Source organism: Pinus tabuliformis, chromosome 2_2, assembly GCF_031772625.1.
Source record: "Pinus tabuliformis cultivar Carrire ecotype Pingquan chromosome 2_2, CPIR1, whole genome shotgun sequence".
Taxonomy (NCBI): domain Eukaryota; kingdom Viridiplantae; phylum Streptophyta; class Pinopsida; order Pinales; family Pinaceae; genus Pinus; species Pinus tabuliformis.
Window position 1 is genome coordinate 898,044,899 of NC_142300.1, and position 72,089 is coordinate 898,116,987.

Genomic DNA, 72,089 nt, shown 5'->3' on the forward strand with positions numbered 1-72,089 from the left:
GTGTGAGGGGTTAGATGTTACTCTCAGGGATGAGGAGGTAGCAAAGGCATTTCGAAGTGCTGGCTGCTGGCGATTTTGCGAAAAATTGAAGGGAGGACATGCAGAAGTGACCAAGGCTTTCGCATTAAAATTCACTGGACTGAATTCGAAGGTTGCCATGTTGGAGTTTCCGGTGTCCCCTGAAGTTATTTCCACTGTCACAGAAATCCCGAGGGGTGGCCAAGAATGGTTCAAGAACTTCAAGTTTGACATGGGTCCATGCAAGGAGTTTTTGAAGGCACCTTATGTAGATGAAGATCTCACTAAAGCTGTCCCAAGGAGCTATCTAAAGGAGAATTATGCTATGCTATTGACATGTATCCAGAAGTACCTGACATGTGAGGGTAGGTACAATAAAGTTTACTCCTACCACTTCAAGCTTCTGTTACACTTCACTGGTAAGAGTTCAATAGACATACCTTTTTACTTGTTCAGGAGTATTAGCAAAATGTGTGATAAGATTCAGTTAAAGAAAGATGCTTATGAAACATCCCTTTTTCATCATGGTCTAGTAAAATTGCTGGTGTTGGATAGTTTACAAAAAATTGGTAAAGACTGGGATTCATTTGTGTTTATGGCCGGTTTCCCAAGCAAAACAGGCCTCACTCCATTACCTGTGAGAGAAAGAGAAGAAAGGAGTGAGGAAACTACTTTGGCTGAACTTAGGAGAGAAGTGACAGACCATAAGAAGCCTAAAGCTAAAACAAAGAAATCAGAGAGGTCTGTAGCAGTTAAAGAAACACCTGAAGCATCAATGAAGAAAACTCCTAAGCCAGCAGTTAAAGAAACACCTGAAGCATCAGTAGATAAAACTCCAAAATCATCTAGAGTATCTGAAAAGGAAACCCCTAAGTCATCTCCTAAGGAAACACCTCAGTCATCAAAACAGAAGACTCACAAAAGAAAAGATGAAACTAAATCCAGTGAAGTTGAAAGGGTTTCAAGGGTGAGAACTAGAGGCCAACTAAGCAAAGAAAAAGGAAAGTCAGTCCCTGTGGAAGAAAGTCCTATTTCAAAGGGTAGTTTAAATGACTTACTTGAAGCCATTGAACTAGAGCAAGATCATCCAATACAAATTGAACCACTTGAACTTGAGCAAGATCAATTGGTACCACCAATGCATATTGATCTAACTCAGTCCTCACCTGAAAGTTCTAAAAAGTCAAGGGCTTCTAAAAGGTTAAAGTTTGAAGAACCAAGTGAAGAATATGCCTTTAAACCACGCAGACCAGTGACTAGAAGGCAAATTAAAGAAGTAGAGAAAGCTCAGAAAGAGAAAGCACCTTTGGAAATGCCTAGGACAGAGGCACTTGAAATCTTCTTTGAAATAGTTCAAGCAGCCAAAAGCAAGAACAAGGATAATAAGGTTGTTATCAGTCAAAGTGGAAATGTGATTGCTATTAAGAAACAAGCTGGAGCAACAAAGGAAGAAATACCTCAGGTTCAAAATGTTTTTAAGGAAAAGGCAGTAAGATATACAAGTTATAAGAAGGCTGTAATGAAGGGTAAAACAAGTTTGATCAGTCAAGCTAGCTCGGTATCTGATGCATATGTGTGGACAGTGCCAGCTCTGAAGCAGGCAAAAATTATGAAACAAATGAATACAAGTTTAAGAGCAGAAAACAAGATGTTAAAGGAAGAAGTCAGCAGCTTGAAAGGGAAGCTAGGCAAACTAGCTAAATGATCCAAGGAAAATGTGCTTTCCAAATTTTGGTATATTTTGGCTGTCATCATTTTAAAGCTTTTTGAGACTTTTTGATGTCCTTACACCTGTGTAGAATGACTGAAGAAATCACAGAGCTGAGTTATTGTTGCTTTAAGGTTCATGTGTTTAGTTTTGATTACCTACAGCAGTTTCGTAGCGCGCTACGAAACTGCTGTAGATGACTGTTTATGTTGAAAACCTGAGTTTGAATGCTGAGGTCAGCAAATATTTAAAGGGATGACTTAATGCCAGCATGGAGACTATAGAAAGTCAGTCAGATGTTTAAAAAAGGATGCCAGGTGTAAGTATTCGAAGAAAAGGTGAAATTTTGTCTTTTGTTGAAAGTTTCACTTTATGTCCAAATTTTTAGGGTTATGATAGAGCTGCCGAGGTGTTAAGTGGTACACCTGTTCAGTTATGGGATGGCCAGATCATTGGTTTTCTTCAGTCATACGGGACTATCAGAGGATTAAATGACTTGAAACATGATCATTAATGCATGAACACTAATGGGAGGCAGAAACCGTGAATATAGGGTTCATATTCTTATTGGTTGATGAATCATCTATACATCAGGCATCCGAAGCTGCTCATCCATTGAATGTGTTTTCAGTTTGGTTTGGTTATTATTGTAGTGCTACAGGTGGCAAGCTTCAAGAACGCAGCAAAGTATACGAGGAGATAGACTTGAAGTGTCAATGTAATGGAGTCCTCTGTTTTCGTAGCACCATATCTCTTGTAATTAATTAGTTTGTTTATGATATAGTTAAGGTCATTAATGACAGAATTCCGAGCTCCCTTCATGCTTGTTGAGGAGTCTCAGGTAGTAGTGTTTTTGATTGGCTATATATAGAAATAACTCTTATGTAAAAAAGGTTGGACATTTTATAGAAAAACAGAGTTGTTTTGGGCCATTGTAAGACCTTTTTGACAGTAAAAGTAAAACAGTGTTGTTCTCTACTCAAGATTCTCGATGTATTGTTATGTTCAAATATAATGATGGTGTTTTATACTTTATGTTCTTTTATAGTCTTGTTGTAACACAATCACTCAGAATTCATAATCCTATGCTCTGACTTCCTGTGTGTTTGGCAAGCTATGTTTTGATGGAGTATGTTTGACATGTAATGCAAAGAGCCTTGACTTCCATGAGATCACTATGTTTTCCTTGTTTACTTAATATATGAGACTCCATAGCCCAATGAGAACTAGTTTGACATGTATCCAACCAGCTTTGCTTTCATAAGTGAATAAAGAGTTAGCCATCTATTGTTTGAAGGATTTTATCAAGAGTTTGTGAGAGAGCCCTCTCTGATCAAAGAGGCTAATCTTTGATCTAAAGTTAGGTTTGAAAGAGTTACATGAAATCTTGCTTGGTTGCAGCCCTCAGTAGTGATTTTGTGATGTAGTAATAAGTGACAAGCTGAACTAGAAGACTTTAGCCCGAGGAGAAGGCCCACAAAGTTTGAAAGGAATGCTTGTCAGCCACATGTGAGTGTAATAAATGGATAAGGCACTGGTACTACGTGTTCTTAGTGTACCACAGGGGCACACTATCCCTAGTGGAGCCACTGTTATCACTAGGAACTATAGTTCATGTATATAAGGTTGTCCATAAGTTTTTATAAAGTCTTGAAGTCTTGTAAATAGGTTTATTAGTATATGTCAATTTCAAATTTGAAATTCAAGAGTTATTGATGTGAATTCGTGTAAAGGAAAAATCATTAGACACCCTCCATCATTGTTAGTTAAAGCATGTCATGTCATTGGTACTTTGCGCAGTTTCGCAGCGCGGGTATGATGTCTTTGGTACTTGCGCAGTTTCGCAGTGCGGGTGTGATTGGTCAGTTTAGCTGCGAAATAATGTTTTCGTGTTTTCGCAGCGCTCTGTTTGTCAGCGATTTCGTAGCGCATCCTGTTAAATTTGAACTGCCCGCGCTACGAAATCGGGGTTTCAGGGTTTTTTGCAGCGTTTTTCTCTGAATGTCAAATCCAAGAGTAGTGAGTCACAAGTCCGTTTATGATTGTCATTTCACACCCTCTCCATGTCATGATAAGCCATTATTTCGCCATAAGGTCCGAAGTCATGTAGTTGTGTGTCAGTTTAGGGGATGTTATAAGAGGTGGTCATTTCATAATGGGTTCTTCATATCATATGAACGTGTTTGCTATATGAAAAGCTCAAGCCTTTATTTAAACGGACTACTGCAAGCGAGCCTGCTCTCCAAAGCTGAAGATTGTTTTCGTGCTACAAGCTACCATCAGTCCCTTGTGTAAAAATACTCAAAGAAGCATGGAAAGAAAGGAACACCGTTCTGGTAAATGTGTGAGAACAGAGCCGGAGGGGTTAGATGTTACTCTCAGGGATGAGGAGGTAGCAAAGGCATTTCGAAGTGCTGGCTGCTGGCGATTTTGCGAAAAATTGAAGGGAGGACATGCAGAAGTGACCAAGGCTTTCGCATTAAAATTCACTGGACTGAATTCGAAGGTTGCCATGTTGGAGTTTCCGGTGTCCCCTGAAGTTATTTCCACTGTCACAGAAATCCCGAGGGGTGGCCAAGAATGGTTCAAGAACTTCAAGTTTGACATGGGTCCATGCAAGGAGTTTTTGAAGGCACCTTATGTAGATGAAGATCTCACTAAAGCTGTCCCAAGGAGCTATCTAAAGGAGAATTATGCTATGCTATTGACATGTATCCAGAAGTACCTGACATGTGAGGGTAGGTACAATAAAGTTTACTCCTACCACTTCAAGCTTCTGTTACACTTCACTGGTAAGAGTTCAATAGACATACCTTTTTACTTGTTCAGGAGTATTAGCAAAATGTGTGATAAGATTCAGTTAAAGAAAGATGCTTATGAAACATCCCTTTTTCATCATGGTCTAGTAAAATTGCTGGTGTTGGATAGTTTACAAAAAATTGGTAAAGACTGGGATTCATTTGTGTTTATGGCCGGTTTCCCAAGCAAAACAGGCCTCACTCCATTACCTGTGAGAGAAAGAGAAGAAAGGAGTGAGGAAACTACTTTGGCTGAACTTAGGAGAGAAGTGACAGACCATAAGAAGCCTAAAGCTAAAACAAAGAAATCAGAGAGGTCTGTAGCAGTTAAAGAAACACCTGAAGCATCAATGAAGAAAACTCCTAAGCCAGCAGTTAAAGAAACACCTGAAGCATCAGTAGATAAAACTCCAAAATCATCTAGAGTATCTGAAAAGGAAACCCCTAAGTCATCTCCTAAGGAAACACCTCAGTCATCAAAACAGAAGACTCACAAAAGAAAAGATGAAACTAAATCCAGTGAAGTTGAAAGGGTTTCAAGGGTGAGAACTAGAGGCCAACTAAGCAAAGAAAAAGGAAAGTCTGTCCCTGTGGAAGAAAGTCCTATTTCAAAGGGTAGTTTAAATGACTTACTTGAAGCCATTGAACTAGAGCAAGATCATCCAATACAAATTGAACCACTTGAACTTGAGCAAGATCAATTGGTACCACCAATGCATATTGATCTAACTCAGTCCTCACCTGAAAGTTCTAAAAAGTCAAGGGCTTCTAAAAGGTTAAAGTTTGAAGAACCAAGTGAAGAATATGCCTTTAAACCACGCAGACCAGTGACTAGAAGGCAAATTAAAGAAGTAGAGAAAGCTCAGAAAGAGAAAGCACCTTTGGAAATGCCTAGGACAGAGGCACTTGAAATCTTCTTTGAAATAGTTCAAGTAGCCAAAAGCAAGAACAAGGATAATAAGGTTGTTATCAGTCAAAGTGGAAATGTGATTGCTATTAAGAAACAAGCTGGAGCAACAAAGGAAGAAATACCTCAGGTTCAAAATGTTTTTAAGGAAAAGGCAGTAAGATATACAAGTTATAAGAAGGCTGTAATGAAGGGTAAAACAAGTTTGATCAGTCAAGCTAGCTCGGTATCTGATGCATATGTGTGGACAGTGCCAGCTCTGAAGCAGGCAAAAATTATGAAACAAATGAATACAAGTTTAAGAGCAGAGAACAAGATGTTAAAGGAAGAAGTCAGCAGCTTGAAAGGGAAGCTAGGCAAACTAGCTAAATGATCCAAGGAGAAATGTGCTTTTCAAATTTTGGTATATTTTGGCTGTCATCATTTTAAAGCTTTTTGAGACTTTTTGATGTCCTTACACCTGTGTAGAATGACTGAAGAAATCACAGAGCTGAGTTATTGTTGCTTTAATGTTCATGTGTTTAGTTTTGATTACCTATAGCAGTTTCGTAGCGCGCTACGAAACTGCTGTAGATGACTGTTTATGTTGAAAACTTGAGTTTGAATGCTGAGGTCAGCAAATATTTAAAGGGATGACTTAATGCCAGCATGGAGACTATAGAAAGTCAGTCAGATGTTTAAAAAAGGATGCCAGGTGTAAGTATTCGAAGAAAAGGTGAAATTTTGTCTTTTGTTGAAAGTTTCACTTTATGTCCGAATTTTTAGGGTTATGATAGAGCTGCCGAGGTGTTAAGTGGTACACCTGTTCAGTTATGGGATGGCCAAATCATTGGTTTTCTTCAGTCATACGGGACTATCAGGGGATTAAATGACTTGAAACATGATCATTAATGCATGAACACTAATGGGAGGCAGAAACCGTGAATATAGGGTTCATATTCTTATTGGTTGATGAATCATCTAGACATCAGGCATCCGAAGCTGCTCATCCATTGAATGTGTTTTCAGTTTGGTTTGGTTATTATTGTAGTGCTACAAGTGGCAAGCTTCAAGAATGCAGCAAAGTATACGAGGAGATAGACTTGAAGTGTCAATGTAATGGAGTCCTCTGTTTTCGTAGCACCATATCTCTTGTAATTAATTAGTTTGTTTATGATATAGTTAAGGTCATTAATGACAGAATTCCGAGCTCCCTTCATGCTTGTTGAGGAGTCTCAGGTAGTAGTGTTTTTGATTGGCTATATATAGAAATAACTCTTATGTAAAAAAGGTTGGACATTTTATAGAAAAACAGAGTTGTTTTGGGCCATTATAAGACCTTTTTGACAGTAAAAGTAAAACAGTGTTGTTCTCTACTCAAGATTCTCGATGTATTGTTATGTTCAAATATAATGATGGTGTTTTATACTTTATGTTCTTTTATAGTCTTGTTGTAACACAATCACTCAGAATTCATAATCCTATGCTCTGACTTCCTGTGTGTTTGGCAAGCTATGTTTTGATGGAGTATGTTTGACATGTAATGCAAAGAGCCTTGACTTCCATGAGATTACTATGTTTTCCTTGTTTACTTAATATATGAGACTCCATAGCCCAATGAGAACCAGTTTGACATGTATCCAACCAGCTTTGCTTTCATAAGTGAATAAAGAGTTAGCCATCTATTGTTTGAAGGATTTTATCAAGAGTTTGTGAGAGAGCCCTCTCTGATCAAAGAGGCTAATCTTTGATCTAAAGTTAGGTTTGAAAGAGTTACATGAAATCTTGCTTGGTTGCAGCCCTTAGTAGTGATTTTGTGATAACATTTTGGTGCGTCTGCCGGGAGCTTAAGATTGAATTTCTGAAGGTAGCAGAAGTTCAAATGATTTTCGAGGCTGCATTCTACCTTGGTGACTCCATTTGTTCTTTAAAAGTTTAAAGGTGGCTTCGAAAGGAAGGTACACAAGGAGTAACCCTGATCCAAATCCACCTAGTCCTGTGGAAAATCCTAATATCATCTCAAGGAGTAAACAAAGATTCTCTGATATACCAGGTACTTCAAGTATTTCAAAGTCATTATTTCCTGAGTTTTCTAGAAGTCCTGAGAATAAACTTGTTGATGATAAAGTTCAAGAGGTTATATTAAGGTCTGAAAATGAAGAAGAATTAATTGGTATTATTTTGGATCTACAAAAGAGAGGTATTGATACTTCTTCTTTAATTTCACAAAAAGATAAAGAGGAGTTTTGGGAAATTGTTTCTTCTGAGCTATTATTAGAGAAAGAAGATTTAAAACAGCTCAAGGAGCTTGACCCTTTCGAAATTCTGCTCAACTCAAAGATTGGTTTACCTCTCCCAAATTGGAGTTCTTTTGTTAGTGGTTTACAAAGTCCTAATAGTCCTTTTCGTACTCATATTTTGTCCTCTGCCTCTGCAAGTCCAAATAGCCCTCAGGCCACATTTCATACTAGTTCTGGTCATAACATACCTATTGTCACTCTTCCTCCTTTCATTATGGCCGTACCTGCTAGGTATGCTCCTTTGGCTCTTCCTGTTGTTCTGCATGATTTACCAAATAAATATGCTGCTAGGATTCCAACATGGGGAGGAGATGAGGACATTACAGCTGAAGAGCATGTGGATAGATTCAATGACTTTATTGATAGGTATGAAGTGGATGATGAAGATGTCAAATTGAGATTGTTTGCTCAGTCTTTCATTGGAGAGGTCAGGAAATGGTTCAAGGCCTTGGGAGCTGGTAGCATTCACAGTTGGGCTGAGTTTGAAGATAGCTTTCTGAGGAAATGGGGAAATAGAACTAATCCAGTTCAGGCCCTCACTGAATACAATAATTTAAGAAGAGCTCCAGATGAGACTATTCAAAATTTTTCTAAGAGGTTTAACAAGATTTATAATTCTATTCCAGCTCACTTGAAACCTCCTGGAGCTTTGGCACAATTAAGATATGCTGAGTCCTTTGATTCTGACTTTTCTCTCTTACTCAGAGAAAGAGAGTCTGCTACATTGGCTGACATGCAAAATGATGCTATTAAAGTAGAGGTGAATATACTTGCTGCTAAAAAGTCCAAGATGGCTAAGACTAAGATAAAGGAAGAGGAAAGGCCTTCTACTTCTGCTCAAGAAGATAAATTTGAAACCATGATGAAGACTATGGAGAAATTGATGGACCAATTAGCACTTGGGAATACTGCTGCTCCTCAAGCACAACAAGAACCTCGGTTTAGAAATCCTCAGTTTAGAAGGCCTCAAAATCAGCAAAGGCCAAGGGAGAATAGAAATCAACAAGCTGATCCTCCTGTAAGACCTCCGTTTCAGCAAAATATGGTAGATGGAGAGGAAGAGCCTGAGGAACCTGAAGAATCTATTCATTGTCTTGGTGAAGAAGATTCAGAGATCTTTCTAACAAAGGAGGAACATGATGAGTCTAGCCAACAAAAAGCCGAGGAAGAACCTTCATATTTCTTAAAGGGTTATCAGCATGCCATATTTGAAATTCAAAAGCAATACAACCTCAGAAATAGAGATGTCCCCATTACAGCAAATAAGGGTCAGCCTAAGAAGAATGTTTCAAAAGCAGTGGAAGACAAAAAAGAAAAGCCAAAACAAGCTGATGAAAAAGGTGATGCTCCTATTGAGAACAAGGATAATAAGGTTGTTATCAGTCAAAGTGGAAATGTGATTGCTATTAAGAAACAAGCTAGAGCAACAAAGGAAGAAATACCTCAGGTTCAAAATGTTTTTAAGGAAAAGGCAGTAAGATATACAAGTTATAAGAAGGCTGTAATGAAGGGTAAAACAAGTTTGATCAGTCAAGCTAGCTCGGTATCTGATGCATATGTGTGGACAGTGCCAGCTCTGAAGCAGGCAAAAATTATGAAACAAATGAATACAAGTTTAAGAGCAGAAAACAAGATGTTAAAGGAAGAAGTCAGCAGCTTGAAAGGGAAGCTAGGCAAACTAGCTAAATGATCCAAGGAAAATGTGCTTTCCAAATTTTGGTATATTTTGGCTGTCATCATTTTAAAGCTTTTTGAGACTTTTTGATGTCCTTACACCTGTGTAGAATGACTGAAGAAATCACAGAGCTGAGTTATTGTTGCTTTAAGGTTCATGTGTTTAGTTTTGATTACCTACAGCAGTTTCGTAGCGCGCTACGAAACTGCTGTAGATGACTGTTTATGTTGAAAACTTGAGTTTGAATGCTGAGGTCAGCAAATATTTAAAGGGATGACTTAATGCCAGCATGGAGACTATAGAAAGTCAGTCAGATGTTTAAAAAAGGATGCCAGGTGTAAGTATTCGAAGAAAAGGTGAAATTTTGTCTTTTGTTGAAAGTTTCACTTTATGTCCGAATTTTTAGGGTTATGATAGAGCTGCCGAGGTGTTAAGTGGTACACCTGTTCAGTTATGGGATGGCTAGATCATTGGTTTTCTTCAGTCATACGGGACTATCAGGGGATTAAATGACTTGAAACATGATCATTAATGCATGAACACTAATGGGAGGCAGAAACCGTGAATATAGGGTTCATATTCTTATTGGTTGATGAATCATCTATACATCAGGCATCCGAAGCTACTCATCCATTGAATGTGTTTTCAGTTTGGTTTGGTTATTATTGTAGTGCTACAGGTGGCAAGCTTCAAGAACGCAGCAAAGTATACGAGGAGATAGACTTGAAGTGTCAATGTAATGGAGTCCTCTGTTTTCGTAGCACCATATCTCTTGTAATTAATTAGTTTGTTTATGATATAGTTAAGGTCATTAATGACAGAATTCCGAGCTCCCTTCATGCTTGTTGAGGAGTCTCAGGTAGTAGTGTTTTTGATTGGCTATATATAGAAATAACTCTTATGTAAAAAAGGTTGGACATTTTATAGAAAAACAGAGTTGTTTTGGGCCATTGTAAGACCTTTTTGACAGTAAAAGTAAAACAGTGTTGTTCTCTACTCAAGATTCTCGATGTATTGTTATGTTCAAATATAATGATGATGTTTTATACTTTATGTTCTTTTATAGTCTTGTTGTAACACAATCACTCAGAATTCATAATCCTATGCTCTGACTTCCTGTGTGTTTGGCAAGCTATGTTTTGATGGAGTATGTTTGACATGTAATGCAAAGAGCCTTGACTTCCATGAGATCACTATGTTTTCCTTGTTTACTTAATATATGAGACTCCATAGCCCAATGAGAACCAGTTTGACATGTATCCAACTAGCTTTGCTTTCATAAGTGAATAAAGAGTTAGCCATCTATTGTTTGAAGGATTTTATCAAGAGTTTGTGAGAGAGCCCTCTCTGATCAAAGAGGCTAATCTCTGATCTAAAGTTAGGTTTGAAAGAGTTACATGAAATCTTGCTTGGTTGCAGCCCTCAGTAGTGATTTTGTGATAACAGAGTCCTCTTGGCTGGTTCTACTCATGCCAAGGTCCTATATTGGGATTTTTGTACCATGATGTGCTAAGACATTCTTTGTCTTCTATAGTCTTCTATAGGGGCTTGGTGACAATTGGCATTTTGTTTACACTTTTGGGTGTTTTGGATTTGGAATTTGGTGTTTGGGTTGTATATAGTGGTGGGTAGTATGCCTATGCTAGATAAGTTAGTTAAGTTTGGTATTGTATCTGTTGTTTTGGATGTCCAAGGTTTTGTATTTTTCCTTCGAACTCTACAAAATATATAGTTTGGCTTGTTTGGTGGTTTGTTATGCAATAGTGTCACCATGGTTATTCATTTTCTTGGTGAGCATTATTATTGTGAATTATGTGAAGACTTATAATGTAGTTTCGTTGCATTTTAATCTTTTTTCTATTATTTGATGTGCACAATATGGCCACCCAACATCTCATTCTCTTCTAGTTTTGTTACATTTTAAATACTTAGCTATTATTATGTCCCTAGATAAGATGGTTATCCAATATTTGTTTTTGTTTGGATACCTTAATCATTTTTTTCCTCAAAATATACTACTACTACTAATAATAATAATAATAAAGAAGAAAAGATATAATAAATAAAGTAGAATGGTAATAGTTATAGTAATAGAGCTACTTATTGAATAAAGGAGAAAACACAAAATAAGATGGTTTTGTGGGATGTGAATTCATGGTACATGCATTTGATTATTCATTGGTATGGGTTTTTCCTAGATTGACAATGGTTTCATTCTTGCCTTACCATTTCCTGGATAGCCATTGTGTGATGGGATTCATTCTTGGTTGAGATTTGGATTTCCAGAAGGTTTTGGATCCAGTTGAGGTGGTCTCAGGAAAATCCCAAGGGTTGGGGCTGGAGATGGTTTTCTCTGGGAATCTCTAGACAGGTGGGTGGAGACAGGAAAATTCCTCTGGGTATGGTGAAGGAATTCTAAGGCATCTAATCTTGTTTTGGTTTTGTGATCTCGGGACCAGTTTAGGTGAGATCACGGTAGCTTGAGGGTGGAGGTGGTTTAACTTCTAGATTCCCTATTTGATTATGTCTTGGTTTATCCCAAGAGATCCCACATTCATGCTTGGAATATGTCATGGCGATGGTTAGGTGGTAGATGGAAATCCCTGACTTAGTTTCCTTTTGCATGTCATTATAAGCTATTTTCCCTATTGATATTTATGAGCACATGTACTGGCTATCATGTGATCTTATGGCTGATTTTTCATGGTTTCTATTATGGTTACATGTTAGCTATATGCATGGTTCTATGATGCGCTCTAGTAATGGCTCTTGTTCATGATTTGATAATTTATTGAATGGTTGATGAATGCACGGGATAACAAGTGTTGGTGCAACTATCTTGAGAGGGCATAGAGCCTTCTTGGTGATTCTCAGATGAGGATTATAAGTTTATGATTAGATATGCAATCATGACCTATGATGAAGGTGCATAGATCGAACACAAGATGTGAGAGTCTGGAAAAGAGCTTACCAATGTGATGTGATGGCCACATTGTAATGCTAGGAGGAATTTTTAAATGTTTTATAAGAAATTGTAAATATTTACATTAGGAAGTGAGTTTTTATTTTTTTTTATAATAAGTTGGAGAAGTTATTTTCTAATGTAAATATAGTTTTTTAGTTTCCCTTATTTTGTGGAGAAGGGGAAATGATTCACACTTTGTGACTCTCGGTTGTCATAGTCCATTCATTTTGGTAAACAATAAGAAAAGAGTGTTTGGAGAGGTGAGGAGAAGAAGAAGAAGAAAGAAGAGAAGAGGATAATTTCCTGAGAGGAGAGAGGGAGAGCAGAGAGGAACTTATTGTTCTTTTGTATAGCTACAGTTCTGAGTTTTGCAGATGCATGTACCTTAAATTTGTGTGAATGGAAGGTATTTATGTGTGAATGATGCAATAAACGTTATAATTTATGTGATTATTAAATGAATCGAAGCTTTGTAGTTACACTGAATCATTTCTGTTATGAACTATTAGTAATTCATAATTTTTATTCTTATACGTTAATATTGATCAGTTTATGAAAATCTATAGCCTGTTGAATCAATTTACATTAAATATTTGAACCTTGTAGCTTCAAAAATTTTGTGATTATTCATGTATCCTTAGCATTCTTGTTGTATTGGCTTCAAAAGCCTGTGGAGGAGCTTTCACTATGTTCTGGCAGCAAATGCATGGTTGTTATAGAAATTCGAGTGTTGTTCCAGTAAAACAGAGCACCGTGTTTTGGGAACATTGTCAAATCCTCTGTGAGTGATCTTTTGATTGGAAAATTTGTATGGTGTGATTATCCATTTGTCTTTTGGGATTCATGTTGTAAAGTATGTAGAAGGAATGTCTGGTTGCACCCTAGAATAGTGGCTGCGTGGTTTTTTGTTACTGGTTGGAGTGTTGTTACAACAACGAGACAACGTACCCTTATTTTGAAATGCTACAAAGTTCCTTTAGATTGGTTTTCTGACCATCCAATGTGAGCTAGCGTGCAACCCCTAACAAAGAAAGGCAAGTGAAATTATTCACTGTGTCATGGAGAAATTCAAGGTCGTGTAGAGTTGATAGGAAAAGGGTTGAGTCATTTCATCTTCCTGAAAATTATTGTATATGGATTTTAATGAGCGTTGCGAAATTATTTCATAGAAAATGATGCTACAAAATTATCCTGTAGCGACTGGACAGTGAATTAGAAATGGACGCTGCGAAATTATTTCATAGCGACTAATAACAAAATTTAAATTTTTAAAGACTACGTGTTGGTTTGAAATCCTCGTTTGGCTTGCTTCCATATTGCTCAGTTTTATAGGTATTTTATAGTGTTTGGCATTGAACATGTTAAAGGCCCAAATCTATTGTTATATGCATGGGATAGATTGGTAATATTGGCATTCGGTGTCAATATTAATGCATAAAGTGGTATCATATCTTGAATGATCTTTGGTGATGAGAGTCTCAAGGCTCTTTGGTGATGAGAGCCTAAACGCTCTTTGGTGATGAGATTAGAACAACTTAGCAAGCAAGAAAAGTTTTGGAGGTGAAATTCAGAGCATGGAGCAGAATGAAATTTGAAAATGTGATTGAGGTAACTTGATCCAGGTGGATATTGGTGGCCACCCGCCTATTCCACTTAGACACCCACCGTTGTTTCTTTTCAATTTCCTTAATTGTAGCACAAATTACTATTTTTAGCAAATTTTCAAATCTTAAACTTCCGGAGCCGTTTTGAGGAACTAAAATACATCTTTAGGGAAAACAGAGAGACCAAAAAAATCCCAAATTTATTTACCCTCTTTTTGGGCCTTCTCTTTGAAATCTTCGAAACAAGGTATTATGATAGCCAAACGAAGATCGTATGCCAAAGTTACAACCCCGGGAAGTTGATGTACCAACATACCTAAACGGGGCCCACAATTTTGGCGCTTCATCTCCTAGGGTTAGGTTTTTGTATGTTTAAGGTTTCCATTATTTCTCAATAATAAATAGGCCTTTGAGCCTCATTGTAACACAGTTCAGAGGCATGTTGCTGCCACATCTCTTCTTACAGATCTACCATCGCCCAAGCTAGTTTATTTTTATTTCTATATGTAAGCATATTTCAGTCTTTGATATTAATTAAATGAAGTTTTATTTCTGTTGCATCTCTTTGTATATGGGTATTTTTGTGTTTTGTTTCATTCCTCCATAAATCTGGATCAATGGTATAAAGCAGTCTTCTCTTTCTCTGTTTTTCTTTGCATATCCCCAACGAGGTCAGGGTATAAGGAGTTAGGTCTCGATCTAGTTGAACCTTTGTAAGACCAGCCTCGCAAAACCTGATGACCTCCCATGGCGGAAGAAAAGAAAGACGAGGAGGCATGAGATCCTTTCAAAATACTGCTTGAGGAAACCCTCAAGCGACAGAGGAATGCGATGATGGATAACTTTGCCCAAATCATTCGACGGCTACCCACAGGTGACGCATCGTCATCCAACAGCTACTTTGGAGGTGCCACTCCTTTTAAGGTACAAGTTAACTTTGATATTCCCATATTTGAGGGCCAGATAGATGCAGACATCGTAGATAAATGGTTAAATCTGTTGGAAGGATATTTTTCAGTTCATGATTTTTCCAATTGGGAAAATATTACTTTTTCACTTCTCAAAGCCACCCCACACGTCAAGGACTGGTGGGAAACATATTGTGAGCAAAAGGAAAAGAGGGAATCCTCACTGTTTTTAGCCACACCCACTTGGAATTCTTTCTGAGATGCCATCAACGAACAATATTACCCTGTCGGGAGCTATGAAGATAAATACATAAAGTGGACCACGCTACGGAAGAGAAGGGACCAAGATGTGTCAGAGTTTACAAATGTTTTCCATACCCTTCGTAGGAAGATGGGTATCAAGGATTCTAAGCGACATTTGGTACTCAAGTATCACAATTATCTACAGAATTACATCTAGGATGAGATGGAGTTCCTAGACATCTCTCGCTCGACATGACGTACTAATACGTTGTCAAGATTGAGAAGAAGTTTAAACAGAAGAAACGAGACTTTGGATCTGCGAATCAAAAGTAAGGAAAATGTGCCCCCAAGCCACAGAGAAAATGACAAAACCAAGGCGGGGTGACCCAGGACAACTCGTCGAGGCCACAAGTAAGGAACAACACCATGAAGACAAAGAAGGATGTAGGAAAATGGTGTGAGTTCCATAAGAGCTCCACTCACAATACAAGTGAGTGTTGGGCCAAGAAGTCACTGGTGGCTGAGCTAAAGTCTTCTGAATTAGACGCATGTTCTGACTCTGAGTCGGAACCTGACAAGGGGAATGAAAAAGGGAAGAAGATCATTGATGTGGAGCCCAGTGCCACCATGGCCACCACTAAGATCCAGAAGAATGAGCTTGAAGATCCATAGGAGGGGGAATGCCTCTTCCACTCACAAATGTGGGTGAAGGGTTCTCCGCTGCAGTTCATTGTCGACAGCAGGAGCCAAAAGAACCTCATTTCAATAGAGGCCATGAAGTAGTTGGGCATACTGACTACAACAAATCCGCAGTCGTACACCATCGTGTGGCTTCACCAATGATGAGATATCTGCATCAGTGAGCAGTGCCACCTTCCCTACAACATCAAGCCCTTCATGGATGAGGCATTGTTTGATGTTTCTCCTCTTGAAGTTTGTGATGTATTATTAGGACAACCATACTTATGGAAGTGACATGTTGTATATGAGTCTAGACCTCGCTCTCTGATTATGACTTTGGGTGATAAGTTGTACAGGATACCGGAGGTAGCCCTGCCTATTACCATCTCTTTGATAATTGCAAAGAAATGCAGTAAGATCATTTCCCAGACCAGGAAATTTGTTTTCCTTATGATTCACCCTTAGGGAAAGAAGAAGGTTGTGGCCCTTGCTTCCAAACAAGGCTCCTCTTCACAACAACAACATATGGATAAGGTCGTGGAGGAGTACAGGGAAATTTTCACCTCACCTACAGGGGTCCCTCTACACTGTTAGGTCAAGCACTCCATCGATCTAACCCTGGGTGTGCCGCTGCCCATTGGATCGATCTATTGACGCTTTATTCTGGAGAACGATGAGATCAAGAGGCATATTTAGGAGTTGTTGCATAAAGGGCACATCAAGTCAATCTCATCACCTTGTGGGAGCCCAATTGTATTGGTACAGAAGAAGGATGGGACCTGGAGACTCTGTATTTACTATCGAGCATTGAACAAGATCAATGTCTGGAATAGGTACCCAATCCCATGGATTGATGACCTTTTGGACTAGCTCAAGGGGGGAAATATTTTAGCAAGATTGACTTGAAGTACGGTTATCACCAGGTGCCTATCAAACCCTCCAATGTGTGGAAGACAACCTTCAAATCTAAGGAGGGCCTTTTCGAATGGTTGGTCATGCCTTTCGAGTTGATGAATGACCCCAAAACCTTCATGAGATTGATGGATGACATCTTGCGACCCTTCACCAATGCATTCATGGTGGTGTATTTAGATGACATCTTGATCTTCAACTAGAGTTGGGAAGAGCACCTCCACCATATTCAACAGGTCCTTCAAACCCTGCGACAACACAAGTTGTGTGCCAATTTGGAGAAATTCACTTTTGGCATGACCCAGGTTCAATATATCAGGTACATCATTGATGAGCAGGGTGTGCATGTGGACCCAACCAAGATACCAGTCATTTGGGATTGGCCAGCCCCAACCACTCTAACAAAGCTCCACAGCTTTCTTGGTCTTGCCAATTTCTATCACAAGTTCATGTTGGGGTTCTCTCATATACCTTGGCCTTTAAGTCAAGTCACCAAGGGCGAAACAGATGCAAATTTTTTTGGCCTTTAAGTCAAGTCACCAAGGGCGAAACAGAAGGCATTTGCCGAGTTGAAGCATTTCCTCTTCTCTACACCAATGCTCACATTACCAGACCTACAATAACCATTTGAGATAGAGACAGATGCCTCCGACTATGATATTGGTGCAGTTCTTACTAAGAAGGGGCATCCAATGGCATATCACAGTGAGACACTTTCAAACACAGTCCGAAAATATCCCACCTATGACAAAGAGATGTATTCCATTGTGCAAGCCTGTCGACAATGGAAGAATTACATTATGGGGAAGGAAACGATCATCCACACAAACCACCGACCCCTGCAGTTCATGTAGACACAAGGGAAGTTGCAGAATGATCGCCATTAGAAATGGTCCACATACTTGCAACAGTTCCATTTGAACATTAAGTACAGAAAGGGCATCACCAACAATGTTCTAGACTGCCTCGGCCGACCATCGGTCATGGCACTGACCACTGTGCCCGACTCTTATGGGCATGAGACTACGGGGTGGCCACATCTTTACAAGAGTGATCCAGAATTCGGAAGCACATACCAGACACTCCTGGAAGGTAAGCAAGTTCCAAATTTTCACCTCCAAGATGGAAAGTTATGCCACTTGGGACACATATGTGTTCCTTCAAGTGAGCGTGCTAAGACGATTTGGGAGGCACATTATAGTCAGTTCGCTGGACATTTTGGGGTAGAGAGGATAGTGGTAGTGCTGCAAAAGTATTTTTATTTTCCGAACCTTTGATAGGATGTTGGGAAGTACATCAGATCCTACACATCCTGCGTCATTGCCAAATCAACCATCAAGAAGCAAGGCCTATATACTCCTCTTCCTACTCCTAGTCAACCTTGGGAATCCACCTCCATGGATTACATGTCGGGCCTTACTTATACTAAGCATGGAAACGACTGTGTTTTCATGGTCATCGAGAGATTCTCTAAGATGGCCATTCTGGCAGCCTACAAGAAGAATATCACAACAAAAGCCACTGCTAAGCTATTGTTTGAATGAGTGTGGGTACATTTTGGGATCCCACAGTCCATTATCTCAGATCGGGACATCAGGTTCCTAAGTACATTTTTGTCAAGTCTCTTGTTGATGTTGGATACCAAGCTCACTAAGTCCATTACTTTCCACCCCCAAACGGATGGCCAAACAAGGGTCGTCAATAATATGATCGTACACATTCTACATATGTACAACTCGAAGAATCCACACACATGGGATGAAAGCCTCCCCTATGTCAAGCATAGCTACAACAAATCTCTCCATAGATCAACTGGACACAACCCCTTTTAGGTGGGATTCCAGCCACTATGTCCAATTGATGTGGCCATACCATTCACAGGTACTCAAGCAAATTTGGCTCATGTCTAGTCCGAAGCTAACAGGGCTAACAACTTCATTGAGCGCATTCAACACATCCGCTAGCAGGTCCATGAAATATTGGATAGATCTAATGCTAAGTACAAGCAGTGTCATGATCAACATCGGTTGCCACACTAGTTCCAAGTGGGCGACAAAGTTTGGTTACATTTGTAAAAGGAGCGCCTCGTTGGGCCCCACTGTAAGCTTCAGCCACTCCGATATGGGCCTTACACAATCACTAAGGTTGTAGGGGAAAATTATTTTGAGCTCAGTATTCCACCATTCCTTGGCCTACACCCAGTGTTCAATGTGGACTGCCTTCGACCATACTTTCCACCATTACTGGACACATCAAACATTGCAGAACAACTCACACCAACAGATTTAAACCCAAAATGCATGGAATAGGCCACAACTGATTAGATCATGGACACACAGATCAAGAAAACTTGCCAGTAGAAGATCCAACTATATCAGGTTGTCAAAGCTGGACAACTCCTGCACTAAGGCAAGTGGCTCACTAGGGACCAAGTTCAGCAAAAGTTTCCCCATCTCATGGAGGTACTCAATGCAATGGGGACCATTGCTTCCTAAGGGGGGAGGACTGATCCAGGTGGATATTGGTGGCCACCCGCCTATTCCACTTGGACCCCCACTGTTGTTTCTTTTCAGTTTCCTTAATTGTAGCACAACCTACTATTTTTGGCAGCTTTTCGGGTCCTAAACTTCCAGAGCTGTTTTGAGAGACTAAAAGACATTTTTAGGGAAAACAGAGAGGCCAGAAAAGTCCTAAATTGTTTACTTGTTTTTTTTTTCAGCCTTCTCTTAGAGATATTCGAAACAAGGCATTATGATAGACAACAGAGATCACATGCCAAAGTTACAACCCCAGGAAGAAGATGTACCAATTTACCCAAACAGGGATCACAGTTTTGGCGCTTCATCTCCTAGGGTTAGGTTTTTGGATGTTTAGGGTTTTCCATTGTTTCTCAATAGTAAATAGTCCTTTAAGCATCATTGTAAAACAATTCAGAGGCATTTAGCCACCACATCTCTTCTCACAGATAAGCTACCATCGCTTGAGCTAGTTTACTTTTATTTCTGTATGTAAGCATATTTCAGTTCTTTGATAATAATGAAATGAAGTTTTATTTCTACTGCATCTTTATGAATATGGGTATTTATGTGTTTTGTTGTGTTCCTGCATAAGTATGTATCATAACTTATTTTGTTTTAATTCTAATTGGATTTGAGTATTGATGATTTCATGATGGAAATGTGAAGAAGATAGTGTATGGAAGTGTAGAGCTGCAACTAGAGTCTCTCACACCGCTAATTATTCCACATTAATAAGTCAATCCGGGAACGTTTTGTTATTGCAAGAAGTAGCTCAATCCGAGGCTATTTGTCCGAGTAATGCTTAGTAGTACAGGGTTGAGGAGATCAAAGGAAAACAGATGCTAAGCTGTAACTAAACTAACTAAAAGATGGAGTCACACAAAACAGTTGATCAGTCAAGGGTACGGAAACAATACCCCATCCCTTTAGAAACTGATTAAAGAAGGGAAATTAGAGCATGGACTTATAGGTCTGGGAGCTAAGCAGCGTCTTGCTGAGGCTCACTACAGCCTTCGGCCTTCTCTCACACCAAAGCAACAAAGGCAGGTAAGTAAATCAGCGGAAAGTAAAATGGAACAGCGAAATGGAAATGGGACAGCAATAAATGGAACAGCAGTAAAATGGAACAGCAGTAATCAAATGGAACAACAATAATCAAATGGAACAGCAACCCTTAATGATTTACGAAACAAAAATCATCACCCGTATGTACATGTTCTACATTAATATAGCAATCTGAGAGTATTGAATGATACAACTATGTTTCTAAATAGAATGACGCTACTCTCAAATCCCACGAATATTGTTTAACATAAATCCAATGACAGTAACATCCATACCAGTACTCTCTTACAGAAATGGTTGAATAAAGATATAATCCGACCCTGTGTAAATCCAATTATACAGTGCAGAATCTTTACATAGAGAAATCATTCCTTCATTAAACATAACAGAGCATAGCGTATCATATAAAGAGTTCATCGGACTGCTAAGTAATAAAGATAAACAAACGACACACAAATCACCATATAATGATACAAAAGCAAGTGTCCTTCGGATCCGGGCCCGTAGCTGCCAATGGTACACTGCCTTAGATTACTCCAGACGCAGAGACGGAATAAACACCAAGTCTTTTATATTAATCACATCCACAAAAGTATAACAAAATCAGGTCTCAGTGAGACTCAATGATTAAAGTTTTTTCTGGAACTGTAAAATTACAAAAACAATCCTCCTCTTGCTTAATGATGCTGTGCCATTATATAACAGAAATGACGGAGATATCTAGATAATCAGAGATAAGTAAAGCAGCGATCCCTCAGGATCGAAGATCCTGAGGGATTCGCTAATCGTTCAATCTTTCTTGCGTTTGCCGACCCGGTATCCCCCATTCTTTTCCTGGACTATTCAATTCCAATTTTGCTTGATCGTGTCCACATCCGATTCCATACTGGAGGAACAACAGTTATTTTTCCTCTGCTTCTCGCTTTTGGGCGGGAACTCCTTGCTCGCATGTCTTCCTACATAGAAAACGTCAATTATTAGCACTTGAGCTTCTTTTTTCTATTTTTGCACATTTTATCAAAATCCTTTATCTTCTTCAAATTCCTCATGCAGAAAAGGTTAAAATTATTATTGAAAAACCACTAGATTGCTAGTCAAAAGCATACCTTCCAGGTGCTCCACACACCCCCTTGCTTACCCTGTTTCATGGCCTCATGAAAACATTGTAGTTGACATGCTAGGCGGTGAGAGAATAGGCCAGAGAAGGGATCTCGTGAGGAGGCCGACAACCGTGATGAGCAACTAGATTATCAAAGAACTGATCTATTTGATCTGCAGGCATCTCATACAAGGCCTGATATCTGGGTGCAAGGTGCCAAATAATTGGACTGCGAAATCGATACCCTAACCAGGATGGCCCTGCTTGCAGAATCCGTTCCCCATAAAGGTTCAATCGGCTGGCAGCCAGCTCAAAATTCTCATATTTGAATGGTTCGCTGAGCTGGATGCTTGGACTAGAGGTCCGGTATCGAAATTTTGCAACATCGAGGGCAAGATCTTTAATAGTCAGGAAATATTCCAGACCATTTCAGATCAAGTCTTCGTGCGTGGGTCCTATTATCTCAATGACGCCTAGGATCCTCATAAGACTCCTATGCTCTCTCCATAGCGTCACTAGGTCTCTAGGTTCAGCTCGTATCCAAAAGTCTAGGCTATTTTCTTGTCTCTGAAAGGTGTTATAAGCTCTGAGCCATTTCACCTGATTAACCCCAAATGAGATGAAGGCTTGGAATTGTATATCGCCAACAAAAGGGCCACGATTTAAATCAGTTTCCCGGTCTAGCACAAGGTTGTGCAAGTAAAACTCGCACAATAACCTTTGAACCTTAACCCCATAATGCTTGCAACAGTCTATAAAATCATTAACAGTGTTGATGTGGATAGGTTCTCCTGCCCTAACGGCTTTTATTTTCAATCTCAAATATCTTTCAAGCAAAAATAAAGCATAATTTTTAGCAGGGGCCCTACAAGTCAAAACGTCATTATATAAGGAACACACAGTTTCCATCTACTTAACAACACTATCTAATCGACGAGTTACCTTAGCAACCTTTTCTTGTTCCTTCTGCCACCCCTCAAAGGCTTGGCTTTCGGATTGACTAATATTCCGAAGTTGCTGCTGTAATTCTTCATATTTCTCCCAGGGGATTGCTTGCTCTCTTAGTTGTTCAGCTTCTTGTTGGGCTTGCTTCATCATCCTGTGCAAGTTTCTCGTTTTTGGATCCTTGTTCCATTGAGCCATGGAGGCCGGGAATTTTGCCTGCAACTTTTTATTACGCTATTTAGAGTTCAGAACCTGAATAACCCCTAAGGATGGTGCCTCTGTTTGGGTCTCCTTATTCTCTTTCTCCTTCTTGACACGAATGAAAGGCTGCTGAGGTCCCCCTGCCATTGGAACATCTTGCTGTTCTTCTGTCTTAATTGGAATGTCAGGTTGTTCTCCAGGGTCGGATGGAACATCAATCTGTTCCTCTATGTTATCAGCACCCTGTTCCTCATTAACATTTGGAACAGCAGACTGTTCCTCGGCAGTAGGTCTCCTGATGGGGTTTCGACCAACAAAACGGGTTCTTGTCCTCAGGGTTTTTGCTGTAGTGGCCCTCCTCCTTTTCCCTGAGGTCCTTTGTATTCTCAAATCGGCTTTCAGAATTCGAATTTGTTGCGGAGCCTGGCTATAGTACCCAACAACCTCTGCTGTTTCTTTCTTAATTTCTTAATCTCATTTTCCTCGGCAGAGGGTTTGACCCTTAAGCCCGCTCCTCCTTCATCTGGGATATCTTCCGGCGTCCTGGGGACAGACTGTCCCTGATTGTTATCTTCGATTTTATTATCATAACCAGGCGGGTTTTCTTCTCCTGCATTTTCTGCATGTGCTTCCTCGGGTAGTTCTTCCTCTGCGGGACTGTCAGGGACGCCTGTTGTGCTAGAGGGCTGGTCATATTCCCCCATATTGGCCAGAACTGCTGCCAATTCCTCCTCACCTACAGGGTCCTGCAACGGGCTACCCCCTGGCTGTGCTATTTCTTCTTCTTGATTGCCCTGTTCGGTAACCCTTTCTTCCTCAAAGTGCTCATTTTCTTGATTGTTCTGTTCGATAACCATTTCTTCCCCTTCCGGCTGGCCAGTCCCAGGCCCTGATTGCTCCACATTTCCTTCGGAAGGTCCTCCTTCTGGTTCTGGAGGTCCGTCCACAATTTCAATTGGCTGGGCCATTGCTTCCTGAATTCTTTCCAACCTTCCTCGTATCCGGGCCAGCCGAGCTGACTTCCTTGGTCTCTCGGGTAGGTCGGGCGTGCCAGCAGGTTCTCTGGGTTCCTCTGGTCGTTCTGGCGTGCCGAAAGGTTTTTTCCGTTTTGAAACGGCATGTCTTTCTGTTGCTGTCTTCTTGCGTTTCTCTAATCATTCCGGCGTGCTAGAGGACTGTTCAGGTTTTGGGGGTGGTGCAACCGATCCTCCTTCGACTATTGCCATCAATTCCTCCCAAGTGCTTTGCTGTTGAGTGAGACTGTGGCTCACTATCAACCGAATCAGCCCATGGTGGCTAACGACTGCATCTATGTGATGGGCCTTTCTCAGGTTTCGGGCCACGTCATGTAGTAGCGAATTTAAAAGTGCAGGGAGATTTACAGAACATTTTCCTTTTAAAACAGCTAAAAGTTTCAAGTGACGAGGTCTTACCACATCTTTTCTCCCTTCGCAGGTGATATAACTTTGTACTGTCTTTGCTAGCTCGGTCCAGGGTTCCCCTAGTGTTGCCGGCAGAACTCCTTTCCCTTTGACTGTCAAGCTTTGGCCTTCGTCCTGGAAAATTTCCATAGCTTTTTGTAATCTTTCCTTCTTCGGCGTCCATATGGGTCCAGCAGCTGGTAATCCTGAAACTTCTGCGATAATATCCTCTGTAACCGCTATCCGCTTCCCTCCTACTATGGAGTAATTTTCCTGCAAATTCTGCAGGAATTCCAACGCCACGACTTCATTTGATTCTTGCATGCGGCTAAAGTAATTCAACCATCCTATGTTTTCCAGAATTTCGCGAGCAGCAGCGGAAACTATCAGCTTGTGAGGTTCACTTCGGACCGTCTTTCCGCCCATGATTCTTCTCAGAAATGGAACAGCAACTGCTTGCGGTGTTTGCGACGCAGAGAGGATGATCACCAAGCATGAAACTAAAAAAAAAAAAGATCGTGGATGCCAATTTCCGTAGAATGGAAGCATCATACCGTTAAACCATGTCACTCCCTCGTACATTGTCTCGCCCGAATGGTGTGCAGCCACGTAATCATGGATTAATGAGATTACCTTCCCCCCCGCGATCTGATAGGTTGTCCCCAGCCGCCAAAGAGAGGAGCAGCAGCCAATCAGAGGTCCAATCATAAAGTACAGCATATGAAATTATGCCATGTTTTAGAAAAACAACGAAATGCCGAAACCGAGGCAAAAAGGTAGATTGCGTTTTGCATAAGAGCCTGCATGATATAATGAGGAGCTAGGGGATGGGACATCTGTCAAGCGTACGAAGTCTCCAGTGGTCACTGTCAGTTCTGTTGCCATGATTGGTGGTAATAAATATTCATGCGACATCGGGTGTGACATATGATCTTTGCAAAGGATAAGAGACAGAAAAATTTTAATATCATACTTGTTGGTGTAATTATTACGACTTCTATGCCATTAACAGAGCTCTGCTGCCAACAGGTGTTCATAACCTTGGCAGAGTTGTTTATTTCACCCTCCGGAACCATGATCCTTTGTGTATATTCTGAAGAGTTCTTTGTCAAAATGCAGGCCATTATGTTGGCTTGGTGACCAGATAGCCATAATGCCATTCACAAGGTAGGCGCGAAACGTGGTCAGGCCGGCTCGCGATGAGACCTCCTGTTCCAAGGTTTGCTTGTTGATTTACCTTCGGACCATATCCCTGGTGTGGCGGCCGTTATGGGAATGCCACTTCGCTTCCACCCTTATGATCATGGTAGGCCGGCTCTGAATGAGACCCCCTATCCTGCATTTGACAATTTTCATATTTTGTTTTTGTTTTCTTTTGCAGAGCACCTCTCTTGTTTATTTTCACATAAGGGTGGTTCCGCACTCCTTAAGAGCGGGGAATGGTGGAAGAAGTCTTACGATCCCAACAGATAGATATAAATCGTTCGTTCTTACTCCTAAGTAATGATCAAAAAAAGATTCTTAGGGGAATCGTCACGATAAAGATCACCAATGACAATGGTACCGGTAAATGACAATGACAGCGAAGATGAAAAGTTCAGGTCCCTCCTCTTGTCCTCTTATACATACTGGCTTCATAGTGATAGCGATTTATGATGTGCTGATTTCGGTATATCATGGCTTATGTTCACCGCATAAGTTCATCGTTGTATTTACAAGATTGAGGAGAACATGGTGCAGAGCATCCTCCATAAGGGCAAAAATATGTCGATGGCATTCCTGAGAGAAGAATTCATTCGTAGGATACCATTTCTTTGAGAGGAACAACGGAAAATCGCAAATGTTGTTCCTTTTGAGAAAGGAACAACAAAGACACTTCAAATGTTGTTCCTTTTGAAAAGGAACAGCAGACACACTCAAGTGCTATTCCTTTTCGCAAAGGAACAATAGGAACACACAAGTGTTGTTCCTTTTCGGAAAGGAACAGCAGAAGCACACAAGTGCTGTTCTTTTTTGCAAAGGAACAATAAAAACACACAAGTGCTGTTCCTTTTCGCAAAGGAACATCAAAAACACAAGTGTTGTTCCTTTTCGCAAAGGAACAGCAAAAACACACAAGTGTTGTTCCTTTTCGCAAAGGAACAGCAAAAAACACAAGTGTTGTTCCTTTTCGCAAAGGAACAGCAAAAACACAAGTGTTGTTTCTTTTCGCAAAGGAACAACAAAAAACACAAGTGTTGTTCCTTTTCGCAAAGGAACAACAAAAACACAAGTGTTGTTCCTTTTCGCAAAGGAACAGCAAAAAACACAAGTGTTGTTCCTTTTCGCAAAGGAACAGCAAAAACACACAAGTGTTGTTCCTTTTCGCAAAGGAACAGCAAAAAGCACACAAGTGTTGTTCCTTTTCGCAAAGGAACAGTAAAAACACAAGTGTTGTTCCTTTTCGCAAAGGAGCAGCAAAAACACACAAGTGTTGTTCCTTTTCGCAAAGGAACAGCAAAAAACACAAGTGTTGTTCCTTTTCGCAAAGGAACAACAAAAACACAAGTGTTGTTCCTTTTCGCAAAGGAACAACAAAAAACACAAGTGCTGTTCCTTTTCGCAAAGGAACAACAAAACACTTCGAGTAAAAAAAATCAAGGAAACATATATACAAGATATTATGTACAAGTTATAAAAATGAATTTCTTAAACTATAGGTGAGGAAGATTTCACTTCCTCTCCTAAGATTTCCATATCAGTATCTTGTCGCAGCTACTGACAGAAGGATTCCCAAGTGAGTGGCTTTCGATAAAGGCGAACTCGGTGGTCGTTTACTTTGAATGCATATCCAGAACCGTCAATTGTGATCAGGGTAAGGGTCTCATTGTCATGTACCTTCTGGATTTCGTATGGTCCTAACCATCGAGTCTGGAGTTTCCCCGGGAAGTCCTGAAACCGAGAGTCATATAACAGAGCCCAGTCTCCTTCATGAAAGACTTTATTCTTGATAAGTGCATCATGCCATTTAGCTCGCTGTTGTTGAATTAATGCTGTATTTTGTAATGCAGAGAGCCTGATTTTGTCCAATTCATTAATCTGCTGTAATCGATTGATTTGTGCCTCACTCAGATCTAGGCCGACTTCCTGTGCAGTTCGTAGCATTCAGATTTCGAATTCTATGGGGAAAATTGGCTGCTTTCCAAACACTAATTGATAAGGTGAATAGCCTGTAGTACTTCTCCATGTGGTTCTGTAGGCCCACAGTGCCTCAGGTAGTCGAGCGGCCCAATCTCGCCTATGCGATGCAATGGTCTTTGTTAAAATTGATTCTATTATCTTATTACTACTTTCTACTTGCCCATTTGCCTGCGGATGGTATGGGGTAGTGATCTTATGTTGGACATGATAATTGTTAAGTGTTGCAGCTAATTTATTTCCAACAAATTGTGGTCCACCATCGGTGATTAGTTCTCTCGGAAGTCCATAACGTACAAACAAATGGAACAAGAATTGTATCACAGAGTCTTCTGTAGCCCTAGGTAATGATTCGGCCTCGACCCATTTAGTAACATAGTCTGTCGCCACCAGAATGTATGTCCTCTGATTTGATGATGGATTGATGGGCGCAACGAAGTCCAGAGCCCATCGTTCGAATGGCTCAATGACCAATTGTGGTCTCAGAGGCATTTCATTGGCTTGGCCAGGTCTTCCTGCTCGCTGGCAGCTGTCACAGGCTTGTGCAAATTTTTTCGCATCCTTGAAAATTGTAGGCCAATAGTATCCTGCCTGCAATACTTTATGTGCTGTTCTTTTTTCAGCGAAATGTCCCCCACATGGCCCGTCGTGGCAAGCTTTTAGAATGTCGAATATTTCGTCTTCTCGAATAAACCTTCTGATTTGCATGTCTGTCCCTATATGGAACAAATGGCCTCCAATCCACGAAAACCGAGTGCTCTTCTGAACAATCTGCTTGCGTTCCTGAGGGGTTAAGTGTTTTGGTAGCTTACCGACTGCAAGGTAATTAGCGACATCAGCATACCAGGGTGTTCGAACAGCAACAACAAACAGGTGCTCATAAGGAAATTGATCTTCCACTGTTGCTGTTTCAATTGCTTTCGGTATTCGTGAGAGGAAATCAACTACAGGGTTCTCCTTGCCAGGTCGATCCTTGATTGTAATGTCGAACTCCTGCAATAAGATCAACCATCTGGTTATTCTAGCTTTCGTAACAGGTTTATTTGCCAAATATTTGATAGCAGAATGATCTGTATATAACACAACGGGATAGCCTATGATATAATGTCTAAATTTGTTAACAACATGTATTAGAGCCAGGAATTCCTTTTCAGTAACAGTATAATTGAGTTCGGCAGAGGATAAATTTTTGCTGATATAGTAGATAGCGTATGGTCTCTTATCCTCTGCTTGCCCTAGGACTGCACCAATTGCTGTGTCCGAGGCATCAGATGAGATTTGAAATGTCAAATTCCAGTTGGGTCCTCGAAGGACTGGGGCTTTTGATAGAAGCTTCTTCAATTCCTTGAAAGCCTGGTCGCATTTTTCTGTCCACAAGAAATCAACATTACCAGTTAAAGCATATAGAGGTGCAGCAATACGTGAGTAATGTTCTATAAATCGTCTGTAATACCCAGAAAAGCCAAGAAAACTGCGTACCTCTGTTTGAGTAGTGGGGGTAGGAATAAGCAAAAAAATCTGGATTTTAGCCGGGTCTACCTGAATGTCGGCTGCTGAGATATAGTGCCCTAGAATGAGCCCTTCTGTCATCATCATGTAACACTTTTCGTGACTCAGACAAAGTCTGGTAGCGATACAACGTTGTAGGACTTTTTCCAGGGTATCTAGAGCTGGGTCAAAATCAGGGAAAATTTTAAGAACCCCCCCCCAAATTTATAAATATAATAATTGGGCGAATCTCCATGGTATATAGGAAAAATGGAAGGCGATTTTATCAATAATATAATATGTATATATAATTTTCTGGCGAATCTCTCACCAGGCATGGCAAATATTTTACTCAATTATAAAATCTTGTAAGAACTTGGCAAGTCTTTCACTAAATAATAAAACTTTGTAAAGTCCTAGTGAATTTTAGCATTGTGAACTCTTAGAGAATTTTTTGAAGGAGTATAAAACCATATATGATAAGAGCCACATGGTGGCAATATCACTATCTTTTTTCACATTTCCACGACATGGAACTTGTCTATAAAATTATAAAAAAACCAACCAGGAACAGGAACAACTCAAATGCTTTGTGAGAGCTAGTCTAGAAAAAAGCAACAAATAACATGTCGGTAGAATTGTTCATCGGTGAGCCGCTATTTCGTGGGCAATCTATAAAGGAGTAGTTGGATATCATATTTCCAAATCCGGGAAAGCCTTTCCCATCCCTCACAAGATTTGTTAAAAATGTTGGGTGTCTAGAAGGTGTGGATTTGCTGAAACAAATGTTACAAGTGGATGGAAACAAAAGAATAACAGCTAATGAAGCTTTGAAACATCCATACGTTCAGTCCTACAGGGCTATAAACAGCTGCCATAAAGATTAAAAATGGAAATCAGTTACAAATCTCTTGATGACAACACTATCAAGATAGAGGTCGATGCTCTCTTAAAGACAGAGCTGTTGGAAATGGAAGCAGGTGCTATGAAGCTGACACTAGTAAAAGATGGGACAACACAGCTTCCCATAGTGCATCCCACTTTGGGACAATCAGTTTTTTGATGTTTTGCAGATTGGGTTACAGTCTTGCAACTTGTTTTGGATTTATCACCAACCTGATGTTTTGCTTCTAATTTATTTTCATCTGGTGATAAACAAAGTGTCAATCTTTTCTTAGGATAAAATAGTATTATTTACAGACATATTAACTTGGCTAAAAAGTCCAGGACAATATGAACAGGACAGCTTCCAGGTTTTTTCGAAGATTTATCCTATCAATTTACTGCCGGAGGGTTTTCTGTGATTTCTTGCACTTTTGAAATTTAATCAAATTTCTACTTGAAATAAAAGTTCAGAAGAGACTATATCACTAATGCTAAACACACATAATTGAGAAGCCGATATGAAGCATTGTTTTTTTGGGTGTGTTACAACTTTGGTGACCATGCAGCTCAATCATTGCATGTTCAGTTTGTAACTCCACCTTGAAAGAGTGAAATGTGTGGTGTAGGATAAGAAGCTCTCTGTTAAGGCACAATTGTTTTTCCCCAAAATTCTAATATCTAGATTCTATCTTGTTCATGTCTGTGTCAGGTGATGTTTCTTTTCACGTGCATGTGTTTAGTCAGATATAAAATACTCAAGTTCTCACCAGCCTGGGCTATAGTGGCCATTCTGATGATCTATTTCATACTCATTGCATTTTTCTAATAAAATGACATTATATTCATTTAAATTATGTGATTGAAATAGGGATACAAGAGCTTATTTGTATTTGAAGGTCTATAAGGCAGAGTATAAGCTCACACCAATCCTTGTTATTCTCTGCAAGAGAAAATCAGTTTCTATTTCACTCCTCAATAACACTGACTAAATCTCAGTTTGAAAATCAGTTAAATTAAGAAGACTAAATCTCAGTTTGAAAATCAGTTAAATTTAAATGAAATTACTCATTCAAAATCATTTGGATGAGGAAATTGTCAAATAATTGTAAGTTGTCGTCTTAGAGAACATGAAGGGAGCACATTCGTCATATTCTACCAACTGCAACATACCTACCTTCAATGCACTCTCTGTAAGGACCATAACGGGAGCAAATGTGGACCCATGTACAAATTTTTACTGCCTCAGGGTTTGTTTCGTCCTGTGACTACTAGGTTCGTTAGTCCTTCACATAACTCTCGAACAAAATGAATCCAAGAGTGGAATATAGACTCTTTACACGCAATTTATTTTCTAGAAAGTCTATACAGAGAAATGAAAGTTGCAAGTATAAGAATTATGCTTCAAAAATGAATTTTCTTGTGTAGTGAGCTATACCAAGGGTATGCTTTTGCAAAGTTTTATAACAGAAAAATTTGTCAAGAGGAATTTATTAAGGAAATCTCTTGTTAGAAATGAAATCCAGTTGAGTTGAGATAAAGTCCATAGTTACAAAGAAGTATTGTTGTGGAAAGCAATTCCACTATGACATTCCTGTACATTTTAATACAATATAAAAGGAAATTGATGTGATTTCCAAGCTACTTGAATCCATTGAACACAGAGAGAATCAGTTGAGAACTGATGAATGAACATGGAAATCGATGTAATTCCTAAGCTACTTGAATCCATTTTGAACACAGAGAGAATCAATTGAGAACTGATGAATGAACATGAGCTGAAGAAAAAGGACACTATCATTAAGCTAGTCGACCCTGAAATTGAAGAAAATGATCATGTCAAACAAATCTACTAGCAGTGTACTAATAACGGTAAAATCGACTTGCAAGAAGAAAGTAACTTAAATACCACATTTGTTGGAAAATGAAATCAATCAACATCTAATCTTCTTCTGGAAAAAAACTAAAAGAGCTTTATTTCACTTTGAATTTCAAATGCTTGTTAAATGATCAAGTTGTAGTTGCAAAGAACAACTCAAACTGGGTGATACCAAAACAAAATAATTTAGTATTTCCAAGACAAAATAACATTACTGATGTATCTTTGGATTCCATGAAAACAAAGCAATTTGATGTATTGAAATGATATTAGGAGATTAGTAAAGAGGATCAAATTAAGTGATGTTATGGCCATACCATTGTATCCATTTACGCTTCGAGCGAAGAGACACAGCAACACCAAGAACATCGAGTGCCCTCCAAGAAAATGTAGTCCTTGTGGTTTGTAGAGAGTCTTCACACTCTAACATCGGGCTCTTCAAACCATCTCTGCACAAGGTCATTACAAATGTAAAAAATCAGCAAGACACAAATTTGGTAGTAAATATGACCAAAAGAAGAACTAGTGCAAACAATTTTCACAATCCTGTTTTTGAAACCAACATTATAATCTCCTTAGCATTATGATCAGCTGTCAGTGTTCTTCCCAAGTCAGCAAACTCAGCTCCGCCTTGAAAAAGTGTAATTGCATAAAAGGAATGTCGGTCTCATGCCAATAGGTCTCCTACGATGAATGCGTAGGAACCTAGTACAAAGACCATTTTTCTCTTCGCTTAGCTACCTAGGGCTTATTTCCATTTCCAAATATCAATAATTCTTTTCCAAGAAAACATAAAATAAGAATAAAATTTTACTATACTCTAAAAGGTGAAGATGTTGAAATCATGCCACAAAGTGAAAGGAAATCAAATATCTTTCCTCAAACCACCAAATATATAAAGAAAACAACAATAATTATAAAAATAAAACTAGATCTGTTGATCTATGCATGAAATAAGTCAAGCGACTAAAAAAATATGACCAAAATAAACCAAAAATTTCAAACTTGACAAAATCCTCTAAACAAGCAGCAAACAAACTGCTAAAATTTTCTAAGATATTAGAGCTAGACATCAACACAATTTCATGTACTTGAATAAGCCCATTGTTGCTTAGCGTTAGACTTCTTAAATTAGTTATTTATCATTTAATACTAGGACACTGTCTATGTGAAAAGAAATAGGTCCCAGCTTCATCAAATTTGACTTCATTTCAAATCAAAGATCAAATCCAAAGAACACTAACTCGTTACTCTTGGATGGTACTAATGTTAAATACACAAAATAACAAAAAATAAAGATATGATAAAAAAGTAGACCTGCAAGATTATATTGGTCGAGTGTGACAGGGACACAAATAACTGAGACTAGAGAGATTTATAGAAGGCAGTAGTTACTATTGTGTGATTAGTGGTATGGTGGAGAGACCTACCAAGAAGGGACGTTGGTCTCGGAAAAGTATAGTAGGGAGATCCATAGAGCATTTATGTAAAAGGAAGATGAGAAGTGTCGTCTTCAAGTTGGTTTATGTTATGGTAGAATTTTGTTGGTGATAAGTGGTAACAAAACACTTACATCAATAGGTAAAAAGTAAATTCGAGGCATGAGTTGGACTGACTCATGTTATCTCATCCCTTAATGGTCCTAAGGACATGTGGGGACCCGAACAACTTAGTACCTAAAAGACTTGAAAACATGGCTGACAAATCACTGACAAGAAATGGCTAGCAAATGAAAAGAAATAGGTCCCAACCTCACCAAATCCAACTTTATTTCCTGTCACAAATAAGAAACAAACAATGTAATGATTAAATATGAAACATCAATCTTAAAATAACACACATCAAAATAATGTTGCTGCAATGTTACAATGAAAAATACAAATATAGAACCTATTTTTACCTGAAGTTGACATATAGTAATTTTGCATGATCAATGGAACATGTATACCAAAATAAGAGTCCTAGGGTAGTTCAATTTCCCAGTTCTCATCTTGGTCCTCATTTTCTAAATTGTGAACATGATCTTCTCTAAATGAACTGTCATTATGAGCCTCCAAAACATTATGTTCTATATCAAGTTCATTAGATAGATTTATTATATTGTTTTCTCCCCTTCTATCACAATCTGATCGCCAAAGAGTTAGCACTCTTTCATATGGAAAATTGTCAATGTCATACTTTGTTACATATAATCTTAAACATGTATCCACATGTTTATCAAGCTTGTTCCTCAACTTTGACTTCAAGAATGATAATGCACTAAACATTCTCTCATCCTCCACTGATCCCAAAATCATGGTTTGACACAAATCTGCTAATTTGAAATATTCTGATATGTTTTCTTGCAGGTATTGGCTAGCACTTAAAGTAGTCCATAATCTTGTTATAGCACCATTTTCATTAGGATTCTCCAAAAAAGGATATTGCTTCCACATTGTTTCAGCAAAGCGTCCACCTTGTTGATACAATTTTGATGAATCTAAAATACCTTCAATTTGTTCTCCATGTATCGAGACTTTCTTGCAAAAATGGTCTACTAAACATTTTAATCTTTTTTGAAAATCAGCTTTTAAAGTTCTTGGACATTGACAATTGTTCCAATATTGAGGGTATACCACACACATGGCCTCCAACAATTCATCTCGAGGAAATCGTTCTCTTATCTCTAATGATAGTGATCTTGCAATTTCTATCAAATTTTGTCTCACTGAAATCACAATATTATCAAATTGGTCTCTTGACACGGGGCAATCTTTGGTGATTCGTCCTGTCTTACTAATATAATGAAAGGGAACCATATACCCACGCACTGCGATACATAGTATCCCTTTTTCATCAAACGTCAAAAAAATTTCAGTATTTTCTATATTGATGATCTCAGTCCAACTTTTAAACTCTGGACCAGTAAAAGAGTCTGGCATCATATACAAATTATCCAATGCAAGACATGCTGACTTTCTTGCATTTGTGTATTCCGCAGTATACATTGTGCGATTCTGAGACATTTTCACGAGGACATTCATTTCATGTAGCATAGGAAGAATTCCAGCCAATGTCAATAATGTCTCTATATTAGTTAGTTGAAAAAGAAGATCTTGAGCTTTGTCTACATTATAGCGATTTTCATACATCAACCCTACCAAAGATTTGAACTCACTAAATAGTCTTTGAGCTGGTCCATTTAATGAGATCCATCTTGTATCAACATCTTTTAGTAGTTTTTTTCCATCCGTAATACCATCTGCAAATTGTTGAAACTCTAAATATCGTTTGGGACTACGAGAAAAGTATGCATGAGTCTCACGTACAAGATCTTCAACTTTTGAAACTGATGGAAACTTGCTTACTATTTTAAATGCAAGATTCATCCTATGAGCCATACAATGAATATTAAGCATATATGGTGAAGCTGATAGTTGTAGCCTAACACAAAGGCCATTCCTTTGTCCTTGCATTACCGCTGCTCCATCTGCTCCAACACATACCAACTTTTTTGCAATCATTAATTCATCCATACCACTTTCCTTCAATCCATTAAGAACAAGTTCATAAATATTTTCAGCTGTAGAAGTCTCTCTCATCTTATTAATCCCAAGTAGATAGGAATGTCTAATATGGTCATTAACCATATAAATGCTCATGCAAATCCATGAAGTATTATCTATAGCTGTAACCTCATCTAAAGACAATGCCAAAAACCTAGCATTTGCAATCTTCTCTTTCAAATCATCCTTTTCTACTTGAGCTAGATATCCTGCCCATCCCCAACCACTAGTTACAGACCAATGAGAAGATGGAAAGTTTGGCACTTGAAGAAAAGATAGTAATTTCATGTGATCTGGATAATCTGTCATAGGACGACCTTTAGATAAGATGTGAAATACAGTGCTCAATTGTATCGTCTTGGATAACAAATTTCTTTCCATCGTCTTTTCAAATAGAGATATGATGGTTCCTCCGTCCGCCTCAAGTTTCGTCTTACATAATAAATATTTTTTATATTCTTCTGCATATTCAACATGTCGACATTCCTCGGAAGATTTCCATCTAACAATAGATTTCTCTTTACCATTTACAATTTTCTTTTCATACACCTTTCCTGCATGCTTTTGTACCGTATCTAGCTTCATCTGAAATTTCACTTCCTTTTGAGTTTTCCAACTACACGCAATACATCTAACTTGTCGGAAAAGCTCTTTCTCATTTGTAGGAGGTATTTCTTCAATAAATGGAAAACTTGAGACCCAATTTTCTTGGAATCGTCTTCCTATGGCCCACTGGCCTCTTTTCCTTTTCCGCGAATGGATTGTGTCACTTTCTAAGGAAAAATCTTTAACATTTTCATCACCAATTTCTGTTGAAACTGCATTTATCTCACCCTGACCACTTGAGGAACCTATTTCTTCATCCATCGTATGGATATCAAATGCATTTCCACAAGAGTTAACCTCTCTCTCAGTAACAGATTGTTCAAAGGAGCTTGAATCATGAAGAGGATGTGTATTTTTGGATGGAGCCTTTTGAAAGTATGCTAATACATCTGTTTGCCTTGATGGTTTCTTCCCATGATTATCTTTTGACATCTCACTAAATATTCCACAAGTAAAATTTCCAATCGATCTGCAAACCTGCATCAATAGTTTTCAAGCGTTGAGATATGCTTCATATAAATTCACTTGTTCATAGAAAATAGAATTATACTTTGCAAAATAATTGTTGAGTCAACATTGAAAGAACATATATCAGAAATTGAATTTTGAGGCAAAATGGAATTTCACAAAAATTATTTAACAATGATAATGGGAAACTATTAAATTTTAAGACATAAAATATAATAATTCATTTGTATAACATTGAAACAACATCACTTTATTTGAATTATTCCTAATTTCCTACAGAAGTTGGTTGACGGATTCAGGACCTGGTCCCCTCCTCCCAAGCTAGCTTACAGTATGTCTACCATGCCCAAAACTCAAAAGCTAATGCTAAGCCAAATGAAAGGGTATTGCTACCTGAGGAAGAAATTTGAACAACCAGAAATCTAAGTATGGAAAGGGTAGAGCCTCCATCCCTTAGCATGTGAAAAATAAATGGTCAAAATATAATAAGATGGAAAGCTTAATTTGGAAGTCTTGACAGGGTCAAGGAAAGCCACTATTACTTCCACATCAAGAGGTTTGTTTAGAGAAAAGCTCATCTACTGAAAGTCAAGGCTTCTTTCTGACCAATCACTAGCCTTCGGAAGATGAGACTTCAAGAGAAACAATCAAGTCTGAAGATATAGGAGTTGATGAATGCCATTGCTCAGTTGGCTTGGCATTCTCTGTTTTATAAATCAAACAGTGTAAGCGGAACTATTTTGAGGAGTGCAGAAGGTTTAAGCATGTCTAGTTCCAGTTTTTCCATTTTGCAGCATTCTCAGAAATTTTATAGTCTGGAGTATCAAAGAAAGTTATCTCAGGAATGTTCTCAACTATGATCAAAAGTCTAAAGACCTACCTGTTTTTACTGACATCTAAGTGACAACAATTTTCTCATGTAATTCTTCTTAAAGCCGAATGTTTCAAGGGGTTGTGCTCCAAGTGGGCTATTAGAGCCTGCCAACCCACAACTTCAATGATCAAAATATTCTAGGCAATACAGTTAGTACAGAAGAAATATATTTTATAGATATAGTATCATCGTTCAATACCTGCCAACAAAAAAATTTAAGCCTGACCAACTTGTAGGATGCTGCAAGTCAAGACTCAAATTGAAAGGTTGTCCTGCCTTTATTACAAAGTTCTATCTAATTTTGTAGCATAAGATATAAGGCTGAGAAACAATGTAGATAAGGCAAGATAATTTTATTTAAGTCTAAATAAAGCCTGACAGATAGGTAAATGGGACTACAAAGTACAACTAGTGATGCTAATATGTAGGGGAACCCTTATATGGTCTGGTTAAGAATTTAGAAAAATATTCAAATTCTACTCGGACTGTGGTAGGTATCCTAGGTTTATATCCTTAGTTAAATTTCAATATCTTTTTTCTAAACAACTTAGTTTTGACTTCGTCTTTGATTTTCCATATGCTTCTCTACCAGCATACTGGCTCCCCTTGTGTTTTCTCTGTGAGCACTGCTTTGTAACCAAGCTTTGCTGTGTAGCCGACTGAATCAAGGTTGTTAGACCAATTTAATTCATCCTCCTTATCTCTAATTTTGATTGTACTTAGTTGCAACAATGCAATATGTTAAGTTGTTAACATAGCCAACTCGATTGTCAAACGAATATCCTTCCAAACCTGTTGACCTTGCTGATATCTAGTGTTGTTTCTGCATGGTGGTCAAATTTGGATCCACAATATCAGCTTGATTGTGTGCCATTGTTATGCAGGGTCTCAATAGTTTCTTCATTAATCTCCTGGAGCCTTTTAAATTTATCATCGGCATGTATCTAGATGTGTTGGGAGTTATCATCGGCATGTTCAATCTACTTTATAAGTGAAGAAAATAAGTAATTGGCTCACTACTTAACATGGAATTGATAAATACCATGTAAAAATAATCTTATAAATATTAGAAAATATTTAATTCATTTTATATTTAGTTGACATGTACCACTTAAAACAAAAATATAATAATAGTTTAATACAAGTTATTACTAAACTATGTAGACATCTATTTTAAATAGCATAATTTTATATCAAATTTAGCATTTTTCTTATATGTTGATTAAAATATTTGAACATTAACATATATATGTATAAAACCTTCAAACATATTAATAGGTACTTTCTAATTAATGATATGGGGAAATTTGCAATTCAATTAATGTTTGATTATGCTTTAAAAAATATTAATAACAAAAATAATTCAATGTACACATAGATAGATAGATAAACAATCATACTTCTACTTTTTGAAAATTTTTAATAACAAGGGGAATTAAATCTCTCTCTTCCTCTCTCTATAAGAAACAGAGATAGTTCTAACATTTTGAAAAATTTTAATATCAAAAATAATCAAATATGTCTATATATATGATGGGCATGTATTAACATTTTATAAGTGTGCTTATGAAAACCAACATAGATGCATTTGAACTATGTATCCACTAAGTAATGAGATGGATCGAATCTCTTGAATTGCAAACCTCTCTTTAAGTTTTGCACTCTAAAAGATATTTGCTATCTTAAAAGTTTTGATGCTACTAGTCTCTTGGTAGATACACAACTAAAATGAAACTATGTTAGTTAATATGTTCAATCTTTATTCATAAAATTATAGATGGAATAATAGTGAGCCCATAAATTCATAAAATGTCACACAAGTTAAATCCATTGAAAATCTTACTAAAACCAGAAAATCAAATCAAAGAGAAAAACTGGTCATAACGTTTACTATCATTTTTTATCCTCAATAATGTTTCTATTAATTTTAGTTAGATTAACCAAGTTTATAGTGAAAATAAACAAATCATGAATTGAATTGCGCTCCTTCATCTCCAAATAATCACACAAGTTAAATCCATTAAAAATCTTACTACAACCAGAAAATCAAATCAAGGAAAAAAACTGGTCATAATGTTTACTATCATTTTTAATCCTCAATAATGTTTCTATTAATTTTAGTTAGATTAACCAAGTTTATAGTGAAAATAAAGAAATAAGGAATTGAATTGCGCTCCTTCATCTCCAAATATTCAATATCTCTTCTTAGATATTGTAACTCCACAAGGTATACTGACTTGATATTTGTTTGACCAGCTCTACTGCTTTGATATTTGTTTTGCAATGTATGCCATACATCGATTTTGTAGCTTTCAAAAAAATGAAGTCCCGCATTGCCGTTTATATAAGACAAAAGGCTTTAGTGTATTTCTTCCTATTCTCTTTTACTATATTCCTCTCAGCTTGAGTAAGTCCATAAATGCAGCATGAACTACAGCATGCAGAAATCTATTTCCAAATAACTTCAGAGAAATGATTAATTTTCATCTTGATATGCTAAATATCATACATTCTATCATAATTGTTGATATCAAACCGTGGAATTTTTGTCTATGTACTACTGTTCACATTGCTATCCATCTCAAGCAAACTCAAAAAAAAATAAAAAACCTAAAATCCCCTTAAACCTGCTCTGATACCGGTCTCTAAATAAAACCAAGTATACAGTAAAATAACAGAGTAAACCCAAACAGAGTATAAAATCAAAGGATTCTAAAGTATACAGTAAAATAATAGAGTAAACCAGAACAGAGTATAAAATCAAAGGATTCTAAATCTGTTATATATGTGAATAAATTGAGAGACATAATACTGAGGAAATAAGCATCTCTCAGGTGAGCTTAGTCTAATCTGAAGAGTGTCTGCACAGGACACTATTACTGAATCAATCAGACTATTCATAAATATATAAAATTACCAATATGTTGAAGACTTAGAACAACTTTCTTATAAATAAGAATTAAGAACTAAATATGATACATAATGTCAATCAACAACTAATCTAAAACACCCTATATTTCTCTATTATTTGAAATAACCAAATAAATTTAAAAGGCTCCAAACACAATATTGAACTAATCTAGAAGACTTAGAAGAGATCGGCATCCTCTGATGGGGCTTTTTTCATTTCTAGACCAGTAGCAAAAAATATACTTAGAGACCAGCATCCTCTGATGGGGCTTCTTTCATTTCTAGACCAGTTTCCTTAGAAGATAATCAAGGAAAACAAGAATAGCTCATATTCCTTGAGGCAGGTGAAATAGGGCCTACAAAATCAATACCCTTTCTTGAAAAGGGCCTGGCTAGAACTAGCTGCAAGGGAGTAGCACCTGTCTTTTGAAAATTTTCCCATTCTCTAGACATAATCACATGACCATGCGTACTTTTCTATAGCTCTGAAAACAGATGGCCAACAGTATGCACTTTGTGTGTAGTCTTTTGGGCTGCAAAATGTCTTTCAGAAAGGTCTCCATGGCATATGCTCAAAACGTGATAGATCTCATCCTCTCTTTCACATCTCTGCAGAACATAATCAATATCTTGTTTGTACAAGCTCCTGGAAATTCAAGGCAGCACTTTGTTTCACCAATGATCTGTGATCATTTTCAAAAAAGGTTGTGGCAACACCCCACCAACACCAAAGTTATCTATATCAGCGAACCATGGTGTCCTTTTGCTGATTGAAAACAGGTGCACTCCAGGACCATATCAGGGTTCCCTTCTACTCAATTCACTGACTATGATAGATGATCTACAATTATGTTATCTTTCTGAGATTATCTTGGATGTCTAAATTGAACTCCTGAAACAGTACTCAATAGCGGATGATGCATGAGGTGGTGGTGGTCTTATTCATCTAGAACTTGATTGTTGAATGTTTGATGAGTGGTCAAAATAGATAAGGAAATATTTTTTGGTTGACTTAGCACCTCCGATCAATACAATGAAGCTGCAATTTCTTTATTTTGGATATTGAATAAATAAAAAACCCTGCCATTCTATGAGAGAAACCTTTGGTTAAAACCCCAGAAGTGGGGGTTGTTTATTTTGCCAATATTAGATAAAACTTACACTTGGGCCTACCTATTTCTCATAAGCATTGGAACACACATTATCATGGGGATATTGAATAAATAAAAAACCCTTCCATTCTATGAGAGAACCCTTTGGTTAAAATGCCAAGAGTGGGGGTTGTTTATTCTGCCAATATTAGATAAAACTTACACTTCCTACCTATTTCTCATAAGCATTGGCACACACATTATCATGGGGATAGTGAATAAATAAAAAACACTGCCATTCTATGAGAGAACCCTTTGGTTAAAATGCCACGAGTGTGGGTTGTTTATTCTACCAATATTAGATGAAACTTACACCTGGATCTGCCCATTTCTCATAAGCATTGGCACACATATTATCATGGGTATGAGCATGTCATTGGAGGACTTGAACCTTAGTGGGAGTAATAACAACACCTTGCTTTCATTGACTTGGCAAGCCACCAATGACAACAAATGAATTTTTATTTGAGATATGTTGCATATATTACTTCGAAGGTCAAATCACTACATACAAGAATTTCTTTTATCACATGATATTCCAAGATATAGATAATCCTTCAACTCAGGTATGCCATCAAATTAGATATGCCTATGGAGGGTCATGAAAACCTGAAAAAGTCAAACGTCCAAGAATTCTTAAGGTTCCACAGATCAACAAAAATAAGGCTGGTTTTTTTTTACAATGCCTATCAAGGAACTCCAAGGAAATGTGAAACTAGTAGCATTTTGTATTTAATCGAAAAACGTTATGTTTCTTTCAAGTATGCAACAGACCAGAGGACTAATAATAGAGCTGAGTTTTACACTTTATGGTTACTTCTGAAATGTGCAACTTAAAAAGGAATTGATGGTCTCTAAGATATGGGGGATCAAAACTGATTATAGATTGGGCAAATGGAAGAAGCCATATTGAAAATCTGGTGCTTATTCTAACCATAAACAGGATTTCAGAGGTAAGAATGAAGTTTGCAGAAATTATCTATTTTCATGCCTATGGAGAATTCAATGAACATATTGTCTAAGTAAGAATTGTCAATGCAGAAAGGGCCACTGCCAGAAAAGGAATTTAAGGGTAAAGTTACCCCAGTTAGAACTATGCAATAATTGCGTTGCCTAGTGAATGAAGTTTTTATACTTTTTGAGGGACCCGTAGCATCATCATCATTTGGACTGGAGTATTTGTGCTTGGCTGGGCTATTAATGGAAGCAGGGGGTTTACAGAAGGCCCTTGTTTATTATAAGGGGGCAATCAGGTTGAAGCCTATATTTGGATGTTCAATTGAGCCAAGGAAATGTATTAAAGGCTATGAGAGAGCTTCAAGATGTAATTTTGCGCTACCAACCAACAATCCAATTGTGTATTGACTATCTATTTGCCTTCGGGTATTTATCCAACGCTTTTTATGAACAAGAGTTGGCATTACCACTCTAGAAATATTCTATCATCCTGGACTCCATCTTTTTGGAGGTATAGAATAACCTGGGTGATGCATTGAAAATTTATGGGGAAAGTGGACGAAGAAATTTCTTGTTACCAGAACTACCTTCAAATTTAGGAAAATCATCCTCAGGCTCTGACAAATTCTAGGGGTATTTATATGGAATGGAATATGGTAAATTTGGTTGCTGCTCCTTTTTGTGGGATCCAACTGATATATAATGCAGGGGATGTCAAAGGTTCTCAAACAGTTTCCTTCAATTTTCCAAATGATAAGAAAACAATAAACGAGGTGGGAATTGCCATGGTCATGCTCAAAAATGTTGCAGAGGCTAAATTGAGGTCTATTGCAGGTACATGCATTTCTGAAGAACAAAACCAATATGTGGATTCTGAATCCATGTTCACACATATGGTTTTCAAAGAACATTGTCATGGGATTAAGCTTTCCAATAACAAGCAGTCACTTGAGAATAGAACAAAAGGATAACTTCTTATAGCTCCAGATGAAGATGCACTGAATGTTTTGGCAAACTTCATGGCTAATGAACAATGATATGTTGTATAAATTCTACATATTTACAACGTAGAACCAGATTATATTAACACAACATTGGTAACTGTCTTCCATAATTTTATAAGGGAGGATTTTGGTGACATTGTTGTATTCTTAATGAGGCAAGAGAGAATTGAAAGACTCCTGCAAAAGTAGGCTACACATTTGTTTGAGAAAATACCACAATTATCTGTTGTTGTCGGAGTAGAAAATTGCCTTGGGATAATGGAGGTCCTTCCAAGTCCATGGTTGAACTCATTTCCACCAGCTATTCTGTGCTTATAGATACTACTCCAAGGGAACATAGCCTGGTCATTTCACATCCAAAGTTAACAATCGTGCAAAAAGAATCTTCAGACATAGAGCTGGATTTTGCAAATCTGAGTTTTGAGGTAGTCTCACAACTGGTAGGTTGGTTCGATGAACTAGCCAATGAGATTAATTCAAGTAGAAGGCCAATTAGTATACTTGATAATGAAGATCTTCAGACAACTAATCCTTATATAAAAAGTCTAGTGCGCCAGGTGGATGAGAATTGTCTTTCACTGACATTAGATTGGCCTAGTCCTAATGCCATTAATAGAATGAGGCAGCCGAGAATGGAAGAAGAACGAATAAGGCAATGGAACATCAGTTTCATTGTTTTCATGACCAAAGCAGATGGTAAGGCAGCCGAGGATGAAATGCAAGAGTTTAGCTAGGGTGAATTGGTTACACTTCCTTTCCAAGACGATGAGCATCAAATGAACATGATCGACACCATGGCAATGTGTGTGGTTGATTGTAGTTGTGCTTATAAGCAAGAAATAATGGGAAGGGGACGTGACCTTCAATTGATGAATTTCTTAGTTGACCTTAGATTAAAGGAGCATACATACTACATTTTTCCGACCTATTCATTTTCTCAAGAAAAACTACTTCAAACACCGTAGACAAGGCTTTTCACCATGGTAACTGAAAGTGGACAATGGATACCACCACTTTTATCCCAACAGGAAGGCATGAGAAGTCTAGAAAAGGAGAAAGGTTGTAGTGCAACTTATACTGCTGGAAAGAGTGGGTGGGTTGATCTAGAGCGCTCCTCAATTGACAAACAAAAAGGCGGATTTGAAGACACATTGAAAGCCTTCACCCTGGAAAGAAATCAGATAAAAGAAGCTATGGATTTTTCCTTGGATAACATTGATGCCTCAAGGTTTGATGAGACTTGTGCATTATTGTGGGATATAGATACTTCTGTAAAGATGGGAAAATTTCCATATTCAAATACTTCTAGTGAATCTGACCCGAACAACAAAGATGACATTGTCTTAATTGATTCTGTAAGGGTAATTTTGTGGATAATAAGGAGAAATCTAATATTGGGAATGGAAACGCTTCTAGAGTCTATGGATGCCAAGCAAGGCTACGAGGAAATTTTGTTGCATGCTCAATCTGCTCACATGCTTCACTCTGGAATAAAACCAAGTTCAAATTTTGATCATACTATGTATGAAGATGTTATAGTCAAAGATATTATTTTGTGTTTGAAAGCAGCAAGCGAAGAGCAGTGGGAACAAATTGAGTGTGCAATCGATGATGGTACTGGGATTAACTTTCGATATGCACATGGATGGACTTTCTTTCATTGGACTGCAGATTCTTAAGGAAATTCTACTATTCATAGGGCATTGTGTGACCATCGTTACCAAGAATTAGCTGAAGTAGTTATTTCAATGGGCAAAGGAGATTTATCAACACAAGAACCACAATAGTAGTATAGTACGCTGTAGAATTTCTTCCATCAGAGATTATTAGGGACAGAAATATCATTTCATATTAACTTGAGCTCACAATATGATACACCAAAATTATGTGACAAGGCCACTCGATGCATATGTTTGCGATTTCCTATGTTGAAGGTTCCAACAATCATTGCCGGCACCAACTGCTCTGGCCCTTATCACCGCAAGAAACAATATGATGTATTGTGCCAAAGAAGCACAACATATTCAGCGAATTGAAATTTGAAATTAACCTATCATCTGATAAAATAACCCTGAAAATAAAAATGACCGCGTATTTTGACATTAAACACCCAAGAACACATCTGGATTGCACAAAAATGAGCACAATCTACAGCTATAAGAAAGCTAACAGAATGAAAGGGAACACCAAAGGAAAAAGAAACGGACATTTAACGAAATAGGCGTGATATAAGCAACAGATAAAACAGCAATGACCAGAAAGTTACTGCAAAAATGGTGCAGATCACGGCTACTTATCCCATGCTTGAATATCAGCAGAGTTAATATACCTTTTACACAAACATGAGAATAAAGGGGCCTAATTTCTCGCGCTCAGCCAACAAGAGTACCGACTGTTGTTGTTGCTGCTGCAGTGGCATGAGCCATTCAAATCCAAGAAACAATGGATACCGAAACCAGAGAAGAATAAGCAGATTGAAATCTGAAAATGCAAGAATATCCCACCGAAACTGCTGCTGCTAGATTTGTGAACTAGGATGAAAAAACCTATTTCAAAACCATTTTTATACAAGAACCCAGGGAGCCATATACACCAAAACAGCGGGCTAAATCCGTCAAAATAGGGAGCCGCCCTCCATTTCAAAATAAATCTAACATCCCATGACCAAATCAACCCTCACAAACCACTCCCGGGACCAAATCGACCCTCACAAACCACTCCCAAACCAGAAAATCCAAACTGTAAATCAAAATGGGGGCGATTTTGATCAAATACGATTCCACAAATATCAAAATGGGGCTATTTTGATCAAATACAATTCGGTTAGTTTATCCTCCCTGGGCTAAAATAAAAAAATTAATTAATTTTTAAATAAAATATGGGCTAATTATATAAAAAAAAAATATTATTTTAATTAAAAATTCGCCCCATTAAAATATAAAAAGCCTTAAATTTCGCCTTTGGGCGATTATTCGCCCCTAAAATTAACCTTGGTCAAAATCATCTCCGTATGGTGTACAATCGTCCATATACACTTCAAGTCCATCATTTATCAGATCTGCGAAGATACTAAGGACAACCCTTTGGAATGTAGCAGGGGCATTACATAGGCCGAAGGGAAAAACTCGATAGGCAAACATTCCCCAAGGGCAAGTAAAGGTAGTTTTATCCTGGTCTTCAGGGGCAATTTGGATTTGATTATATCCGCTGAAGCCGTCCAAGAAAGAAAAGAATTTCTTTCCTGCCAAAGTGTCCAATACTTGATCTATGAACGGGAGAGGGAAGTGATCCTTCTGTGTGGCTTTATTTAACTCCCTGTAATCTACGCAAATCCTCCATTTTCCGTTTTTCTTGGGTACCACCACCAGGGGAGAGACCCACTTACTGTCGGAGATGGGATAAATAAAATTAACATCTAGAAGTTTCTGAAGTTTGGCTTTTACTACCTCTTTTAGATGGGGGTTAAGTATTCTTTGCGGCTGATGAACAGGTTTTGCATCTTTTTCTATGTAGATGTGGTGGGTGCATAATTGGGGATCGATTCCTTTCATGTCAGGGTAATCCCACGCAAATGCTCCTTGATATTTTCATAACAGATTTACAAGTTTTGCTTCTTGGTCTGGTGTAAGGTTGGCGTTGATATTTAGGGCCTTACCAAGTTCAATTTCCACTACTTTACTATTGGCAACAACAGTCACTGGTATTGTTTGGTCATGTGCATCTTTCAAAGGGTCTTCCTCTAGCTCACTATCAAATGCTGCCTCTATCATAAAACACTGTGTGTGAGATCTAGATTTAGTTTGACTAACGAAGTTATTGATGGCATCATCTTCTATTTGATCTTTAAAATCTAAAGCCTTTTGTACAGTCAATGGGATCTGATATTGTTAGTAAGGTATGACACAGGATACTGATTGGTTTTGATCATTGGCAGGCTTGGCTGTGCTGGAGGATATAGAACTAGATTTTTAACATCTGGTCCTTTAGTTATAGTCATGTTTCCCTGTCGGCAACCAATGTAGGCATCGGCAGTAGCAAGCCAAGGTCTTCCTAATATTAGCGGATGTCCATCCAGTCAGGTTTTTGGATTAATTATCAGGAAATTAGTTGGATATTCCCAGGAGTCTACAGAAACCATGACATCGTATAGAGTGCCTTCTGGTCGAACTACAGATCGATCTGCCAATTCTAGCAAAGTAGAAGTAGGTTCTACTGATGTGATGCCAAGCTTTTGGCAGGTAGAGGTTGTAAAAATATTGATTGCAGCTCCTAGATCAACTAAAGCGTTAGTCAGGGTTTGGCCATAGATTTGGACAGTCACAATTGGATTTCCGGGATCTTCGTATTTGATAGGTGTCTCTTTTCCCGATAATAAGTCAGATAAGGTGCCGACTACTTGGACTCTTGGGTTAGTGGTTGTATTCCTCCTTGATTTTTTTATGCACAGTTCTTTTATAGTTTTTGTGTATATAGGAATATCTTGAATGGCCTGGAGGAATGGAATTTTTATGTACGGGTTTTGTAACTCTCCCAGAATGTCAAAGTCTGGATGTTGTACTAGTCGTGGTATGACTAATTGTTCCGGGAAAGGAGGAGAGGATGTATTTGTTTGTTGATGGGTTTGTTCCTTATTTACACCCTCTTGTTGTGGTGGTTGTTCTATTGGTAACTGATCTTCAATGTGAACTGTTTTGTCTCCCTCTGTTTCTATGATACGTCTAGATCGTAACTGAAGGTCATTGCACTCCCTTAGGTCAAGTCTAGTTTCTGATGTTTCTATAATTCGGAGGGATTGGACTGGTCTATTATTAGGATTGGGATTGGGTTGGGCTGGGAGTTGCGGCCTTAGATTAGACTGGGGGTTTTGTTGTAAGGCTGGCAGATTCGGTTGAGGGAGTGGAATAGTTCTTGTTGACTGATATGTGGATCTTGGCCAATTTGTCTGCCATGGTGAACCTTGTGAAGTAGGGGGAATCCATGGTGGAGGGTATGAGTTATTCTGCCAATATGGTGGAGTGTAAGGAAAATTTGGCCATCTGAATTGGCTTGTCTGATTCATCCATGGATTTGAAGGAAACGGCTGTGATGACCAATTCGGGACTGGGGGTGTAGATTGGTTTTGCCACATACCATATTGCTGAGAATTATACTGCGGAGGCTGGAAAGAAGAAGTTGGGTCCGAAAACATACCAGATTGCCTAGGTTGCCATTGGCGACGTTGGTTAACAAAGTATGCTGGTTCTAATTCTTCTTCTGCTTCCTTGTATACAGCCTTCAATCCAGGAAGTGAGGGGCAGCTCTCAGTAAGGTGGTCTTTCGTACAGATAGCACATGCTTGAACTTTATCTAGCGGACATTCCTTGTGGTTGTTTTTTCTTCTGCATCGGGGGCAGAAAATTGCCAGATTTTGCTCCGCCTCCATTTGCTTTTGTTTAGCCTGCACAATATCAAGCTCAGTAGTTAATGTCCCCTGAATATCAGTTTTAAAATTTTCTAATAAATTCCCTAGTTCTACACGTGTTACCCCTTCTGTTGATATTTTTTTGTCTTTAACAAACCTATCATATTCTGTTGATTTTATCCTTGTGCTGCCTCTTGAACTCCTGATGCATAAATTAATGATATCAGCAAAATTCTCTTGGTAAATATCCCCTTTTCCCATGATATTCAATGTTTCAATTCACTGCTCTTTCATTCCTCTAATCAATGCAGTTTTCAACACATTATTGGACAGAGGTAGTGATGCATAGGGAGATCTCTGTAAATTATACTGGAAACGTTCTACGTATTCTTCCAAAGTTTCATTTGGTCTGGCCGTCATTTGGAAAATTTCATCTTTTAGCTCTCTCGATCTACAATAATCCTGATATTTTTTAAGAAAGGATTCTTTCATTTGCTCCCAGTTGTTTATGACTCCACCACCTAAACCCATGAACCATCTCAGAGCTGCTCCTTTTAAAGTGGAGGGGAACAGCTTTAATTTCTGGGGGTCAGTGTTGTAATCGTACCCTCTACATAGCACATTGAATTCAAATAAAAATGCATCGGGGTCTTCTGATGTAAGTCCATGAAACGTTGGGATGTGTTGAAGAGGTATTGCTTTCATGGATGCATTTGCAGCAGAATCTACTATAGGATATTGCAATGTAGAAGTTTTAGCATTTGGCTGATTCTGCGCCATTGGATCAAATATGTGCCAATATCCTTCCGGAATTTCTAGGAGGGTATTACTAGGTTGAGAAGGGACGACCTTGGCAGGAACTGTTTTAATGACACTTCCCTTATCTGGGATCTCTGTCTGAGGGAATGGGGTGCCTTCAAGGTTAACTTTGGCCGCGCTTCCCCTGTCTGGGCTGTTTAACAATTGGATTATCCTAGAAGGAGACCTTGGTTCATCTATTTCCCCTGTTTCCCCTTCTCCTTCACAAAGATTACTTAAATTCCCTTCTTGAAGCCGTTCTGACACAGAATTTTCAATTTCTTGGAAGTCCTGTTCATCAGTCCGACTATGCACCTCAGTGTAGGCTCCATATGGTGATGTTGTAGCCTGAAGGGAACTAGTAGGCTACCTAGAATGAGTCTTTCTGAGGCCTACTAACAGCTGAGATTCGGTTTTCTTATAGATTTCGTCTATGAAGGTTGTTCGGCCAAGGGTCACCGGTCCTTTGGCTTTTTCAGGTTTGACTGGAGGTTTGATATTCTTTTCTAGCTTTTTCTGCTTAGTCATGCACTCTAAAAACTACTAAATCCTATTCAACCAGCAATTCTGCTAAGAGAGCGGACGGTGGAGCAGGGCCTTTACATGCTCCGTACGCAGGTTCTTACCTTCCATTTTTAAAATCCAACTCCCCCCTAGCAGCTTTGCGCACTACTCTGTAAAGGGCAAATGGCTATACTCCTTCCCTGGCAACGATGCCAAAATGTAGAGCTGCAACTAGGGTCTCTCACACCGCTAATTATTCCACATTAATAAGTCAATCCGGGAACGTTTTGTTATTGCAAGAAGTAGCTCAATCCGAGGCTATTTTTCCGAGTAATGCTTAGTAGTACAGGGTTGAGGAGATCAAAGGAAAACAGATGCTAAGTTGTAACTAAACTAACCTAAAAGATGGAGTCACACAAAACAGTTGATCAGTCAAGGGTACGGAAACAATATCCCATCCCTTTAGAAACTGATTAAAGAAGGGAAATTAGAGCATGGAATTATAGGTCTGGGATCTAAGCAGCGTCTTTCTGAGGCTCACTACAGCCTTAGGCCTTCTCTCACACCAAAGCAACAATGGCAGGTAAGTAAATCAGCGGAAAGTAAAATGGAACAGCGAAATGGAAATGGGACAGCAATAAATGGAACAACAGTTAAATGGAACAGCAGTAATCAAATGGAACAACAATAATCAAATGGAACAGCAACCCTTAATGATTTATGAAACAACAACCATCACCCATATGTACATGTTCTACATTAATATAGCAATCTGAGAGTATTGAATGATACAACTATGTTTCTAAACAGAATGACGCTACTCTCAAATCCCACGAATATTGTTTAACATAAATCCAATGACAGTAACATTCATACCAGTACTCTGTTACAGAAATGGCTGAATAAAGATATAATCCGACCCTGTGTAAATCCAATTATACAGTGCAGAATCTTTACATAGAGAAATCATTCATTCATTAAACATAACAGAGCATAGTGTATCATATAAAGAGTTCATCAGACTGCTAAGTAATAAAGATAAACAAACCACACACAAATCACCATATAATGATACAAAAGCAAGTGTCCTTCGGAGCCGGGCCCTTAGCTGCCAATGGTACACTGCCTTAGATTACTCCAGACGCAGAGACAGAATAAACACCAAGTCTTTTATATTAATCGCATCCACAAAAGTATAACAAAATCAGGTCTCAGTGAGACTCAATGATTAAAGTTTGTTTTGGAACTGTAAAATTACAAAAACAATCCTCCTCTTGCTTAATGATGTTGTGCCATTATATAACAGAAATGACAGAGATATCTAGATAATCAGAGATAAGTAAAGCAGTGATCCCTTAGGATCGAAGATCCTGAGGGATTCGCTAATCGTTCAATATTTCTTGGGTTTGCCGAGCCGGTATCCCGCATTCTTTTCCGGGACTATTCAATTCCGATTTTTCTTGATCGTGTCCGCATCCGGTTCCCTACTGGAGGAACAACAGTTATTTTTCCTCTACTTCTCACTTTTGGGCGGGAACTCCTTGCTCGCATGTCTTCCTGCATAGAAAACGTCAATTATTAGCACTTGAGCTTCCTTTGTCTATTTTTGCACATTTTATCAAAATCCTTTATCTTCTTCGAATTCCTCATGTAGAAAAGGTTACAATTATTATTGAAAAACCACTAGATTGCTAGTCAAAAGCATACCTTTGTTATAGACAATTTTGTGCCTTACAGCAACAAGCATGAATTGTCAATAATCCAAGGGATCCAAAGTTCCCTAAACATGATGTTCCTACCCCTAGAGAAACAAGGTCAGCAAACCAACAGCTCTCAGATCAGTTCTCCACCTGAAAACACTCAAAAACAAGCAATCCTGAAATCAAAGCAGGTGCTCCACTAGGTTTCTGCGCTGAAACTCAGTTGCTCCATGGGGTACCTGCGTTGCAAAGCAAGTGGGACAAAGGCCACCTACGCTGAGCGAGAAGGGACAAGTGGCACAATGAGTCATTGCTTTGGAATCTTCCAAAAATGACACTTGGATCAGGTATTTCGCCTTGTGATGAGTCAGAGGCTCTGTTTCTCCAAGTGGAAGCAAAGTTCTCCAAGTGGACTCAAGAACTGAAGATCAACTAAAGATTAACTGAAGAGAGAGAGGACACAAGGCAGCTACACATCAGTTGCAAGCTGACTCATCCTTTCTCAATTCATCTATATATTGAGCTCTCTCCTATGAGCTCAGGAGGCTGGAATTTTGTGCAAAGTAATGATATGCTGTTGGTTTCACTATTGAGTTATTGGGTGATTGTTTGAGAGAGGTGAAGAAGAGCAATTCTTTCTGCTGGGAGGTGTTGCTGGGTTGGAGCCTTCAATGGTTGTAATACTCTCAGAACCTTTATTTCTTCATTAATAAAAGCTATTGAGGTTCTTCTATGTGCTCTTGTTTCAATAATATATTGTGATGATTGCATGTTTGGTTTACACTAATCCATGAACCAGTTATGATTGCATGCCTCTTGTAGTTTCCTTCTTTGTTATTTTGCAGGATCTCATTGTAGCTGGGTGAGCAGAAGAACAAAGAGCTAGGAGCAAGCGGCCAAAGAGAAGAGTTTGGATTCGACATTAAGCGCAAGGCAACGGTTAGTGCATTTCTCCATTCTCTTTTGCTTTCATAAAGAAGTAAACCTTAAGTAGTTTGTTTTACAGTTGTTGCTAAGGAACTGTCACCCTTAGAGTGGGATAGGGTCATCCGAGTCGGATACTTTTCCCTACAACAAACTGGCGACTCCACTGGGGACCGTATCCGTTTGATTGTGTTTGTAGTATTTTGCTATTCATTTCCTGAACAAAAGAGTACCAAATTGAAAAGCTTTTGACTATATCAAAAGCGAAGTAGAGGGCAGCTACTCTTGCTCATTTTTGAGCAAATTCATGATTTGAAGAGCTGATCTACAAGGATCCTTGTAAGCTCTTAGTGATAGCTTTGCACCTTCTTAATCATCCCTTTGAGTGTGCTTGACTGATTGCTTCTGATTTGAGCAAAAACCGTGCATTTTTGAGAAAATTATGACCCGGAAACTGTGAAAACGCAATTCTCGTTTTCCAAAGCAGGTAGTACACAGGCTACCTGCTTTGCAACACAGGTCCCGAAGGGGCTACCTGCGCTGAGAGCCAGTTTGGCTGTGCAGAGCCTGCGTTGGCCCAAATTTGCCTAGTGCATTTGGGGTTTCCTCCTTTCTCTTGCCTGTTTTCACTTAGTTTTGCTGCTAGGTGTCAGTCTTGTGCCTGTTTTGAAACCAATATTACTTGCCATCATTCTGCCTCTGTTATATAACGAAATTGTACTTGTTCTTTGTATTTCTTACTCATTTACAATTTCCCATAACGAAAAGTAAACTAGTCATGCTTTTGGCCTCTTAGATCTGAACCTGTGTTAGGCATTTTGCTGGTCTAAAGAGTTAGCTTGTTTGTTGTCCATAGCTGATTAGTCATTTACTTTCGTTAGTATGGTTTGATTTCATGTATTTCCAGTGATTAAGCAAGTGAATCTTAAGGTGTCTTTTGATTTTGGACAAACTTGTTTGTTTTCGCTCTAAATCGAAATCAAAGTTATATAACCACTTTCTTTTTGTAATCCATCCACATTAAGAAAGGGAAAAGAAAATACATGCATTGTGCATTTTGCATTTGAAAAAGTTTGCATGATGATTTAGGAGAAAGTGCATTAGTTTGTGCTGTATGAACTGTGTGAAAAGAATTTGCCTTCCTTCTCTCTTAGTGGTTAAGATTTTCATCAGTCAAAAAGATTTGAAAAAGCTTGCTTCTCATCTTAGGCTGCATTTAGGAATTTGTAATATACATCTCGTGGTGAACCTTGAAAGGCAAACTTTAAAAAGATCAACTTAAAATATACTGAATGAACCTAACAATGCATTTGAAACATAACGCAAACATCTAGAGGTCTAGGTAGAGACGTGTTCCGACGTCGTTAAACATAGTGACTGTCGATCTCTACGAAGGTGGGTGATTCCTCCTGAGAGTCGGTGGCACTAATACAGATTTGTGCTCCCACGTACCGTCGCGTATATATTGGGAGACCCCTATAGGCAATTATCCTTTATCCATAGGAAGCCGTGTCGGCCGCCCTACTGATCGCGATGCAGTGAACACAGCATTCACGAAGATCGACCACCCGTACCGTAAAACGTATTCTGTGGTTTCGCGAAAGGTTTGGCACACCCTCTGCCTAGATCTCCAGAGCAGTTTCTTTTGGCCCTTTTCAAACTCTATAACTGAAAAGGTCCAACCGAGCATTTGTCACTTCGGGCTCGTTAATACATCGAAGGAGACTAGAGTCATCTTTAGCTTTTTCTCGACTCTTAAAACATGAAAAAGCAAAGTTATGTTTAAAAGCGTCTAATAAAATTCATTCAAATCGGAAACACAAATTTTCCCCCTTTATATTTTAGTTGATCGAGTAATCCACAATCGTGGAAGAAAGTCAATTGAATATCCGTCGTTCTCGGAGGCTTGCGAGTCAACCGTCTTTGTCTCCGGAATCGAAAACAATCCGGACAAAGCGAGCTCGTCGAACCAGTTCAAAATCTCCTTTAAAAGTTAGAACAAGTGTTCCAACAACATCTGAGATTCTGGTCACTCCAAACATTTCCGGAAACCCTGCCTCCATAGAAGAATTTCAATCGCCACGGAGGGACAGTAATACTGATCCTAGTCTGGGGGAAAATACTTGTATGACTGAACCAGTTCCATCTGTAACCGGTCCAGAGAGTTTTGTTCCTCAAACATCCGTCGCGGTCGATACAACCCCTTCTTCGGCACTGGAAATCTTTTACGGACCTGACGGTCTTCCTCTTCCACCTGGTCTGATTGCGATAGAGGAAATTATAGAAGAACCGCAAGTATCCACTCCAATTCAATTTGGAGTAGGGGTCACTCTATTTCCTGCTACAACAGAAGTTTGTCCATCACCAGTGGAAGTTCCTGTAGAATCACTAGGTGATCAATTGGATAGACTAAAAATGACTGAACAACCGTCGACATCTAGGACTGTGTCGAATGACACGGCGACAGCAGAATTACCTGCTGCAAATCCAACAATGTTCGTCGGCATACCATCTGTCCCAACTAGCTCTCAGTCGCTAGAAGGAGTCCACCAAGAGACTATCTCGACAGTATGGTCTGTTCCTGTTTGTTCCGGAGTAATGTCTGGTAACTCTCATGGTGAGACTCATCAAATTGACCCTTTTGGGAATCTAATTAGGCCACCCAGTCCTCCAGGACAATCAATTGCCTTGAGTTCTGGGTTGCTACCGTATGGGGGGCAGTATGCCCTTTCATTACCCCCTCCGGGAGGGTACCCCTACAGGAGTTCTCAACCTTATTCAAGTTATGGCGGAATTGCAACGAGTAGTTGGGTACCTATGCTATCCCAGCCACCGAGAGTTGTATATTCTATGCAACAGTGTGTACCTGTGACAAACATCCCAACTACACCGGCTATTGTGACCGTGTCGCAAGTTCAAACAATGCCTGTTGTATGTCAACCTCAGATTTCTCAGGTTCTCATGCAACAGCCCCTTGACCCTGCGACCTAACCACAATCACCTACTAGTGGGGCAACACAAGTACAGTTGGGTACAACTACCCCACATCTTGGTCCAATGGTTAGTGTAGCGCAACAACCCATGGTGTCGCAACCGTGGATAGTGCAATACCAACAGCCGCAATTCCAACAAGTGTACCAAGGTTCTGAATAGCAAATATTTGCGAATACTGGACAACCATATATTCAAAATGGTCAAAATCAACCACTTTATAGTGGTCAAGTCCATCAACCGTATTCATCATACCAACATCAACTCCATTATGCTGGTATGCAAAGGCCGACTGTTCAGGCGATTCCATCGTATCCTGGTTACGCTTCACCTAACTTGAACCAACAGTTACCGTTCGTGGCGACTTTAGAGTTGCCTGATTTACATCGGTTAACCAATGATCCAATTTCTTACGCCCCTTGGTGGCCAGTGATTCCACACAAACTTCCATCCGACATTCCTAAATTCAATGGAAATCCAGGTGAAGACCCGTCGAATCATGTGATGACATTCCATCTATGGTGTTCGTCAAACACTTTAAATGACGATTCAATAAGGCTTCGCCTCTTTCAGAGGACATTGACAGGTCCAGTGGCAAAATGGTATATAGAATTGCCTAGAGCTTCGTTCGACAATTTTGGCTCCCTTGCCACGACATTCTTGACCCACTTTCAATTACCAATAAGGTATGAAACAGGAACAGAGATATTGACTAACTTCAAACAGACAACCGCAACTCATATATCAGATCATATACATGAGTGGTGACGTCGACGAAGAATGGTTAAAACATACGTTCCTGATCAGCTTTTAGCTGAGTGGTTTATAAAGTCGTTACTTCTGGCCATAACGGAAGATGTAGCAAAGGGAGGAGTCGTAACAGAAGAGCAAGATATCGCTCGTGCACAATACTTGGATTTAGTATATACTCAGTCCGGCACGCTCTATGACAAAATACCAGACGCCCCTAGACCAGAGTTTTCAATCCCTCCTCCTCCTAAATCAAACAGTGACTCTCATGCCCGTGATGGCGTGATTGGCGCGGCAAACACGAATCCGAAAAAGACCCAACAAAAGAAGGCCCATAAGGATTCGAATCAAAATGCGCATGAAGAAGTTCTTGCTTCGGAAGTAAATGCCGTATCGACAGATAAGGGAAAAGAAACCAATCGACCAGGAAGCAAGAAAAATCAAAACGAAGGGAAGAAAGATCAAAGAAAGTCATCTCCTCGAAAAAATCCTCGTAGAAAGGAGAAAACACCTAGGAGATGTCACATATATGACGATGACCATTGGACGTCAGATTGCCCATACAAAGCTAAGTTTAAGAGATTCGTAAAGAATCCGCACACTCCAGCCATATTGACTGATCCATTTCCCGACCCAAGTCAGAATCTGGTTGACAGTGGAAATGCTTCCCCATCACAAGTTATGATGTTGTCAAGTTTTAAGCGCCAAGATGATGCTTTAATTTCAACATTAAACAAAAGCCATGGGAATCCACAGCCGTTGAATGGCGAAAGAAAAGGTCGACCAGGCAGTTCGACAACAACTTCGACAGAAGTTGAGCCGCCATCCAAAACAAGAAGCATTCCATCGATCCATGGAGGCAATCATCCTCTCCGATATATCGGAGTAATTTTCCCAAAAGGCCCTTCTTTAATGGGCACTTTTACCCCACCACCGCCAAGTGATCTTGCGGAGATGGATGCAACGGGATATGAAGCCTTCTATTTTTAATGGATCTAAAAGTTTCGAGGATAGTTCCTTTCTCAAGTCAACCTCGTTTAAAAAATGAAATGAGTAAAAGAGGATAGTTCTTTACGATGTCAACCTCATTAAAAAATGAAATGTCCCCTTATGATTTAGGGGGCATGCGCCTCATCTGCATTATTATTATGCTGGGGGCATCATCGAGCAGTTTTAGCAATGTTCATGCTCGTTAAAAAATAAACGCAAGAATCGAGCAGTTTTGTACAGAGTTCATGCTCGTTAAAAAATAAACACAAGTTGTGAGCAATCTTTCCCTACAGTTCAAGCTCATCCAGAAAAAATGAACCGATAAACAACCTCGAGAAATGTAACCTTTGAAAGCCATATTAAAAGGCCCTTGGTCGTGTTTATATGCCATCGCCTCCATCCGTTCATTTGGCCAATCGTTCACCTCCATATGCTTGTTTACCCATTTTGAGGAACAGCTGCGAAGAGTGATTTCACTTAGCCATCCTTGTGACACTGCCGTGATTGGAGAATTCCAACTTGTACCTGGAATCTGCTGCTATCCCTGTTCATCACTCGTTCCTCAAAAGACGAGTCTTCTTTGAGCTCTTTTCACTGACTCGTAAAATATGAAAAGTTTGCCGAGTTTTGGCCTTCCAGCTCGTTAAAAGGACCGGAAGAGCTATCCCTCCTCTAGATTTTAATCTTTTTGGACCTGAGGGATTATTGCACAAAAAGATCGAGCGCTTGTTTTGTTCGGCTCGTTAAAGAAATCGAAAATTCATCCCTTCTGTATTGTTTTATACTTTTTCGGACTTAAGGGATTAGAAGACGAAAAAGTAATTTTGGAGTTAACTTTTCGTACCTTTTCAGACTCTCTAAAAATGAAAAGGACCGAGTTTTCCTTGTCGTTAGACTCGTTAAAATGATTAAATAGCGACAAACTTGTCTTTAGACGAGAATGAGTTTCCCTATCGCTAGGCTCGTTAAAACATAGCGATGGGCTTGCCCGAAGGGCAGGTTATAGAACAAGCATATGTTATCCTCCTCAAGCTTGACAAAAATAAAGAGGTACTGGTCAGCAATGACTGGGGAAAAATTGGGAGAACCTCACAGCATTAATGGTAGCAAGTCGCTCTTGAACATGACACTTTGTCCTCCGTATCACATCGGGTTGGGTTGTTTCATTCACCGGTCTCATAACCATGGTCCTCGCCACACCATCCACAATTGGGGTAATGCTACCAATCCATCACATCAGTGTCGTTATATGTTCAAGAGATGTGGTTCTGTAAAGAGTCAACCGTGTTCCACCCACTACCATACATTATCCTTCATCCACTTCATGACCGCCACCCTGAATCATACATCACAGTTTGTTTTCACCTCATCACAATCACTAGCTCCGTTCCGTGTCACTGATGTGGGATTCATTAAGGCCCTCCTTTGACGGATCGCTCCTTGTCGACATCAGCTCATTATCCAAGGAGTGGATCTAGGAACACCCCCCTCAGTACTTTGAAGCTTGCATGCCTCAATGGCAAGTTTCTCACTTCCGGCGACAGGTATACATCAATGACCTTCAACCAGAAGATTTTGCATGGTGGTCGACGCCAAGTCCTTTATTCCCACCATGTGGATTGTACTGCCGTACCTTGAGGGTCATCATCCTTATCGGTGACTCCTCTCGCGCTTGTTAACGGTTTACATCATTGACCGGTAATCAAGCGATGTCTTTCCATGTTCGACTTCAAGAAATTCTCACATGGATCGACTTGTACATCGAGTGAAGATCGGAAGAGATTGAAGACCCCGGATCTAGTTTTATCCATCCGAGCTGTGATATATATTCAGGACATAAAGACATTTGATATGTACATCATTACAGCAGATGATCATCCTTCTCAAAGGATGGTAATTTCAGCAGAGAATTATCAGTCTACAATCAGACGATCGTCTGTTCTATGTACCAAAATGTATTTATAAAGCTGAGCATGGGAATGCCCGCCTCAGCTAGATCATGAAAAATGTATGAAAAATAATGTATTGTATTGTATCTTATTACAGGACACTTCTCAGCAGATTGAATGAACTTCGGATCCTCTCAATAAAGCATTTCACCCGATAAACGACCTCATACTTTAGGGGCATCTGTTATAGACAATTTTGTGCCTTACAGCAACAAGCATGAATTGTCAATAATCCAAGGGATCCAAAGTTCCCTAAACATGATGTTCCTACCCCTAGAGAAACAAGGTCAGCAAACCAACAGCTCTCAGATCAGTTCTCCACCTGAAAACACTCAAAAACAAGCAATCCTGAAATCAAAGCAGGTGCTCCACTAGGTTTCTGCGCTGAAACTCAGTTGCTCCATGGGGTACCTGCGTTGCAAAGCAAGTGGGACAAAGGCCACCTGCGCTGAGCGAGAAGGGACAAGTGGCACAGTGAGTCATTGCTTTGGAATCTTCCAAAAATGACACTTGGATTAGGTATTTCGCCTTGTGATGAGTCAGAGGCTCTGTTTCTCCAAGTGGAAGCAAAGTTCTCCAAGTGGACTCAAGAACTGAAGATCAACTAAAGATTAACTGAAGAGAGAGAGGACACAAGGCAGCTACACATCAGTTGCAAGCTGACTCATCCTTTCTCAATTCATCTATATATTGAGCTCTCTCCTATGTGCTCAAGAGGCTGGAATTTTGTGCAAAGTAATGATATGCTGTTGGTTTCACTATTGAGTTATTGGGTGATTGTTTGAGAGAGGTGAAGAAGAGAAATTCTTTCTGCTGGGAGGTGTTGCTGGGTTGGAGCCTTCAATGGTTGTAATACTCTCAGAACCTTTATTTCTTCATTAATAAAAGCTATTGAGGTTCTTCTATGTGCTCTTGTTTCAATAATATATTGTGATGATTGCATGTTTGGTTTACACTAATCCATGAACCAGTTATGATTGCATGCCTCTTGTAGTTTCCTTCTTTGTTATTTTGCGGGATCTCATTGTAGCTGGGTGAGCAGAAGAACAAAGAGCTAGGAGCAAGCGGCCAAAGAGAAGAGTTTGGATTCGACATTAAGCGCAAGGCAACGGTTAGTGCATTTCTCCATTCTCTTTTGCTTTCATAAAGAAGTAAACCTTAAGTAGTTTGTTTTACAGTTGTTGCTAAGGAACTGTCACCCTTAGAGTGGGATAGGGTCATCCGAGTCGGATACTTTTCCCTACAACAACCTTCCAGGTGCTCCACAGGAAGAAAATATAATTTGGGAGGAAGTAGATTGAATTTGTTTTGAAGAAATCAGAAATTTCTGAGTGAAGGACATTAGCAGACTATAACATTGAAGGTAGTGCCAATAGAGAAGACTGCAACAATAGTGATGCATGTTCAATAAATATTTGTATAGTAAGGTAATGGTAATTTGTTAATTAATTATTTATTACAAGTAGTAGTGATGATGTTTATAGTTGATGATTGTAACCAAGAACAAAGAGAGTTCTTAATTATGATGGCGGAGAACCTTGCAATAGAGAAGGAGGACAAGAAAATTTCTCATAGGAGCAAGGTGAGTAAATTACATGTAGAAGCCAAGAGAGTAGAGAGTGATCAGATGAAGTTTCCAGAGGAAGGAGTAAGTAGAAATACCAGGAGAAGACTAGGCATTGATGAGCTTAGTATGGTATTTACAAACAAGTTGATGGAGTCAACTTGTTGTAGTAGATTGTGTGCAACTCACAGTGAGTAGGGAGAAGCTCGTAGAATAAGGAGATTTGTGACTATTGAGTGTCAAGTTATAGGTTTATAGGGAAGCCATAGTAGATCAAGTCAGTACAAACATAATAGAGAAGTAGCTGAAATTAAATTATAGCTAGAGATGATGAGAGGACTGTTACAGAAAGATGAGGAAGACCAAGGTTACAAATGGAGTCTCAAGAAGAAAGTAAAATGGAATTTGTTGTAGGTGAAGTTGAGACAAAGATCAAATGCCCATTTCATGGATAAACTCTAGGAGTTTGAACAAAGGTTAAATGATTATTTGGGAAGAGGAATGAAGAAACAACAGAAGACGATTATTGAATAGATTATTTGTGAACCATAATAAGCATGATTTCTTGGTGAGAGTGATGAAGAAAATGTTGATAAGAGACTAGTTGAGAGTGTCACAAGGTATTAATGGAGGAAACAAGCCATGATGATTTTTATTTTAACAATTAGTGTATGAATGCAAGAGTTGTTCCAAATGAAGGACAAAGCATTGTTTTTTTTCTATGCAGAGAGAAGAAACAATCCCTAAGTGTTGTTATATAGGTTGGAAGGAAGGCAGAGGATAGTCAAGATGAAGACTATGTTCCATGGGAAAATGAAATCATGGACGAAAAACCTAGGGGTGATGAACACATGCGCGTTGATATTGATGAGGAAGTTGTTGTAGTGGATGAAGAAGATAAATATTTGATGGGAAGCTTGTAAGCATATGTTATCTGAAGGATGAAATTACAAATAAAGCATATGTTATCCTCCTCAAGCTTGTTAAAAAATAAGAGGTACTGATCAAAGGGGTTCGGGAAACTGGGAAAACAAGGTACTCCATCTGTTAATGGCAGCGAGTCACTCTTGAATATGACACTCTTCCACTTCATCTCCATGGTTGTTGGGTTGGGTAATCTTCTTGTCTTTCGGTTCATCATACCTTCACAGGACCTCCATCTCCATTTTGGGTCAATGTTTTCAACTCCATTACAGTGTGGTTGGTGTGTTCAAGAGAATTCATTCAGTTTATATTTGTTGCAATACTCTTAAGCCTTCATTCCATGTTTTCCTTCCCTAATCCAGTTCCATATCAACATCATTTTGATCATTCTTTCTCAATCATCATACCCATTTCATGTCGTTGATGGGGGATACATCAAGGCCCTCCTGCGACGGGTCGCTTCCTGCCAACATCAACACATTATCTAGGAAGTTGACTTAGAAACACCCATCGGTACCTTGGTTATTGCATACATCAATGGCAAGTTTCCTCACTCTAAGCGAGAGGTTTACATCAATGGCCTTCAACCAAAATATCCTATGTGGTGTTTGACATCATCTCATTTATTTACACCATAAGGATTGTACCTGAGTACCTTGAGATCCATTAACATCATCAGTGGTTTATCTCACATCTGTTAATGGATTACATCACTGGTCGGTAATCAAATGGTGTCTACCATGTTTGACTCCAGCTCATAGATTCACATGGTTTGACTCATACGTTGGTTGGTCGTGTGAATGAGATAGAAGACCCCGGATCTAGTTTCCACCATCCGGGTTGCGATTTTAGGAGTTATACAAAGATCACAATGTATGATGTCTATGATCATACTGATAGTCATCCAGTCATGGGTCCACCATCAATCATCAATGGACATGTCTTTTGATCATTATACATGTAATGCTAGCTTATGTGCTGAGTATGGGTATGCCTCCCTCAGCAAAAAGATGTCATGATGTAAACGTATTGTAACATAATATGATCTCGCCTGTTGTTCTTGATCTGGACTTGTCACAAGGTAAATCACTTCAGTCATCAGTCATCTGTTGTAAAATGTAACTAGGTTCGGTCTTCATAATGACATGTAATTATGATCTTTGTAAATGATGAAATAAAAGAATAAAATTATTTTTATGCCTTTCTTCATGGGTTTCATGAGCAAGAGTTTTTATTTCTAGATGAACCTATTAAGAGCTTTAGGATTTGCCAAAAATTCAATGTCATATGTCAAAATTATTCTAGCACTATCAAAATAGCCCTCCAAAAGATAAGCATGAATCTCCTCTTGAAGTCGGCCTTCAAGATTAATTAAATAACAGAAGTCAGCTCACAAGTTAAAGGGACACATTCCTTCATATATCATGTGGGTTTATTATGGAAAAAAACTACTATATATACCCTACTAGATCTTCTCATAAGAACAAGTTCATGAATTCAGATCCTTTGCAATTTCACTGGGTGATTACTGTGAACAAAACTTGGGCATCCCTAAAGATTTCAGTGATCATTACAGTCATGACAATTTAGATTTTTCTAAGGTAATTTAGGATCGTCATGACATTCAAGAACTCAGATATCTTTGAGATTTTTCAGAGTTCAATTACAGTGCTAAATTCGGATAAGGGTGCAGAAGGTTCGGTGAAGGAGCTCAGTCTAGTGTATAGAAGTATAGTGATAATCCCAAGATTCCTCTAAAGTTCAGATCACAGAAAGGAGACCAGTTCAGATCACAGATAGGAGACACTAGTTCAGATGGAACTCAAAAAATGATGAAGGGACAATGAAGACTTAAGTATTGATCACAGTTCGGTGAAGTCAATTCGGTGTTAAAAGGAAACTACAGTTTGGTGATCTGAAGACTTAGTTTCACTGCTATCTCAAGAAGGACTTGATGCCATCATAAGAAGAAACGTCTTGGTTATATGGCAGCAAGAAGATATCACAAAAGGAGATCACAATATGAAGACAGTGACAAGATCTTAATGGTGACAATGTCTTGATGATAAGAAGGTCAAAGAGGAAAAAGAGTCAAGAAGAAGAAGGTTGATTGTCAAAGAGAACATGTGTCTTAGTCTTGGAGTGGAAAATAGGTCAAGGGTCATGGTCTTGGTATTCGTCAAATGGAATTTCTAGAAGAAGAATTTATGCAGGTTTTCCTCTCAAAGAGTGAGAGGTTTTGGCCCTAGCTTATAGCCTACATGATGTGTCTCTTATGTATTTATGTTCATGCATTGGTTACTGTTTGATGAATAAGAACACTAATAATCTAACGTGAAGGAGTTCCTAATCTAAAGAAGTAAAAATAATTCACAAATAGTCACTAATGAAAGAGAAATCAATTAATTCTAATGCCCTAGATTTCTCAACATGGTATCAGAGATAAGGTGTTGAAGTCGAAGGAAGGGAATCTAATCAAAGAGAGATTCAAGGTTCAAGTTTCAAGGAAAGGCATCAAAGAAATTTAAAGGCTATCAAAGCAAAAGAACAAGATCTACATTGAAGAATCAAACCCTATATCGAAGAAGCAATCTGCAACAACAACATATTTTGTTTCTATAGTTATAATCAAAATGCCACAAAGACCCTCATCAAGTTGTCTACAAGGCAAGATAGCTCGAAGGACTTTAAATAAGAAGATCACATCATCTTGCAGAAAGGTCAAAACCCTAGAATCATTTCTGATCTACACTACAAGATAAGTCGAAGTATATTGAAGGCAAGAAAACATTGTCATCATTTTCAAGGTCATAAAGCAAGCAAGGATCCTCTCCTTGTCCTTGAAGAAGTTCATCCAAATAAGCAACGAATCATTCTCATCAAAAGGAGCAACCTTCTCTACTGAAGAAAGGATTTTTCATTTGGAAGAAGATCATCCAAGAGGGAGCTCTAATACATCTTCTTCAACCATCATCAAAGTGATCAAGGTGAAGATTTCATCTTCACTTGTCAAGTAAGTATCTTTCACTCTTTAATTAAATTTGGTAAAATGACTTCATGTTTGCAAGGATATCTATAAGCTGGTTGGGTCATCAAAACTCCTTGCATGAAAAAGGAGCATAGGCATAATCCTCTAAGAAGTTGAAGTAATTGAACATATCAAAAGGTATCATTTGAATTCATGGAAAGGGATACTTATGAAAGATCCCTTCATGTAGCAATATTGGAGACATCAAAGAAATAATCAAGGTAACAGATATCCATGGGGATAAGAAAGTTACCTCATTCGACAACTTGGAGTTTCTATGCAAGATAAAAAGAAGTCAAGTTGAGGGTAAAAGTGTTGAACGATCAAATGAAAGGATTCAAAAATTTTGTTGAAAGGAAAGAAGAACATGGCTAAAGATTCAATAATATAAACATTACAGGGGAAGAGTGTCCTTATCTTAAGAAGGAAAATAACAAGAAGGATAGAGAAGAAGTACATTTCACTGAAGAAGTAGATGAAGCTGAAAAGAAGGAAGTCCAAGAAAGTAGAAGCATTAGAAGTAAGAGCTCATGACATCACCATAGGGAAACATGAAGGACCGCTGAAACAAAATCTATGGTAATCAACTTTGGAGGATATAGCTCTTGGTGATCTCATTGGAAGATCAAAGAAAGAAGTCATTTAGGACAAGTCTCATCATACATTAGTTTAAAATGGAAACATCTACTGAATAAGGATATGCGAGATGGAATTCTCATTGGAGGATTCACCGATTGAGAAAGGAAGCAAGTGTTTCACCAGGAACTCTAACTTATGGAGTTCATGGGATGATGGTATGATGACATGAGAGATGAATCAGATCAAGGGGTTGAAGATATTTTCAATAAAGGAAACTGTTAAAACAAGCCTAGATGACCTAAAGGTAAAATGAGGTATGTATGCTTGTATTTAATATTATAAATTCATGTAGTATGGTTGTAGGTAACAAGGATCACTACTTCTATTTTGAGAAGCATGATCAAAGGAAAGGAATATCCTCCTATGAAAGAATGTTGGAAAGCATGAGTCACACTAGATGAAATCAACATAATATGTCCTCATATGAAGTATGAGGTTGTTGACTATAATTGAGGAACTCTAATTGGAAGCCCCTGGGAACGAAGTGTGTGAAAAGTTAGGAAGAGATCGTGTTGAAAATAACAACAAGAAATGATAAAAATAGAAGTGCTAAAAATAACACTGCTATAAATAGCAGTTCAGGTACCAGTGTTGGACATAGCAACAAGGAATGAAAAATGGAAGTGCTAAAAATAACATTGATATAAATAGCATTTTAGGTTAGATTCCAATTTTAGTTAGTCCCTGAACTAAAATAGAGTAGTGAAATTCGAATTTGATCTTAGCAGTTGTTTATAAAATAATTAATTAATTCATCTTGAGTTAATTAGTTGTAGGAAATCAAACATGAAGTCTATGTGGGGACATGCAACAGTTATCCCATTGATTGAGGAATTTATCCCTTAGTTAAAGAGATAAGGATGAGTTGTAATATTGAGTTGTAATTAGTGAGCTCAGTTAACTGAGTTAAGTCCAGTTAGATTAGTTCAAATAGTTTTTTGAACTAATTGTGAGTTCAGTTAGTTAATGCATGCATGCATGTAACTGTTGCACTTCAGATAACTGAATATTCTCTCATAAATAACTCATGCATGTCACTTTAGTGAGAGACCTATGTTGGCATTATGGTTCAGGTGTTGTCCTTGATGGCAACCCATTCAGGTGGTAGATCGTTGTTCTTCATGTCAGCAGCAAAGATTGATGATCAACTCTTAATTTATTGAAAAATTTAAGAAGGACGCAAGTACACCTTTCAGACACTGCGTACCCGCAGGTAATCCATGCATAGACCGCGTCCAGGGACACAGTCCAGCCGTTCAGAAGGTGCGTCCACCCAGTGCACACCTTTTAAGGTAGAGAAAATCACACGTGGGGGTTTCTTGTGATTTACTCCTGGTATCTAGCCGACGGTATTGTGTTTTTAAGGTGTCGGCTCGTGGTATTGTTCCTTGATTTGAGGAGGAGCTTGCCTATATAAAGCAAAGGAGATCATTTGGTTTGAGTATGTCTTTGGTTGAATATCTTATTGGGTGAGATCTAGTCTAAATCTAAAGAAGGCGAATCTACTGAAGGACTAAGATCTCTTTGGCGCATGATCAGATCTGTAGATCTGTGTGTTTGGGTTTCTCTTAAAGTCTTGAAATCATTCATACCCGAAGGCACGCAGGTACAGTGAAGGGAAAGTGCGCCGGGACGCAGCGCAGCAGAGAGAGACGTGCGTGGGGACGCAGGGCAGAAGTGGCTCAGGTGCGTCCGGGACGCAGTTCAGTAACGGGAGATCTGCGTGGGGACGCAGGACAGACCAGGTTCAGGTGCGTCCCTGAGGTAAAAAGACGCGGCACGATAGTATCTCTGGGTGCGTCCTTTGAGCAACTGGACGCGGCGCGATAGTGTTTTTGGGTGCGTCCCTGCAGCAAAAGGACGCATAGCAGTTGAAAGAACAGTACGTGGGCACACAGTGCAGCAGAAGGATCTCTGCGGGTGGTCGCAGGAAAGCAGAAGGTGAACTGCGCCTATACGCAGGCCACAGAAGGGAAAACTGCGTCTCTGTTCTGTTGATTGTATTTCTCTGTTGATAAGGTGTTCTGGGTTAATTATGTTATTGCTGATCTGATAACTGTAGTAGACAGTAACTGTTATGTACTTGATGATCATTTGATGCTTTATGAAAAGAAGTAGAGAGTTGTAGCTCTCTGCAGGTTGCAGCCTGCGTACTGGTAAAGGACTGCACCAGTACAAAATCATTGTAAAAGGAGTTTCTAATTTGAAAGAAGATAGAGACATATTGCAGCAGGTGGTTTTCACCCACATTGGGTTTCCACCTTACATCTTGTGTTCTTTGGTGTGACTATCTGTTTTCTTTGTTCATGCTCATTATTTTATGGTACTGATATGCAAGAATAATTCAAAGATCAAATAAAGAAGATTTGTTAAATTGCTAGATAATACTGATTCACCCCCCCTCTCAGTATTATTTCCAACAATTGGTATCAGAGCAGGTCCTTCAGAGAAGCTTGATCGCTTGAAGGTAGATCGTTCATCATGAGCAACTACGAGAGAGAAGCATCAATCAGGCCACCGGTTTTTGATGGGACAAACTTCAACTATTGGAAGGTAAGAGTTACTGCATATCTTCAATCTCTTGGTACAGAAGTTTGGGACATTGTAGAAACAGGCTATGCTTTTCCTTCAGCTACTCCTACAGATCCAGCTGAGAAGAAGAAATATGAAACAAATGCAAAAGCAGTCAGTACTCTATTAGGAAGTATATCCCAAACGGAATTCATGAAGGTAATGCACTTCAAATCAGCAAAAGAGATATGGGACAAAATGGTCACGAGCTATGAAGGAGATGAACAGGTAAAGCGAGCTAAACTTCAAACTCTCAAGATTCAGTATGAGACTCTCAAGATGTATAATGATGAAAGTGTGGCTAATTATTTTCTTCGGGTAGATGAGATTGTTAATTGTATGAAAAATTTGGGTGAAGAAATAAAAGAAGCTATAGTAGTTGAAAAGATTCTAAGATCATTATCCCCCAAGTTTGAATCTAAAGTATCTGCAATAGAAGAAAAGGAAAATCTCTGAAATCTCACTATGTCTCAGCTACATGGAATTCTAACTGCTTATGGAATGAGAAAGGGAGGTCCATCAGACAGAAGGGAAGTTGCTTTCAAGGCATCAGGCAAAGAAGATTACTATGAAGCAAGCCATGTTCCAGAAGAAGAGGAAGAAGAATCAAATTTTGTCAGAAATCTTCAAAGGGGTTCTGGAAGGTTCAGAGGTAAGCTACCTTTCAAATGCTTTGCTTGTGGAAGAGTAGGTCATTATGCTGCAAAATGTCCCTATAAGGATAAAGGTAAGGAACCTGCTAGATGGAACAAGAAAAAAAGTACAAATAAGAAAAGCTACTACACCCATGAAGACAGTGATGGTTTATCAAACAGTGATGAAGATGAACAAGGTAATAAATATAAGTTGTTAATGGCATTTGAAGATGATGATTATGAGGATGCTGTAGATGTGAATAACCTCTATGATGAAATTACTAGACTCAAGAGATGTATAGAAGAAAAGAATGTGATCATTGATACTCTACAATTTCAAATTGATGAAAAGGAAAAACATCTTGAAAAACTAGAAGGTGAAATTGTTGGTCTCAGAAAAGAAATTGAGAAAACAAAAGCTATTAATCTTAAGTTTGTCAAAGGATCTGAAACTTTGGATGAGATTATCAATGTGCAGCGGTCTCCTCTAAACAAGACAGGTTTGGGTTATAATGGAGAAACCTCTCAAGCATCCACCTCAAAAAGTTATCTTGATGCGGCAAGAAGAAATGAGCAGAAGAACAATGAAGATAATCAGGTGAAGCAGGGACGAAATACAAACAAAAACTATCAAGGGCAATCCATCTTAAGGGTGAACAAAATCTACAACCAGCCACAGGTAAAATCTTCTCAGTTTGGTTCAAGAATAGATGAAAATAGAAATTACAATCAGTTGGCAGGTAGATTCAATAACCGTAGAAGCTTCTTCAATGGACAATGCTTTTCTTGCCATAATTTTGGTCACAAAGCAGCTCAATTTGTTGCATATAAAACAATCATGACTAGGGAAGCTCAAAAACAAAGAAGCATGACAGGTATTAAAAAAAGGACCTATAACAACTTTTCGGCTCTTGAAAATGAAGTTGAATGTTCCATTTGCAATAATTTTGGTCATGAAGACTCTGAATGGAGGAGCAGGTTTCAAGAGAGAAAGGAACAAGAGCGGAAAAAGGAACAAGCCTCAAGCACCAAAACATGGAGAATAAAGGAACCTCAAACAGAAAGATGTGGGATAGCATTCTATGCAGAGGGACAGGAAAATCTATGGTACATTGACAGTGGATGTTCGAAGCACATGACAGGTGATAAAGAAAAACTTGAGTCTTATTCTACTTTAGAAATGGGAAAGAAAGTCTCTTTTGGAAATGATACTCCTGCAACTATAAAAGGAAAAGGTATTGCTCCTTTAAAAGAAAATGTCAAGGCTGGAAATGTTTTGTATGTTGATGGATTGAAGCATAATCTACTAAGTGTCAGCCAGATGTGTGATCAAAGAACCGAGGTTATATTCAGATCAAATGGATGTCTTGTTCGTGACCTTGATACAGGTAAAACAGTGCTCAAAGGCAAAAGAACTCCAAATAATCTGTACATATTTGAAGAAGGACAACAACAATGCTATCTAAGCAAGGATGAAGAGCACTGGTTATGGCATCGAAGGTTGGGACATCTAAGCTTCTCAAAAATAAGGAAAGCATGCAAATATCAGGCAGTTCGCGATCTTCCAGATATCAAAATTCCTAACAACACCATATGCAAATCATGTCAGTTTGGAAAACAAACCAGAACTAACTTTCCAGAGAAAGAGGGATCAGCTAGCATGCCTCTTGAGCTAGTACATACAGATACATGCGGTCCTTTCAGAAAAAGGACACCTCGAGGAGAAGAATACTTGATATTATTCATTGACGATTTCTCCAGGTTTGTTTGGTTAGGACTTATGAAGCACAAAGATGAAGCATTCGAAAAATTCAAATCCTTCAAAGCTTTGGTTGAAAATGAATCAGGTCACAAAATTAAGTGCCTAAGATCCGACAGAGGTGGGGAATTTACTTCAAATGAATTTTTCGATTTCTGTGAAGAACATGGGATAAGAAGAGAATTATCTACAGCAAGAACTCCCCAGCAAAATGGGGTTGTGGAAAGAATGAACAGAACAATCCAACAAATGGCTCGTGCTATGCTTGATGAATTAGGAACTCCCGCAACTTTCTGGGGTGAAGTTGCACATGCTGCGGTTATTATTCTCAACAAAACAAATGTCCGGGTAAACAGCACTCAAACTCCTCATGAGCTCTAGAGTGGTAAAACTCCTTCGGTAAAGCACTTCAAAATCTTTGGGAGCAAATGTTATATCAAGAATACTGATGAGCAGCTTGGCAAACTTGAACCTAGAGCAGATGAAGGCATTCTTCTTGGTTACTCTCCACATAGCAAAGCATACAAGTGCTACAATAAAATACTTGGCAGAATTGTTGACAGCATTGATGTGGTGGTTGATGAGAAGGGATACATTCCTAGGCAAGTACATCGGGAAGATATCGAAGAAGATGAAGGCTACCCTCAAAGACAGAATGATGAAGAAGAAGAACCTCAAGAAGAACCTCAAGAAGAACCAGAGGAGAAAACAAGAATATAAGAAAAGACTCCATCCAAATATGTTCAGAAAAACCATCCAGAATCTCAGATTATGGGACAGAAAGAATCAGGTGTACAAACTAGACGAACAGTTGCAGAAGCCTCAAGCTATTTGGCATTACTCTCCTCGAATGAACCACAAAATGTGAAGGAAGCATGCAAAGATGAATGTTGGGTGAAAGCAATGGATGAAGAACTTGAGCAGATCGAAAAGAACAACACTTGGGAGCTGGTTCCTAGACCAAAAGATAAGAATGTTATCGGGACAAAATGGGTCTTCAAAAACAAATTGAATGAAAATGGAGAAGTAATTAGAAACAAAGCCAGACTTGTTTGTAAAGGGTACGCACAGCAAGAAGGAATAGACTTTGAAGAAACTTTTGCTCCTGTTGCAAGACTTGAGGCAATCCGAATGTTCCTTGCTCTCTCAAGTTTTCAAAACTTCAAAGTATTTCAAATGGACGTGAAATCAGCCTTTCTGAATGGAGACTTGGAAGAAGAAGTGTACATTGAACAGCCAGATGGGTTTATTCTTGGAAATGATCCAAGCCTCGTATGCAGATTGAAAAAGGCCCTCTATGGTCTCAAACAAGCTCCAAGGGCTTGGTACTACCGCTTGGACAAATATCTTCATCAACAAGGATTCTCAAAAGGTTCAGCAGATAGCAATCTTTATATAAAAGTTGAAAATGAAAAATTGCTAATTCTTGTTGTGTATGTAGATGACATTATTTTTGGCAGCAATGAAGAAGCTATGAGTCAAAGCTTTGCCTCGGTCATGCAGAAAGAATTTGAAATGTCCTTACTAGGAGAACTGACATATTTCCTTGGTTTGCAAATCCAACAAAAGGAAGAAGGAATCTTTTTATCTCAAACCAAGTATCTCAAATAGATTTTGAAGAAATATGGCATGGAAGATGCAAAACCAGTATGTACACCCATGGTCACAGGATGTAGCCTCAGTGCAAATGATGAATCTTCAGCAGTACATCAACCAACCTACAGATCTATGATTGGAAGTTTACTTTATTTGACAGGTACCCGACCAGATATCGTGCATGCAGTTGGAATAGTTGGAAGATTTCAAGAAAATCCGAAAGAGACTCATCTTCAGGCAGTGAAGAGAATTTTCAAATATCTTCAAGGGACTCAAAATTATGGCTTATGGTATCCTAGAGATACAGATCTTACAATTCATGCTTATACAGATGCAGATTGGGCCGGAAGCGTGGATGACAGGAAAATCACAAGTGGTGGTGCGTTCTTTATGGGTTCCAGACTGGTATCTTGGTTTAGCAAGAAACAGAGTTCAATTGCCTTGTCTACAGCTGAAGCGGAATATGTTGCTGCTGCA